We start from the raw sequence: 72,089 nt of genomic DNA, 5'->3' as shown, positions 1-72,089 counted from the left end.
TTATTAGTTTTGTATTCTCTCCCTGCAACTGAGGGCCATCCTCCCTTTTTTCACAGTGTTTTCAATTGTATATCCCCTTTTTATTTGCTGCTGCTTCTTTCTTGATTCTATTTCATGCCTCCCTCTCCCCAAGTCAAAAATGGTTAGGGCTGTGAACATTAATTTATTTTGATCCTTTTTTTCAATCGTGAAGCAAGATTTGTGTGTGTTTGTGTGTGTGTGTGTGTGTGTGTGTGTGTGTGATAACTTTTACTGAATGTTAAACATATGCCAAAATAAGAACAAGTGCCTTCATGTGGAGTCTTATGTAATCTTCTCAACAACTCTATTAAGTGACTGCTCTGATTACCTCCAATTTATAAATGAGGTTAAGTTGCCTGCCCGTGTCACAAAGCTAATAATGGACAGAGTCATAATTTTCATCCTCCATTAAGGAATGGGTTTTCAAAATTAAAGATAGCTAAACTCACACCTGAGTAACACTAAATGCATCCTGTTAATCATTGTGCTATTTTGTGTGGCTGTTTTGCTGATTTGACCAATTTATCATCTGAATTTTCTTACAGGTGACTTGTAAAAATGTAGGACAGAGTAGGCCTATGACTTACTATTGGCTCCTTTTTAAATTATTGGTAAGTGTACTACAGCATCAGAATATTAATCTTTAGGTACCAACTTATAAACCCACATTTCTCTTCTTTGAATTCTTACCCGCTTTACCCAATGTAAGAAAATAAGCTGTCTAGTTGATTCCCCAGGTCTAATAGGAGCTATGTTTCACCTTAGGATACTAAAATTTAAGAGTTTACATTGGTAGAGATTATTTTTTCCTTGTACAACAGCTCTCTGTAAACTAGTAACTTGTGGCACATGAACAGATTCTGCCTGAAGATCACATTTATATAGCAGCTCAGAGTTAAATAATAGCACATGTCTGTCTACCTATTAGTGGAAAGTCATTTTCTATAATATAAAGAATATTTACTATTTATTGTGTGCCATACACTCTGTTAAGTTTCTTGTGCTTATTTCATTTAATTTACACATGATCTTAAGAGGAAAGTACTTTTATTATTTATATTTTACAACTGAAAGAAGTTAGTAAGTGGGGAATCTGAGATTTGACCTAAGATTGATTCCAAAATTGATTTTCTTATCTACCATGTCTATTTTCTTTATTTAAACATAAATGTATTTAAAGATATTATTTAAACCTAACAATTCTTTTTTCTCTTTTTATATTTTATTTTAGAATCAGAGGGTATGTGTGCAGGATTGAGACAGAGGAATATTGTGTTTTGCTGAGGTTTGAAGTATGACTGAACACGTCACCCTGGTATTGAACACAGTACTCCATAGGTAGTTTTTCTGGCTTTACTCCCCTCCTTCTCCCTGCTATAGTAGTCCCCAGTGTTTATTGTTCCCATCTATATGTCCATGTGTACCCAAAAAACATAACCATTCTTATTTGATTTTGACGTTTGTGCCAGGAGAAGGATATTATTTCTTAGGATAGTGGTTTACCTGTCGGCTTATGAGACTGCCAATGCCATTGACATTTCCTTTTAGAAGTGAATGTTACTTCTTTAGATGGAAGGAAATGTAAGTACTGGCCAGTAGCAATTCTCTCTTAAAACCATGCCTCCTGAGGTCATGGGATTTTAGTTTTATAAGACTGTGCAATATTTCTCTTTCATTGAATTCTTGTTTCTTAACCTGATTGATGCCCTCTGCCTTCTTTCCGAAGTCAGGGATAATAACTGTTATTGATGTCTTAGTCAGTGCTGGCTGCTGTAATTGAACACCATAGATTGGATAGCTTAAATTGTATTTATTTCTCACGGTTCTGGAGTCTGGAAGACTGAGATCAGAGTGCCAGTATGGTCAGGTTCTAAGTGAGGACTCTCTTTCTGTTTTACTAATGGCTGCTGTCTTGCTGTATCTTCACATGGTGGAGAAGGAGAACACTGGTCTCTTTTTTTTCTTATGTGGGCACTTATAACATCATGAGGGCTGCACCTTCATCGCCTCATTTTAACTTATTCACCTCCTAAAGGCTCCTCCTTCAAATACTATTATAGTGAAAAGTAAGGCTTCAATATATTGCTTTTGGGGGGACATAAGCATTCAGTCCATAGCCCATGGATTTTTGCAAGTTTCTTGATTATTCTGTTTAGAGACAGACTATTTAGAGATAGATGATTTGGCTGATCCAAGAGGAACAGATTGTTTTCTTTTCATTTCTTCCCTGAATATGTGCTTAATACCTTTTCATAAACTCAACCTATAACCACTGAACATAGTATGCGCACTATACTAGGCTCTAGAGATTCAACTATGACCAGAATGGATATATTTTACCCTGCAGCTCTGAGTGAAATAGCTAGTTTAATTTGAATTCAGGATTGAAACCCAAGTTCAAGAGATACCAATATTTAAGCACTTAAGTACGTTACATTACTTCCTTTCTTTCTAAAGGTAGCCCCAGATTCCTTCCACCTACTACTTTATGTTGCAGCCATATTTCTATCTGCTTCTCTCTTGAGTTCCTGTCTTTGTATGTATTGTTCTTTTTTTAAAAAACTTTTTAACGAAAAAATATCTATTCATGGCAGATATTGTATTGAGACTATTTTTCCTATGTGATGATTTCCCTGATGGTCCTGAACATGTTGGCTATTCATGGTAGTGCTCTCATAGAATAGTGTGCATTCCTTCTTATCACACTGTTTTGTAAAGATTATTTTTTGTTCATTCTTTCCTTGTTTGTAAGCTTCTTAGATAAAAGTGCCATATTCAAATTGTTTACTATTTAATCTCTAGTCACTAACATAGTTTCTAAAACATGGTAGAGACCTAAAAGTGTTCGTTAAATAAAAAAGTTGTATAAAATTTTGGTTTTTTTTTTAATAACAGTTTGTACATGCTAATGGTTTTACTTTCAATGCTACATTATACAGGAACGTTTCCATGGATGCTAAGTTTCTTTTTATATTCCAAGTTCCATAAGGTCACACATCTTGTCATTTATATCTCTTACATCCTATCTATGGAACAGACAGAGCTGCTTATTCCCCTGAAAAGAGGGGAGCTGAAGGCAGGGAGCCAAGTGATCTGGCTCGGCAGGTCCCACCCCCACAAAGACCAGCAAACTGAAACCCTCTGGCTTGAGAATTTGCAGCAAGTGCAGCAGTTTGAGCTCTACCCAGGACGGTCAAGCTCGGAGGGATGAAGGGTGTCCGCCATTGTTGAGGCCATTCTAACCTTACCTGTGTAAACAAAATTGCAAGGAAGTTTACACAGCAGCTGGATCAAGATGGTGGCAGCTCAGCAGCGCCTCTGCAGGCAGACTGTCACTAGACTCCCTCTTTGCTGGGCAGGGCATCTCTGAAAAAAAGCATCAGCCCATCAGGGACTTAAAAATAAAGCCCCACCTTCCTGGGACAGAGCACCTGGGAAAAGGGGCTGTTGTGAGTTCTGCTGCAGCAGACTTAAATGTACCAGCCAGCAGCTCTGAAGGGAGCAACAGAGCTCCCAGCACAGCACTTGAGCTCTGATAAGGGACAGACTACCTCTTTGAAAGCAGATGAGGTACTTGATGAAAGCAAAGGGAATACAGACTGGATAGTACAAGAAGGTAGTTATAAATAGCAAATATGACCACATGACCAGTTACAGAAAGGAGGGCTGTAATTTCCACGAGTATTTCCTCCCTATTTTGTTAAGATTCCACTTTTTGGACATATATACATATATTAGGTACATATACTTGTTTTCCTTTCTCTCTTATTCTTTTACTATGTAACAGAAGATGTATTGAGTTTATATTAGTATTTAATTATCGGTGATGTTATATCATAGTATTAAGTTTATGGGATTTCAGAGAAAGAGAAAACATCACGGAAGGACTTTATCTCTTCTTATGAGAAAAGAATGAATATATTTTAAGTTCTAAACAAGACAGTTATATTGTGTTATGTGAAGCTAGGACCTTATTATCCTCTTTATTTGAAAATCAAGTGTCGTTAATGGAGATGTGTATGGGTGCCAAGTTGACAAAGGGTGGACTTATGATGGTTTACTTAAGTGTCAACTTGACTGAATTAAGGGATGCTCAGATGCTTGATAAAGTATTATTTCTAGGTATGTCTGTGAGGATGTTTTTAGAAGGGATTGGCATTTGAATCAATAACCTGAGTAAAGAAGATCCACACTCACTCAATGTGAGTGGGTACCATACAGTTGGCTGAAGATGTGAATAAAACAGAAAGGCAAGGGAAGGAAGAATCTTGTCTCTTCTGGAGCTGGGACACTCTTCCTTTCCTGGCCTATAGACACCAGAACTTTAGGTTTTCCAGTTTTGGGACTCTGGTACTTGCACCAATAATCTCCTAGGATTTTGAGTCTTTGGCTTCAGACTGAAAATTATACACTGATTTCCCTGGTTCTGAGGCTTCAAATTTCAACTGAGCTACGTGATTGGCCTCTCAGAGTTTCCATTTTGTAGATGACCAGTTTGTAGAGTTTCCAGTTTGTGGGATTTCTCATTATTCATAATCACCTGAGCAAACTCCCCTAATAAATCCCCTCCCATCTATCTATCTATATTTATATATCCTAATGTCTCCATCTCTAGAGAACCCTGGCTAATAGTCATGTGAATGTTGAAATTATCTGTATGAAAAGAAAAAATACTAAAAATGTTCCATGGACAAAAGTGTTAAGGATTTCTCAGCAACAAATGGAAAACATCTTCATAGAACATAAAATGCTTTTAAAATGTTTCAAAATATAAATACTCTTAAATGTGTATACTCTGTACTTGAAAATGCACTTCCTTTTGAGAAAAATTCAAACTTTTATCAACTCTTAAAAGGTTCTTAGCTTGTAGATTCAGTATTTAAACATTAGTCTCTATTTAAACACTAGTCTCTATTGACAGGGATTTGGAGGAGAAAGTTCATAAAATGAAAATAAACTTTTTCTTATTCAAGAGCCTAAAAAAATAGCAGTGCTTCAGTCTATGTAATTGTCCATCCTCCACAGACAATTGAAAATAAATCTTAGATATTTCAGGCCATTGTTTCTAACTCACAGTAGAAACTGAAAGTCTAGAATTATGTGATTGTTGTTGAACAAATAGTGGAAAGTTGATTGAAAAATAAATTTAAGCCTGAGCGCCGTGGCTCAAGCCTGTAATACCAGCACTTTGGGAGGCCAAGACAAGTGGATCATGAGGTCAAGAGATCAAGACTATCCTGGCTAACATGGTGAAACCTCATCTCTACTAAAAATACAAAAATTGGCTGGGTGTGGTGGTGCATGCCTGTAATCCCAGCTACTTGGGAGGCTGAGGCAGGAGAATCACTTGAACCAGGGAGGCAGAGGTTGCAGTGAGCTGAGATCAGAGAAAGCAAAATATAAAACATTGAATATATGTATCTATGTGCATGTATAACAGTAATTTGATCTATTTCAACATATATTTTCTTAGTAGAATATATTTTAACCATAGAATAAAAATACAATATTTTTGGTCAGCATATATTTATTATTTTTAGGCCGAAAAAAATTATCCTACCAATTTGGAGCTAAAACTAGGACTGTTCATTTGTAGAGTTACTGTGTCTAAAGTCAAAATCTCAAAATGAGTGAAACAATGTTTGCATTTTGTATGTTTCTTCTTTATAAGTAGGATAATGTTTACATGTTACCTCTTTTAAAAAACTGTTGACAATTTAATGTCCTTTCAATAAAGAAGTTGGTGGCTACCCAATCTGCCCCAGCGGATGTTCCTTCCTTTCTCTACTTAATTCAAATATTGAAAAAATGTAGTATTCAAGAGGATGCAGTATCTTTCTTGGTAAAGCCGGGAGTGGTGGCTCATGCCTGTAACCCCAGCACTTTGTGAGGCTGAGGTGGGTGGAGCACTTGAGCCTAAGAGTTCAAGACTAGCCTGGGCAAAATGGCAAAACTCTATCTCTACAAAAAAGTTACAAAAATTAGCCAGGCATGGTGGCACATGCCTGTAGTCCCAGCTACGTGGAAGGCTGAGGTGGGAGGATCACTTGAGCCCAGGAAGCAGAGATTGCAGTTAGCTGAGACCATGCTACTGCACAAGGTCTCACACAGTGAGACCCTGTCTCAAAGAAAAAAAATCTTTGATGATTATATATACATATATATATATATATAGTGTGTGTATGTATAAATATATGCATATACAATTACATAATACTATATTTATGTATATATATGTGTATATATTGACTACTTAAATGCCATGTACCAGTGGGCACATTAATTTCAGCTCTGCTTTGTGCAAAATTATAAGTTCTTTTTTTTATATTCTAAGTTACTATGATTCAAATTATTTCTGGAGGTGCAGTTTTAGTATCCATTGCACATCATCAAGCTACTACAGTCATTCATAATTATAAAATTTTAAATGCATAACATATACCCACATTACTCCAATGAGCCAAAATTTACTAAGATAAAGAATGGAATGTGTTCACTAATTTTGTGTTCATAGAACAATTCTACTAATACTAAAAAAAAAAAATGTATTTAATATATTTTTTCAACCAAAGAAATGGATATGCTTTAAATTTCAGTACATAACCTTCTCCCTAATTTCTAACAGTCACATAATTTTTAGAAAAAACTGCTTGCTTTACAAAGACAAGGTGCCTAAATATTGAAAGTATACTGACATTTATAATTAAATTATTTTTCTATTGATCATTTTTATTGCTCTATTTCATTTTCACCATATTATTTATAGAACACAGTAATGAACTTCCATTGCTTTATTGCATTATTTGGTAAACAATGTAACAAACTGGAGAACTAGAGTAATAAAATTAAGGTGATTTAGCAATAAAGCAATTCCCTAGACTTTAATTAAATTATGGAAAGTTATCATCCAAAGACTGTAACCTAGGACTCAGCAATATGGGTCTGGGGCATCACAGACTTAGGAATAGAACTCTGAAAATCCAAATAAGTAAAATATAGTTGATTTTATTATGCATTAAAAATGAGGAGACGTTAAGTGATAAATAATGCCTACAATCTTTCCTTTTTCCATAAATGAGGGTCCCTTGCAAGAAGCATGAGTCCTGACATCTAATAGCCTCTATCTAGATGAATATTTCTGAAGGATTGACTTCCAATGTGTAACAAATTTAAAACAGATCTTTGAAACAACTGAACTATTAGTTCTCAATCACTCAATTGCAGTTTTCAGAATTATTTCCCAATATATATTCTGTAGAAACAGTGTACATCTAGGCAAATAATTATAAAAATAAAAATACTCAATTTTTAAAATAAAATTTGAATATATCAAATGTTTGGAGCCATGAATATAACTTACCCCTTGATAAATAATGAAGGGCATTAAAAGCTTATTCTAATAAAATTTTAAATGCTAATTCCTATTAAATAAATGAATCTAAATTCAGAAACAAATATCCTTCTGTTCATCTGATTATCCAACTCAAAGAATGCTAATATTTAGTTGCACTTGAAACTTTATTAATAATCAAAATACGTTCATGGGACTTAGAATGATAACATCCTACAACAGTATCAAGCTACCAAAAATCTAAACCAATAATAAGTCGACAAAATCTGATTTATAGCCACATTACTGATAACTGGAAAGATTAGGAATAGAAGTTACTTCAAAGAAAATAACTATAAGTTTATGTCTGAGTAATCTAATAAGACTGTTTTCTTTATTGTTAGAAATTTAAACTAGTTTCTCAAATGACTGCATTTCTCAAGGTAGCACACTCATAAGATTCCTCAAAGACATTCTTTGCTTATTTTCTGAATCTTGCAATATTAGATTTTAACAGTCTTAAAGTTTTGTTTTCATTTAGCAGCCTCCTTGGATGTAAGTTTACATTCTATTCACTGAATATTAAGATACCATATGGGCTCCAGAGACTTTATATCAATTAATCCCTTTTATAGATAATTTTGCTTTAGCCTTTTCCTTTCTGACTCATTCTGTACAAGTATTTCATTACACATATTTATTCATTTATTTTTCCAATTCAGGTTTTTGTACTTGCATTTTATTTTTTCAATTGTCTTCCTGTGTAAATAATCATTGTAGTACATTCATCTACTGCTTGCTCTTTAAACAATGACTTTTGCCAGATTTGTGTGTTTTGCCATATTCTCATTCTACATGCTGTTCTTCAGTGCGTCCTTTATTTTCCCATCATTTTAATACTATTTTCTAAGCCGATGACTAACAAATCTCTTTTTCCTGTGATAACTATCGCTACAGAGTCAGATCTAGTTGACATCTCTCTTTGGTTGTCTCACAAGCACTTAAACTTAAAATGTGCCAAAGCATCATCCTAAGATCTCTGACTTGACACAACATTTTCTAAGTACAAAGGACATAGTGTATTTATTTCTCTACCCCACCAACAATTAGAGTATACAGCAGCTATTAAGTATTGAATAAATACTTGCTGAACTATGATATATGTTGTACAGTATCAAACCTCTCACACCCCTAACCTGTAATTTTTTAGGTAAACCTTTGTTTTTTTTTTGTATATACTGTCTTAGATTTTTTTCCTTGGCCACCTCTGCTATTTGAAGCAAGGCACTTTCCAATTCTTCAGCTCAGATCCCCTTCTATTTAAAAAATGATTAGAATAGATCATTGCTAGAGTTCCTTTAAACTCTCATATCCTTAAGAATAAAAGTTAAATGCTGTGGAAAATGTCAGTGAAAGCTAATACTTAAATTGAGCATTGAGGACTGGTCGACACATTTTTCTTAACTTCTTTTAAAATTTTGTATAACAGTTTTACTGCCATATATTTATATGCCAAATAGTTTATCTGTTTAAAGTGTATGATTTCATGGATTTTAGTATATTCATAGTTGAGCAGCCATCACTATAATCAATTTAAAACATTTTCATAATTCATTACTCATTAGCAATTACCCTTATCAGGTCTCCCTAATACCCCCAAGGCCAGTCCCAGAAAACAACTAATATATTCTTTTTTCTATCTAGATTTACATGTTCTGGACATTTGATAAAAATAGAAATATACACTGTGCTATATTTTTGACAAGCTTCTTTCACTTAACATTAAGTTTTCAAATTTAATCTATGTTGTAGTATGTTCAGTACTTAATTTCTCTTTATTGTTGATTATATGGATATATCACAATTCTTTATCCATTTATCATTTGATTTGTATGGTTGCATGTTTTCATTTATCTTAAATATATAGTTCATAGTAAAATTGCTGGGTCATATATTTAAATATAAACATTTGGAGTAGCTGCCATACTGGACTGTTTGACAAATTGCCGGAACCACTTTATTCCCACTAAGAGTATACGGATAGTTCCACTTATCCCTGACACTTGTCTTTTCAATATAGCCATCCTAATATCTGTAAAATCGTATCACATTGTATATTTGATTTTCATTTTCCTAATGACTAATGATGTTGACTATTTTTGTATGCTTATTGAACATTTGTATAGCTCCCTTGGAGAAATGCCAATATCCATCCTTTGCCTCTTTTAAATCATATTATTTGCCTTTTTATTGTATTCTTTCTAAATGGCATTTATATAATCTAAATATAAGTCCCATATCACATATATGATTTGCAAAGTTTTTATTTTGAATACTGTTTTTTCACATTTTTGATGGTATCCTTTAGAGCAAAACAGTAATTTAATGATTACTTTTTCTTTATTTGCTAGTGATTTTGCTGTCATTAAAATTAAGAGTTGCTTAACTCAAGGTCATGTAGATTTTCATCTCTGTTTCCTTCTAAGAATTTTATAATTTCAACTCTTACATATAGATCTTCGATTAATTTTGAGTTATTTATTGTATGTGTTGGGAAGCAGAATTTTGATTTAATTTTCTTACCAGGATAAGAGACAGTTATCCCACCACTATTTGTATCAAATTTAACAAAAAAAAAATATTTATCATGCATCTCCATGGGAGGTACCTTTGTTTAAAAACAGCTGACCATTTATTGGTTTGTTTTTTGGACTTTCAATTCCATTTCATGTAACTGTATATTACTTAATATGGTATCAAATAATTGAAAATCAGTGTTGGTTACTGTTGTTCATAGTAAATTTTAAATTTGGGAGTCTGTGTCTGCCAATGATGTTCTTGTTTTTAGTTATTCTTAAACCCTTGAATTTCCACTTCTGCTTGCCGAAACTCTTTGAATAGGCCTTTGATTCTCAGGCCCCCCATTTCCCACCCACCTGCACCACTCCATGGCCCAGGACCTTTCTGTGGGAATCTGTTGAGGTGGCTCCTGGGTGCCATAGCAGCCTGAGGGCCATCCACCCCAGAAGCTAAGCAGGTTTGAGTCTGGCTGGGGCTTGGATGGGAGACCAACCTGAGGAACTGGGGTCTGGAAGCTTTTGGCTTCCCTCTCCCTTCCCACTTTCTTCTGCTTATCACAATGCTTCCCAACTGCCTCCTGAATCTCTGGTTCCCCCTTTTCCACCTGCCTGCCCTTATACCACAATCCGCGACCTCCCGTGGGTGTTTGTCCCAGCAGCCCCCAGGCACCGTTGAGGGAGCTCCAGCCCATAAGCTAAGCAGGGTCCAGCCTGGCTGTAGCTTGGAGGGAGGACCGCCTTGGGAGACCGAGGGCTGGAGGCTTTTAGGTTTCCGCTTCTTTCCTGCTTTTCCCCTCTTGTTGCAACACTTCCCAACCACCCCCTGACTCACTGGAACCCCTTTCCCATCTGCTGTGCCCGTGTCTATCCATCCCGACAGCCTCAGTGTGCCATAGCAGCCTGAGGGTGCCCCAGCTCGGAAGCTAAGCAAGGTCGGTTCTGTCTTAAGGCTTGGATTTGGGACCACATGGGGAGACAGGGAGCTGTAGTATTTTGGTTTCCCATTCTTTTCCCACTCTCTGCCGCGTGTCACAAGGCTTCCCAACTGCCCCCTTATATTCTGGCCCTCCCTTTCCCACTCCCCTGCTTCCCCTGCTTGTCTTGAGACCTCTCTGTGCAAGTCCAATAGGGCAGTTTTCAGGTGCCATAGCAGCCTAATGGAGCTCCAGCACAGAAGCTAAGCTGGGTCGTGTCTTGTTTGGGGTTGGATGGGTTTATAGGGACAGAACTCTGATCTCCATGGGACAGAACCCCTGTGGGGAGGGGCAGCTGACATCTCTGCAGTTCAGTTGACAAATTTTCCAGCCTACTGGCTCTGGAAGAGTCCAGGCAATCTGGTCGAGAAAAAGTTACCCTCAATGCAGCACACCTGCTCTACTAAAAAGCAGTCAGACTGCTTCTTTATGCAGGTCCCTTATCCTGTCCCTTCTGACTGGTGAGACCTCCCAACAGGGGTCTCCAGACACCTCATGCAGGAGCATCTCTGCTGGCCACAGGTCAGTTCCCATACTGAGATGGATTTCCCAGAGGAAGGAGCAGGCTGCCATGTTTGCTGTTTCACAGCCTTCCCTGGTGGTACCTCCATATAAGGGAAAAGAAACAAAGAAACTAGTATCTGGAGCGATCCCACAACAAAAAACAGCAGCCCTACAGAAAGTGGCCTGCTAAAGAAAAACAAACAGAAACAACAGCAACAACAACAAAAAGACCCCATTAAATGCCCAGCAATCTCAAAAATTGAAAGTAGGTAAGTCCACAAAGATGTGAAAGAATCAATGCAAAAATGCTGAAACTCAAAAAGCCAGAGTGCCTCTTCTCCACGAAATGACTGCAACACCTGTATAACATGAGCACAGAACTGGGCTGAGGCTGAAATGGCTGAATCGACACAAGTAGGCTTCAGAAGGTGAATAATAATGAACTCTCTGAGCTAAAGGAGCACAATGTAACCCAATGGAAAGAAGCTAAGAATCATGATGAAACAATACAGGGACTGATAACTAGAATAGCCAGCTTAGAGAGGAGCATAACTGACCTGATGGAGCTGAAAAACACAAGATGAGACCTTCACAATACAATCACAAGAATCAATAGCAGAATATACCAAGTAGAGGAAAGAATGCCAGAGTTTTAAGACTACCTTTCTGAAATAAGACAGGCAGACAAAAATGGAGAAAAAATAGTAAAAAATGAGTGAAAAAAACTCCAAGAAGTATGGGACTATATAAAAAGACTGAACCTACAACTGATTGGGGTACCGGAAAGAGAGAGGAAGGAACCAAGTTGGAAAACATACTTCAGGATATCATCAAGAAGAACTTCCCTAACCTAAAAAGACAGGCCAACATTCAAATTGAGAAAATCCAGAGAGGCCCAGTAAGATGCTCCACAAGAAGATCCACCCCAAGACACATAATCATCAGATTGTCCAAGGTCAGAATGAAAGGAAAATGTTAAGGGCAGCCAGAGGGAAAGGTCAGGTCACCTGCAAAGGGAAACCAGCTAGACTAACAGCAAATCTCCCAGTAGACACCCCACAAGCCAGAAGAGATTGGGGACCAATATTCAACATTCTTGAAAAAAATGATTTCCAACCCATAATTTCATATCTGTCCAAGCTAAGCTTTATAAGTGGAGGAGAAATAAGATACTTTTTAGACAAGCAAATGCTGAGGGAATTCATCACCACCAGGTCTTCCTTATAAGAGCTCCTGAAGGAAGCACTAAATATGGAAAGCGAAAACTGTTACCAGACACCACAAAAACTCACTGAAATTCACAGACCAGTGACAGTAGGAAGCAACCACATAAACAAGACTGCAAAATAACCAGCTAGATTCATGATGACAAAATCAAATTCACACATAACAATATTAACCTTAAATGTAGATGGGATAAATGCCCCAGTTAAAAAACATAGAATGGCAAGCCAAATGGAGTCAAGATCCATCAGAAGCTGTGTTCAGGAGACCCATCTCACGTGTAAAGATGCAAATAGACTCAAAACAAAGGAATGGAGGAAAAATTACCAAGAAAATGGAAAAGAGAAAAAAGCAGGGGCTTCAATCCTAGTTTCTGAAAAAAACAGACTTTAAACCAAAAAAGATCAAATAAGACAAAGAAGGGCATTACGAAATGGTAAAGGATTGAATTCAACAAGAAGAGGTAACTATGTAAATATCTGTGCACTCAATACCGAAGCACCCAAATTCGTAAAGCAAGCTATTAGATATCCATAAAGAGACTTAGACTCCCACAAAATAATAGTGGGAGACTTCAACACCCCACTGATAATATTAGATCATCAAAACAAAAAATTAACAAAGATATTCAGGACCTGAACTCAGCTCTGAATCAAGCAGGCCTGATAGGTATCTACAGAACTCTCCACTCCAAAGCAACAGAATATACATTCTTCTCATTGCCACATGGCACTTATTCTAAATTTGATCACATAATCAGAAGTAAAACACTTCTCATTAAATGTAAAAGAGCTGAAATAATGACAATTTCTCAGACCAAAACACAATCAGATTAGAACTCACCACTAAGAAATTCACTCAATACCACACAACTACATGGAAATTGAACAACCTGCTTCTAAATGACTCCTGAATAAATAAATTAAGCCATAAGTCAAGTTATTTGAAACTTATGAGAACAAAGAGACAACATATCAGAATCTCTGAGATGCAGCTAAAGCAGTGTTGAGGGAAATTTATAGCACTAAATGCCCACATCAAAAGCTAGAAATACCTGAAATAAACTAAGTAACATCACAACTAAAATGGCTAAAGATCCAAGAGCAAACAAACCCCAAAGCTAGCAGAAGTCAAGAGTTAACCAAGATCACAGCAAAAATGAAGGATATATATATATATATATATATATATATATATATGAAAAAAACTTAAAAAATCAACAAATCCAGGAGCGGGTTTTTAGAAAAAAAATAATAAAATAGATAGCTAGCTAGACTAATAAAGAAGAAAAGAAAGAAGAATCAAATAGACACAAGCAGAAACTATAAGGGGGATATCACCACTGACCCCACAGAAATACAGAAAAAAAAAACCATCAGAGAATACTATAAACACCTCTATGGACATAAACTGGAAAATCTAGAAGAAATGGATAAGTTCGTGGACACATACACCCTCCCAAGGCTGAAGCAGGCAAAAATGGAATTCCTGAATAGACCAATAACTAATTCTGAAATTGAGACAGTAATAAATTGCCTACCAGCCAAAAAAAGCCCAATACCAAAGGGAATCACAACTGAATTCTATCAGAGACACAAAAAAGTGCTTGTACCATTCCTTCTGAAACTATTCTAAACAACTGAAAAAGAGAGACTCCTCCCTAACTAATTTTATGAGGTATCATCCTGATACCAAAACCTGGCAAAGATGCAACAAAAACAAAAAACTTTAGGCCAATATCTTTGATAAACATGGATGCAAAAATCTTTAGTAAAATACAGGCAAACTAAATCTAGCAGCAAATGAAAACCTTATCCACCATGATTATGTTTGCTTCATCACTGAGATGCAAGGTCAGTTCAACATATACCAAAAAAAAAAAAAAAAAAAAAAAAATGTAATTCATCACATAAACAGAACTAAAGACAAAACCACATGATTTTCTCAAAAGATTCAGAAAAGGCCTTTGATAAAATTGAACATGTGTTCATATTAAAAAATCCCAATAAACTAAGTAATGAAGGAACATACCTCAAAATAATAAGAGCCATATATGACAAACCCACAGCCAATATCATACTGAATAGGCAAAAGCTGGAAGCATTACCCCTGAAAACTGGCACAAGACAATGATGCCTTCTTTCACCACTCCTATTCAGCATGGTATTGAAAGTTCTGGCCAAGGCAATCAGGCAAGGGAAAGAAATAATAGGCATTCCAAAAAGGGAGAGAGGAAGTCAAGTTATGTTTGTTTGCAGATGACATGATCCTATATGTAGAAAACACAAAACCTTTATCAGCCCCAAATCTTAAGCAGATAAGCAACTTGAGAATACAAATTAAATGTGCAAAAATCACTAACATCTCTATACAACAAAAAAAGGCAAGTGGAGAGACAAATCATAAATGACCTCGCATTTTCACTTGCTATGAAAATAATGAAATACTTAGGAAAACAGTTAACAAGGGAAGTGAATCCCCTCTTCAAGGACAACCACACACCACTGCTCAAATAAATCAGAGAGAACACAAACAAATGGAAAAACATTCCATTCTCATGGATAGGAAGACTCAATATTGTGAAAATGGCTAAACTGCCCAAAGCAATTTATAGATTTAATGCTATTCCCATTAAACTACCCTTGACATTCTTCACAGAATTAGAAAAATGAAACACTTTAAAATTCATATGGAACCAAAAAAGAGCCTAAATAGCCAAGTCAATCATAAGCATAAACAACAAAGCTGGAGGCATCAAGCTACCCAACTTCAAACTATATTACAAGGATACAGTAACCCAAACAGCATGATACTGGTAACAAAACACAGAGACCAATAAGACAGAATAGAGAACTCAGAAATAAGTCTGTATATCTAGAACCATCTCATCTTTGACAAACCTGACAAAAACAAGCAAAGGGGAAAGGATTTCCTATTTAATAAATGGTGCTGGGGGAACTGGTTAGTCATATGCAGAATATTGGAACTGGACCCCTTCCTTACACCTTATACAAAAGTTAAGATGGATTAAAGACTTAGCTGTAAAACCCAAAACTATCAAAACCCTGGAAGAAAATCTAGGCAATCCAATTCAACACATAGACAGGGACAAAGTTTTCATGAAAAAAAAAATTAAAAGCAATTAGAACAAAAGCAAAGATTGACAAATGGAATTAATTAAACTAAAGAGCTTCTGCACAGCAAAAGAAAGTATCATCAGAGTGAACAAACAACCTACATAATGGGAGAAAGTTTTTGTAATATTTTCATGGGACAAAGGTCTAATATCCAGAGTCTACAAGGAATTGAATCAAATTTACAAGAAAAAGACAAACAACCCCATTAAACAGTTGGCACATAACATGAACAGACACTTCTCAAAAGAAGACATACATGCTTTCAACAAACATATGAAAGAAAGCTCAACATCACTGATCATTAGAGAAATGCAAATCAGAACCACAATGAAATTCCTCCACAGTCCAGAAAGAATGGTGATTATTAAAAAGTCCAGAAAGAACAGATCCTGACAATGTTGTGGAAAAAAAGGAAAACTCTTTCACTGTTGGTGGGAGTGTAAATTAGTTGACCTATTGTGGAAGACAATGGGATTCCTCAACTATATAAAGGCAGAAATACCATTTGACCCAGCAATCCCACTACTTGGCATGTACCCAAAGGAATATAAATCATTCCGTTATAAAGAGACATGCATGTGCATGTTCATTGCAGCACTATTCACAATAGCAAAGACATGGAATCTACCAAAGGCACATCAATGATTGACTGGATAAAGAAAATGTGGTACATGTGCACCATGGAATACTATTCAGCCATGAAAAGCAATGAGGTCATGTCTTTTGCAGGGAACTGGATAGAGCAGGAAGCCATTATCCTCAGAAAACTAACACAGGAACAGATAAACAAACACCACATGTTCTCACTTATAAGTGGGAGCTGAATGATGAGAACACATGGACAGAAGGCAGGGAAGGGGACACAGGGACAGAGGCAAGTCATAACTTGACTTCCTCTCTCCCTTTTTGGAATGGGGCCTGTTGGGTGGAGGGGTGGGAAGAGGGAGAGCATCAGGAACATTAGCCAATAGATGTTGGGCTTAATACCAGTGTGATGAAATGATCTGTGCATCAAACCACCATGGCACACATTTACCTATGTAATGAACCTGCATATCCTGCACATGTACTTCTGAACATAAAAGTTGAAGAAAAACAAACTAACCAAAAACAATTAGCAAAATAGCAGATTTAAGCCCTTTCTTATCCGTAATTACATTAAATGTAAGCTTTTTAATTAAAGCCAGACATTGGCAAAATGTATCAAAAACAAACACAACTTGGTCTGAATATAGATTTTTTTTTTTTAAAGGAGTCTCGCTCTGTTGCCAGGCTGGAGTGAAGTGGCATGATGTAGGCTCACTGCAACCTCCGCCTCCTGGGTTCCAGCAATTCTCCTGCCTCAGCCTCCTGAGTAGCTGGGACTACAGACGAATGCCACCACTCCCAGCTAATTTTTGTATTTTTAGTAGACATGGGGTTTCACCATGTTGTCAAGAATGGTCTTGATCTCTTGACTTCATGATCCGCCTGCCTTGGCCTCCCAAAGTGCTGAATATAGATTTTTTTTTTTTTAAGTCTACATTGAAAGTCACAGATAGGTTGAAAGTAAAACAATGCAAAAAAAAATTCCTTTTATTTAAACAGTAGTCAAAATAGAGCTGGAGTGGCTATGCTTCTGTGAAACAAAATTGACTTTAAGACAATAGTTTTATTAAAGACAAACAATAACATCATATTAAAGAAGGCCATCATAAAATGGCAATGTGCCGAAGAGTTATAACCATTTTAAATATGTGTACCCAACGTTAGAGCCCCCAAATACATGAAACAAAACTGATGTAATTGAAGGGAGATAACTAAAAAATTAAAAAACAATACTCAGACTCTAATGCCACAAGTTTATTATTGGTAGGAAAATTAAACATATCAGGAAGAAAATAGGACCGTTGAACATTTCTACAAACCAGATAGCTCTAATAAACATCTATAAAACATTTCATTAAACAACAGGAGAATATATATTCTTCTCAATTACATGTGGAACATTTTTTTCAAAATAGATTATATGTTGTGCCACATAACAAGTCCCAATTAATTTAAAATATTCAATTCACAGCAAGTATGTTCTGTGAAGACAATGGGATGATATTAGAAATTGATTATGGAGGAAAATTTGAAAAATCCAAAAATATGTGCGTATAAAATTAAAGAGTGAATTAGGAAAAACTTTGCAAGGAATGAATACAAAAATGCAACATACCAAAACTCATTATATATAGCAAAAGCAGTGATGAGAGCGAAATCTCAGCTGTAAATGCACACATTAAAACAGAAAAAATATATAATATCAATAACTTCACCTTCAAACTTAAGAAACTAGCAAGAGAGGAGCAACCTAAACCTGATAGAAGGAAGGACATAAAAAAAATTAGAATAGGAATAAATAATATAGAATATAGAAAACCTTAGAGAAGATCAATAAAACCAAAGTTGATTAATTGAAAAGATCAACAAAATTAACAAACTTTTAACTAGACTGATTGACAAACATTTACCTAGACTGATTGTGAAAAAAGAGAAAAGGCTCAAATTACGAAAAACAGAAATGAAAATGGGGACATTACTACTGTCACAAAAATAAAAAATGTTTATAAGAAAATACCAGGAACAATTGCATGCTAACAAACTCAATAACTTAGATGAAATAGAAAAATTCCTAGAAAGATGCAAGATATCAAAATTTATCAAAAAAAAATTAATAGGCTTATAACAAAGGATAGAGTTAATATTTAAAATGTCTAATTTTTAGAGAGAATATCACAGAACCAGATTGTTTTTTGATAAATTATATCAAAAGGATTAATTAAAACAAATGCTTTTCGAACTCTTACAAAAACTATTGAGAAGGGAGAATTACCTTCTAACTTTTTCTATGAAGCCAGTATCACCCTGATACCAAAGCCAGATGATAACATCACAAGTAAACTAAAGAACTTTTTGTCTGATATCCGTACAGCCATTACAGCTTTCTTTTCTTTTTAAAAACAAAAATTAGTAAACTTTGTAATTTAGGGCAGCTTTAGGTTCACAGCAAAATTCAGCAGTCAATACAGAGAGTTCATAGATACCATCTCTCTCTCCACACAAAACTCCACTCTCTTACTATTCTGTTGGGTGCTACATATTTTGTATTCTTACATGTATCCCTGAGATTGTTCTGAGATTCAGTTAAGTTTCTTGGAAATACTATATCCTTTCAGTGTTGGTATCAGAGCAATGCTCAATCTGAGATTAATTATTCTTCACTACTGAGGCTAAAATACTTCTGTGTGTATTCTTTTTAACGTCCCATGAATCTTGAGGTTTTTTGTTTTTTTTTTTTTTCAATATCATCATGGGAAGATGTACCATTCTAAGACTTCTGTGAGTGCTGGGCATTATTATTGCTAAGTCTTTTAGAATGCTCATTCCCTGGCCTCGGGTACTTTTTTTTAACATACATATGCTTACCAGGTCATGTGAATACTTAGGAAGACCTTCTGATGATCTCTTTAGTTCTCTCTCTGAAGCTGTCTCTTCAGTACTCTGTTTTTGGGATTATAATTGCTTTAGTCTTCCCCTACTCTCAGATCTATTTCCTAAAATCAGAAAGAGTGTTATGCTATATGCCTGGATTCCCCGTATTTGTACTGTTAGTTGGAATCACTCTAGGCAACAAGGTGAGTCAATTATAAGGCTCAACACATTTGTTTTTCATCTCTAAGTGATCAGTGTCCTTCTTTATCTCATGTCTGGTTACTTACAATCTGTCTTTTCATAGATAATTTATGTCTGTTTAATAGTGGTTTTACAAGAATAAATCTGTTTCCTGATTTTTCATGTTGGTAAACAGTGAAAGTCTAAGTTGGAAGAATTAATTGATCCCTTCATTTTTCACAAGAATATTTCTAATATTTGTTCAAAGAGTTGGTAAAGTATACATTAAATACTAGCAGTGAATAATACTTAATCAAATATATATGAAGTTGACTTAAAATAAATCTTCGAGTTAGAATAATGTTTTTATTTTTTATTATGTTTGCTTTTGGAATTCTCTTTTATTTAGGCAATTAGACTACTGAGTGACACATACTGGCACTCTACATTGATGATTTTTTTAAATAAATTTTCAAATATGCGTGCCATAGATATTTAAACTCCTGAAATTATTTTGTTTTCTTAAAAGTAAAAATGAAGCTAATTGGCATATAGCTATTAAATTTCAAGCCAGAGTGAAAAACTAATGTTTACTTGAAAATATACTATATGAAATGACGGTTAAAATAAAAGTAGTTAGTTAATCATAATACAAAATTACATGCTGCTGTTTACGCCGTCGTAGGAAAGTGCCATATATTATATCAGAGGGGGAGTACATCCCATACAGACAGAGACTGAGGGCTAGTAAGGAGAAAATTATAGGAATTTCTAAGCTTTTATCAGTTCATCTGTTTTTTTTTGTTTGTTTGTTTCGCTTTGCTGATAAATATTAGGACCTAAAATAGAACGCTGATTTTTAACACCTTTGGACTCTTCGGAGGATACAAAACAACAGAAATTAGAGAGTTAAGTTGCTCACCATGTTTAACTGAGGGAAGTACTTTGTATGTGTGAATTGGAGGAGATGATAAGGAAAATAGGAGTGATGATATTAGGAGTGCCTTGAGGTAGAGAGGTGCCATGGAAAAATCATTAAAGAGCACATACAGGATGGGCATGGTGGCTCACACCTGTAATCCCAACATTATGGGAGTCTGGTGTGGGCAGATCACTTGAAACTAAAGTTTGAAAACAGCCTGAGCAACAAATCAAGACCCTGTCTCTAATATATATATAATTTGAACTATAATCATGTCATTGCACTCCAGCCTTGGTGACATAATGAGACCCTATCTTTAAAAAAATATAGAGCACATCCACATTGCACTGTGTCAAAACTTGAATAAAATGCACTACAGCCCAAATTTCTCCAGTCTATGCTTTTCTGACAGGTAATGGGGGTAGAGAATCCTACAGAGATATTTGACATACAGCAGAGAAACACTGCAGTAGCTGATTAATGATATAAACCAGAAATAATAGGAATTCAGAGCTAGGAATAACCACAAATATTTTAGTCCCTGAAGAATTCACAGAAATCTTGAGGAGAATATGAGATTTCCTAAGCATATGATAAATGAAGCCACATCTTTTCATCTTAATGAATGAGGTAGTCAAAGCCAATATGTAGGATGGATTGATAGATAGATAGATAGATAGATAGATAGATAGATAGATAGATAGATAATAGTTAACTGTATTTATTTCAGGTATATTAACATCTATAATATTCCTGTAGAAATGATGTTCTTCTTATCCCATTTTATAGATTAAGAAACTGATGTTTTGAGGTTAAAAGTTTAAATTACTTTCACAAGATCACACTATTGGTAAAGGAGAGAACTAGGGCTAATAAATACCCAAGTCACAAGGAAAACTACAAAACAGTGATGAAGGAAATCAAAGAGGACACAAGCATAGCCAAAAATCAAATCTAGACAAATTAAATATTTGGCTGTACGTCTCAAAACTATAAAATTTCTAAAAGAAAACATAGAGAAAACACTTTAGGGCATTGGTCTCATAAATTATTTTATGGCTAGGACCTCAAAAGCACAGACAAAATCATAGACAAATGGTACTATATTAAATATCTGCAAACCATATCATAAGGGACTAAAATTGAGAATATACAGAATCTAAACAACTCAGCAGTATAAAACAAGTAGGAAGAAGTCATGAACCGACATTACTCAAAAGAAGGCAATCAGCCAAAAGATATGTGAAAAAATACTCAACATCACTAATCATCAGGAAATTCAAGTGAAAACTAAAATGAGATATCATTTTACCCTATTTAGCATGGCTATTACTAAAATACCAAAAATAACATATGACGAGAAGGATGTGGAGAAAAGGGAACACTTATACACTGTTGTTGGGAATGTAAATTAGCCATTAGGGAGAACGGTAGGAAGATTTCTCAAGAAAATGAAATAAAATTACCATATGATCTAGCAATCTCACTACTGAATGTTTATCCAAAGGAAAATACATCAGTATATCAAAGGGGTACCTGCACTCTCATGTATATTGCAGCACTATTTACAATAGCAAATATATTGAATAAACATAAATAGTCATCAATGGTCAAATGAATAAAGAAAATGTGGTATATATGCACAATGGAATACCATTCAGTCATAAAAAGAATAAAACAGCATCATTTGTAATAACATGGTGAAACTGGAGTTCATTATGTTAAGTGAAATAAGTCAGACACAGAAAGACAAATATTGGATGTTCTCATTTATATGTGGAAGCTAGAAAAGTTGATCTCCTGGAAGTAAATAGAATGAATAGATACCAGAGACTGAAAAGGATATTTGGGTGGGGTGAAGAGATATGACCAGAGGTTGGTTAAGCATACAAACATACAATTACATATAAGGAATTTGTCATAATGTTATATAGAAGACTAGGGTGACTAGAATTAACAATAATGTATTGCATATTTCAAAGTAGCTGAAAGAGAGGACTCAAATTGTTCCCAACCCATACAAACAAATACTCAAGGTGATAGCACCTCTTATACTTTGACTTGATAATTACACATTCTATGCATGTAACAGAGTATCATATGTATCCCCAAAATATGTAAAGTACTATTCATCCATAAAATAAATGCCCAGTTCTGATTTCAAATGTATAACCTTTCTAGTATGATTTTCTGTATCTATGTTTAAAACTTCAGCTTTCTATGAAAGAATATCCTCTCACATGTCATCATCATCAAATTTGTAAAATCAATACTTCCCATTTTTATAATAAGCCGTGTCTTTTTGGTTGCTTAATGAAAAGTCTGAATGGTATAAGTTAAATAATATTAGCCAGCAAGTCAGCAGTTCAAGGTGTTAATCTCAAATCTTTCACAAAGTGTCCTGAAAGTATTGAAGATTCCCATCCTTTTTCTGAATTCTTGTATTGTAATCTATTTTTTTCCCCCTAAAACATGTTTCAGGAAGCACCATTCCACAACATGACACACACACGTTTCCGTGCACATATACATACACAATTCTGTGATAGAATAAATTTTTTAAAATGCAAACTAAAGCTTCACTTAGAAACCTGTGATGTAGTTTAGTATGGCTCTAAGACATATTTAGTTAAGGAACCTGTTAAGATTTTTAAACATATTTTTTTTCTAAATTGTATCTAACTTGGACATATCCTCCCTTTTGTCAAAATATTTTCAGTGGAAAACAGTGTGTGAAATGTTGATGTATGTTTTTTCTAATGATCTTTGTAGTTTCGCATTTTATTGCTGTTATTACTGTTCCTTAGTGGTATTTCAAAACAATGCTGGGAACGGTCAGTAATTATTATTACTGGGAAAAATACCATTGGGTCAAATTTTCTTTTATCAGTAGGTTTTGAATGTAAACTTTATTTTTTTCTCAAACTGGTTTTAATAACAAAATCTATCATTATACAACAAAATTAAATAATAAGACAGCTTTCAAGAGTAGTATCTGAGGACTCCACTCTCACTTCTCTATAATTTTTAAGTTTGAATTCCTTCAGATGTTGTTTTCATGCTGTCACATAGCAAGATGGCTATAGAGGTTCTGATAATCAGTTCAGACATGGAAATACTTTTTTTTTTTTTTCCTAAGGCGAGAGGAAAGCATTCCAAAATGTCCTTTAGAGGACTTCACACATACGTTTTTGGTCTCATGGCTCTTCTTAATCCAATCACTGGTAAGAAAGCTGAAATGACCATGAATGAATTGAACTAAATGTTATCCGCTATCTGAAAGTAGAGATCAGGTTAGCTTTCCCTGAAACACATGATTATATGCTGGAGGCAGAACACTGAAAAAAAAAAATCAATGTTTTTTTAGGAAGAGGAATGAGGGTGTAGTATATTAAGCATCATCTTATGCAAATGTTAAGAATATAGAAGAAAAATGCTTGGAAATAATATATTTAGTTGACTCAGAGAGACACATAGAAGACAAACATCAGGTGGAAGATTTGGAAGTCTGAGATCTATTGTCAGTTTTCACTTTTAAAAAAATGTGTCCTCAGGCAAATGATTAAAACTATGTAAGCCTCACTTTTCCTTCTTAAATAGGGATGTTATTACTTGCCTATTATTATTCAAATAGATATTTTGATGATAACAAAGTAGAGAAATGGGTATGAAATCTCTTTTATATTGAAGTATTATTTTAAAAAATTATTTTTAGTTAACTTTGAGAAAGAAGATTCAACTTTTTTACACAGTAAACAGTACAATTAGACACAATCCATTAACAAGACAAAAATGACAATTTGTCATATTTTTTCTTTGTTTATAATGACTTTGGTAATTCTCTTCTTTAGGTAGTCAAATAAAGCATTATATAAACAATGTTAAACACATCTCTTTTTTTTTTTATTAACAAGGCTTCTTGAAGATGGTTGCCTGTATTTCTGATGAGTTTACAAGCAAGAGAAAGTTCTGAAATCCGGCAACTCAGAGTCGATATAAGCTTACAGTAACATAAATGACAAAGTGTCATTGATGACTGAGATGACAAATGACAACATGCATATTAATAAGCACTAGACGACATTCAATCACTGTCCAATATTCTTAGTCATGTTGAAGGACAATGCAATCTTCAAATGCAGCACTCACAGAAGAAGTGTGACTGTCACCAAACAACTTCTACAACTTAGAAAGTCAGCAGAAAAGTGTCAAGGTTACGCCTACCTTCTTGGAAAGGTGAATGACACCTGCATAATTTTTATATCCATGCTACAGGGCAATAACAATAGCCTCCAAATTATATTTCTATACAATAGTAAGAGGCTCCAAATTATTGTATAGAAGTTGTGTTTACACATATCATCAGTTCAAGCCTTTCAACTAAATTTAGTAATGAATGAAATTAAATTTTTTCCTTTGTGCTCTCTTTCTTTCTCTCTCCGTCCCTGCCTGTTTCCCTCTCTCTATGTATATTTGACAGGATTATTTGTTTGTTTGATCAATCCCATTAAAGTAGTCTATCTAGGTGTAATTCATGTGACTCTTAATCTACTTATGTGACACAAGTGCAATGTGTATATGTGTATGTTTCTATATAACACACACATAAGTAATTTTTAGATCTCAAATGTCCAGACATTTTATGGGTCATCTACTTTATTTTTTACAGATTTTTTCTTTTTTAATATTTAGAACAATTTCCTAAATAAATTTATTATCAACATATGATAAATATAAATAATATAGGTACTTGACAAAAACACTCCACAACACAACAAGGAAGAGCTGAGGTGGATCTTCCAGTTCAAAAGCTAATTGTTCACCAGAGTGACAGGTAGACTGCATTCTCTCTGGTAGTACAGAAATGACTAATGTTGTTGTGTGTTACAGCCCTAATGTCATTGAATGGGTATTTTGGACTGAATATGAAAATCCTTAAAAAAAATCTATGTTCCTAGGCTTGAATATAAATATACACAGAAGCCTCAACTCTTCTGCTTGTATGTTCATTGCTGTTCTACTGAATATCAGCAGGTATTTTTCTTTTTGTCTACACAAAAATAATAAGCTATATTGCAGAGATGAGTGAGTATTTCAAATGTACTTTCTTGAACTTGTACCATTAAGAATGGTGATATTAAATAAAACTTAAGCTATCTTAACCCAAGAAATAAGAAATAGTCTATATAAAAATGTTAGAAAGTGTTGGCTTTTCTGTATAATTGTTTATCTTTAGCCTAGTTCATTAGTTTGCTGAGGCTGCCATAAGAAAATATTATGGACTGGGTGGTTTAAACAACTGAAATTTATATTCTTACAGTTCTGGAGGCTAGAATTCCCAGATTGAGTTGTCTGCAGACTTGGTTTCTCCATAAGACTGTTTTCATGACTTGTAGATGACTACCTTCTTATGTTTCTTCACATGGCCTTTCCTCTGTGCTAGCATACTCTAAATGTTTCTTTCTTTTCTTATAATGACATAACTCTTATTGGATAAGGGCCCCATCTTTATGACCTCATTTAACCATTTTTACCTCCTTAAAGGCTCTATCTCCAAATACAGTAATATCAGAATTTAGGGCTTTTAATTTTCGGGAGGGCATAATTCAGTATAAGACATGTAGTTAGAAGAGAATTCTATTTGTCTCAAATAAGAACATGGTACATTATTATGTACTAAATTCAATTTTATTAAATTAGTATTTAACATTCGTTCTGTGATAAAACATGTAAATTACATTTTCTGGCACCTAAAACATACACAGAAACAGTGAATATTTGTTTTTATTAGCTTTCTAATACACAAAAGAGAGAAAGGAATGAGAAATGGAAACTGTGTGTGTGTGTGTGTGTGTGTGTGTGAGAGAGAGAGAGAGAGAGAAAGAGATTCCAGGCTTAGAAGAAGTTAAATATTGTTGAAAAGAAGACAGCCATATAAAATGAAACGAAACATGCTATATAAGCTAGTGTTATAAGATGAATTATAGGTAATGTTACTAAGAAATGCTTGTGGACAGGAATTTGGGAGAAGAATTCATGACGAATTGAGTTTGTAAAGGGCCTTGAATAAGAAACCCAGTGGTAACTCCAGAGAAAGAAATTAGCATGAACAAAGGCACAGGGGTGGGGAAGGGCATGAAGTATTATAGATGTTTAATCCTACACTCCCTCCACTCCTCCACAGCCAAGAACAGGCAGAGACACAGCACTCAGCCTGCAAGCTATTAAATGTTTCATGGTCATTGCTAAGCTGAGATATTCCGGATAAGTTATTATTTAGGATTTCAAAAACATGTCTTCCATAGTGTTAAACCACCATGTATTTCTGATTCATGTTTATCTATACTCCCTTGTAAATTCGTTACCAGTACATCTGTAGAAAATTCAGTTACATGTAGGTAAATGCAAGAGAGAAAAGCAATCTATCTAAATAAAGTTACGAATCTTTTAAGAGACTGCTAATAATCAGATATCAGAAATGTGGAGTAAGGCCAAATACATATTTTGTAAGGATTTTTTTCCAAATAATGTCTGCATTTATATTTCAAATACCACATTCAATTTTTGTTAGGTTTTCCAAAAATAAATACAGAGCATTTAAGGAAAATTACACACACACATACACTCACACACACATATATTCATATATATACATAAACATGTACAAATAACTTTAATTTTGGTAGTTTTGTATTAAAATTTACCCATGAGTTAAAATGAGAGGTTAACATTTAACGCTTGCAATTTATACTAGAGAAAATGGAGAGAATATATACCTTGTATAGATGCTGATCATTTCCATATACTAGATAAATGGTTACCTTAAAGATGCCCATTAGCTTTTTTTGTATATACCTTATTCTTACATTATTTGATATGTAAGTACATACCAAAAGTATGTACTTACATACTGGTACATACCAGAAGGGCTAGGGTATTCCAGCATGTGATTCTGTGTTTAGATCATAACAATTGTAACAATTGTACCAGGACCATCCATCTGACCTGTACTGGAAAAATATGATTGTTTCTTCTTCAGGAATTGTGGACTTTAGGCACAGACTGAACTAGTTAAAAGGTGTAGGACACCTAAACTTGGGTTGTAAGATCAAATAGATGTGGGCCAGAGATGGTACCTGTGACAACACCAAACCATCAGTGAAATCAAAATTAAGATCCCTATTCAGAAAGCTTGTTTACAGAAAGATGAGTTGATTGTGCATATACAGAAAAAAGAGAGCATCAACCTAGAAAATGGTGTAAGAATCACACTTATAGTCTAATTGGAAGTCTGGTTATAATCTTTGAATACCATTTTCTTTGTCCTTGCAATAACTTCAGCTTATAAGCAAGCTTGAATATTCTGTTTTTTATAATTAAAGTCTCTGACTAGGATAATCATTTTCAGTCTTGTTTATCTGTGCTTTGGGATCTTCATGACTACTCTAGAAATGAAGTTGTTTGCTTTGCTTAGAAAGCAGTAAAGCATTTGCCTATTACATGAGGCATAAGCTGCAATATATATATTCTCAAAAGATACTGAATGGACAGAACAAACATTTAAAGTTGACAATCATTCGTTGAGCACATTCAGTGTTGTGAAATTATATAATTTATGGTATTATGGCTTTTAATCCCACCGTAAACCTACCCATATAAAAACTGCTTCAAGTCAACACGGTATAAGGAAGTATTATATAATGTATTAACATATATCACAACTATATTAATAATGATTAATTCATGCATAATTATTAAATAATATTATTTCTTCCATTAAATCACTTTCAGTCATAGTTTACTAGGAAGAAAATAGTTAAAATGACAACTACCTATAGCATAATTGGTATCAATTTTGCTAGTTGGCTTAATATAAATTTCCATTTGATTTTTGTTGAATCAAGTTTTATTTAACATTTAACTATTGTGGGTAAAAGTAGGTGCACACATTTATGGTGCATAGAAGATGTTTTGATATAGGCATGCAATGCATAAAAATCACATCATGGAGAAAGGGATATCCATCCCCTCAAACATTTATCTTTTTAGTAACAAATAATCCAATTATATTCTTAGTTAATTTTAAAAGTCCAATTACATTATTATTGACTATAGTCATCCCATTACACTTTCAAATAGTAGGTATTAATAATTCTTTGTAACTATCTTTTTTGGGCCCATTAATCATCCTCACCTTCTCCCATCCCCTCACTACCTTTTTCAGGCTCTGGTAACAATCCTTTTATCTCTATCTTCATGAGTTCAATTATGATTGAAATTTGATTTTTAGATACCACAAGTAAGTGAGAATATGTGATGTCTGTCTTTTTGTGCCTGGCTTATTTTACTTAGCATAATGATCTCCAGTTCCATCCGTGTCTTTGCTAATGGCAGGATCTCATACTTTTTATTCTTGAATAACTCTCCACTGTGTATATGTACTACATTTACTTTAACCTTTACTATGTTGATGAACACTTAGGTTGCTTCCAAATCTTAGCTACTGTAAACATTCCTGCAACAAACATCTGAGTGCAGAGAGATCTTTGATATACCAATTTCTTTATTTGGGTTACTTACCCAGGACTGGGACTGCTGGATCATATGGCAGCTCTATTTTAAGTTTATTGAGGAACCTCTAAACCATTCTCCTTAGTGGTTGTACTAACTTACGTTCCTAACAACAGTGTATGAGGGGTCCCTTTTCTCCACATCTTTACCAGCATTTGTTATTGCTTGCCTTTTGGATATCAGCTATTTTAACTGAGATGAGATGGTATATTATTGTAGCTCTGATTTGCATTATTCTGATGAGCAATAATATTGAGCACCTTTTCATATTTGTATTACTCTGTTCTCACACTGCTATAAAGAAATACCTAAGACAAGGTAATTTATAAAGGAAAGAGGTTTAGTTGGCTCACAGTTCCACAGGCTTTACGTGAAGTATAGTGGCATCTGCTTCTGGGAATACCTCAGGAAGCTTCCAATCATGACAGAAGGCAAAGGTGGAGCAGTTGTCTCACACAGTGGGAGTAGGAGCAAGAAAAATGGTGGGGGGAGATGCCACATACTTTTAAGCAACCAGATCTTGTGAGAACCCACTATCGTGAGGTCAGTACCAAGGGGGATGGTGCTAAACCACTCATAAGAAACCACCCCCATGATCAAATCACCTACTTCCAATACTGGGAATTACAATTCAACATGAGATTTGGTGGGCACACAGTTCCAAACCATATCAGTATAGCTGTCGGGTATTTGTATGTCTTCTTTTGAGAAATATTTATTCAAATTTCTTTTCTCAGTTTCTGATAAGATTATCAGATTGTTTTCTATATAATTATTTGAGCCCTTATATGTTCTGATTATTAATGTCTTGTCATATGGGTACATTGCAGATATTTTCTCCCATTTTGTGGGTTGCCTCCTCAGTTTGTTAATTGTTTCCTTTGTTGTGCAGACTTGATGTGATCCCACTCGTACTCTTTTGTTTGTTTGCCTGTGCTTGTGGGATATGACTCAAAAGATTTTGCTCAAAATAATGACCTGAAGAGTTTCCTCAATATTTCCTTATAGCAGCTTCATAGTTTCAGGTCTTACATTTAAATCTTTAATCCACTTTGATTTTTTTTTTTTTGTATATATGGCAAGATATAGGTCTCTAGTCTCATTCCCCTGCATATAGATATCCAGTTTTCCCAGAACCATTTATTGAACAAATTGTCTTTTTCCCAGTGTATGCTCTTGGCATCTTTGTCAAAAATGAGTTCACTCTAGGTGTGTGGATTTTTGGGGTTCTCTATTTTGTTCCATTGGGCTATGTGTCTGTTTTTATACCAGTACCATGTTGTTTTGGTTAACAGAGCCCTGTAGTAAAATTTGAAGCCAGGTAATATGATTCCTTTAGTTTTGTTCTATTTGCTTAATATATCTTTGGTGATTCTGGGACTTTGATGATTTCATATAAATTTTAGGATTTTTTTCTATTTCTGTGAAAAATGTCATTGGTATTTTGATAGAGACCCATTTAATACATTGCTTTGTATAGTGTGGACATTTTAACAATATTAGTTCTTCCAGTCCATGAATCTGGAATGTCTTTGCATTTTTTGGTGTACTTTTCAACTTCTTTCATGAGTATTTTACAGTTTTTTTGTAGAGTATTTACTCTTCTTGCTTAAATCCTAGATATTAAATTGTATTTGTGGCTATTTTTAATGGAATTACTTTTTAAATTTCCTTTTCAGGCTGCTAACTGTTGGCATATAGAAATGTCACTGATTTTTTAATGCTGATTTTGTATCCTACAACTTTACTGAATTTGTTTATCAGTTGTAATATTTTTTTTTTGGTGAAGTCTTTACGTTTGTCCAAATACAAGATCCTATCATCAGCAAACAAGCATAATTTGACTTCTTCTTTCCAAATTAGTTGCCTTTCATTAGCTTCTGTTGTGTGATTACTCTTGCTAGGACTTCCAGTACTATGTTGAATAACAGTGGTGAAAGAGGGCATCCTTGTCGTGTTCCACATCTTAGTTTTAGGAAAGGGTTTCAGGTTTCCCCATTCAGTATGATACTAGATCTCTCATATATGGCTTTTATTATATTGATGTATGTTCCTTCTATACTCAGGTTTTTGAGGGGTTTTATCATAAAGAGATGTTAAATGTTATCAAATGCTTTTTCAGCCTCAATTGAAATGATCATATGTTTCAGGTCCTGCATTCTGTTGATATAATGAATCATATTGGTTGATTTGTGTATGTTGAACCACCCTTGAATCTCACAGATGAATCACACTTTGTTATAATTAATGATCTTTTTACTTTGTTGTTGAAGTCTGTTTGCTAGTATTATTTTGAGTATTTTTGCATCAATATTATTCAGAGATATTTGCCTGCATATTTCTTTTTTTTTTTTTTTGATGTGTTTCCTTTTGGTATCAAGGTTATACTGGCTCCATATAATGAATTCAGAAGTATTGCCTTCTCCTCTATTTTTCAGAATAGTTTGATTAGGATTGGTAAAAGTTCTTTCTTAAATGTTTGATAGAATTCAGCAGTGAAACGATCACGTCTGCAGCTTTTGTTTACTGAGATACTTTTTTATTATGGCTTCAATCTCATTACTTGCTACTGGTTTTTAAGGTTTTGCATTTTTTCCTGGTTCAGCCTTGGTAGGTTATAAGTGTCTAGGGACTTGCCTATTTCGTCTGTACTTTCCAATTTATTGACATGTGTTTTAGTTTATCTTTTAAATTGTTTTCTCCAAATCAATTTCTTTTTTTCTGATCTAATCTTTATTATGTATTTTCTTTTAACCATTTTTGGTTTGATTTGATCTTCCTTTTCTAGTTCCTTAATAAGCATTGTTCGGTTTTGTATTTAAAGATTTTATTCTGTTTTTATGTAGGCAGTTATAATTATATATGCCCTTATTATTCTCGCTATTGCTGTATCCCATGAGTTTTTGTATGTTTTGTTTCATTATCACTTTTTTCATAAAATTTAATTTTCTTCTGAATTTCTTCATTGATGCCCTGGTCATTTCGGAATGTATTGTTTAATTTCCATGTGTTTCTACAGTTTCCAAAGTTCCTCTACTTATTCATTTATAGTTGTATTCCATTGTAGTCAGAGAAGATGCTTGATATTATTTCAACTTTTTGAACATTTTAAGACTTGCATTGTGAGTCAGCGTATGATCTATCCTTGAAAATGATCCATGTGCTGAGGAAAATAACATGTATTTTTCAGCCATTGGATAAAATGTAACTGAAATATCTATTAGGTTCATTTGGTCTAAAGTGTAGATTAAGTCTGAACACTCTTTGTTGATTTTCTGTCTGGAAGATCTGTCCAGTGCTGTAAGTGGGGTGTTGAAGTATCCAACTATTATTTTATTAGGGCGTATCTCTCTCATTAGTTTCAGTAATATTTGATTTATATATCTAGGTTCTCCAGTGTTGGATACATACTTAAAATTGTTCTATCCTTTTACCTAATTTACCCCTCTGTCATTATATAGTGTCTGTCCTTGTCTCTTCATATAGTTTTTGTCCCAAAATCTATTTTGTCTGATATTACTATAGCTACTCCTGCTTTTTTGGTTTCTAATGGCATGAAATATATTTTTCCATCCCTTTATTTTCAGGCTATGTGTGTTATAGAGGTGAAATGTGTTTATTCTAAGCAACAGATCAATTGGTTTTGCTTTTTCTAAAAAAAAATCTATTAACCCTGTCTATGTCTTTAAATTGGAGGGTTAAATTCATTTACATTCAATGTTATTATTGATAATTAAGAACATACTCCTGCCGTTTTCTTCTTTTTTTTTCTGGCTATTTTGTAGTCTTCTCTTCCTTTCTTTCCTGTCTTCCATTTAGGGAAGGTAATTTTCTCTGGAGATATGATTTAATTTATTGCTTTTTATTTATGTGTATCCTTTGTATGTGTTTTCTTTGCCATGAGGCTTGCCAATACTATCTTATAACCTATTATTTTAGGCTGATAAAACTGAACACTGTTTGCATAAACAAATGAGCAAAAAGTAATATAAACTCTATGTCATGACATTGTTCCTCTGCTTTTTAATTTTTTGTTGTTGCCCTTTGTATACTATTGTAAGGTCTATGTCATGAAAAGTCATTATAGTTATTATTTTGATTGGCTCATCATTTATTCTTTCTTCTTAAGATAAGAGTGGTTTATATACCACAGTTACAATGCTACAGATATTGTCTTGATTCTCTGTGGTTTTATGTCTAATTACTCTTAGCAGTGAGCTTTGTAACTTCAAGTGATTTATTATTGCTCATTAGTGTTCTTTTCCTCCTGATTGAAGTACTCACTTTAGCATATCTTGTTGGGCAGTTCTGGTATTCATGAAATCACTCATCTTTTGTTTGCCTGGGTAGGTTGTTAATTCTCTTTTATGTTTGAAGGGTATATATATATATATATATGGGTGTGTGTGTGTGTGTGTGTGTGTGTGTGTGTGTGTATATTATTAAGACTTAAAGTGTTTTGTTTCCTTTTGTTTTTCTTTTCTTCAGCAGTTTAGATAAGTCAGAGCACTCTCTCCTGGACTGTAAAATTTCCACTGAAAAGTCTGCAGCCAGGCATTTTGGAGCTCTACTTTATGTTATTTGTTTCTTTCCTCTTGCTGCTTTTAGGGTCCTTTCTTTATCCGTAATCTTTGGAAGTTTGATTACTAAATTCCTTGAGGTTATCTTCTGTCTCTTTCTCTAGGTTTGATTTATGATACCATATGTAATTCATTTGGTGAGGTCCTGTTTTTCTGGATGGTCTTGATACTTGTAGATGTTCTTCAGTGTATGGGCATTGAAGAGTTAGGTATTTATTATAGTCTTTGCAGTATGTGCTTGTTTGTACCCATCCTTTGGAAAGGCTTTTCAGACATTGGAAAGGACTTGGTCGTTGTGATAGAATCTGTATGTGCTTTAGAGGGCGCTCTTAGCCCAGTAGCACTTTGTTTTCTGTGGATTCTTAGAGTTACTGCCTTGATGGTCTTGAACTATATCTGGGAATATTATTTGGATTATCAGGCAGAGTCTATTATTGTCTTATTTTTACTTTCTCCCAAACAAACAGAGTCTGCCTCTTCTGAGCCACCTAAAGCTGGGGGTGTAGTGACAAAAACCCTTTTGGCCACCACCATTATGACTGCACTTGATCAGACTCTAACATAGGTCCAGCATAGCACTGGGGCACTGGATTTCACCAAAGTCCTGCTGTAACCACTCCCTGGCTATAGCCTATCTTTTCTCAAGGCCCTGGAGGTCTACAATCAGCAGGCAGCAAAGTCAGCCAGGCCTCTGTCCTTCCCTTCATGGTGATACTTTCCCCCTAGGCCCAGCTGGTTCCAGAGATGCTCTCTAGGAGCCAAGAAGTAGAGTCAAAAACCATAGAAGTCTACCTAATGCTCTATTGTACTGAAGCTGAACTTGCCCTCAAACTACAAGATACAGTCCTGCCCTTTCTTCCTATCCATGTCCAGTTACAGAGGAGCCTTACCCAGTGACCATTACCACCCCAAGCCCAGGCAGATCCACAGAGGTGCTGTCCAGGAGCCAGGGACTAGAGAAAAATCTTTAGAAGTCTACCTGGTGTTATATTGTACTGTGGCTGAGCTGGCCCTCAAACCATTAGATTCAGTGCTTCCTACTTATCCCTACCCTGGGCCAGAGGGGAGCAGTGGGCTCCCCTCTAGTCCAGGGTAGGTTCAAAAGTGCTGAGCAAAAGTTTCATCCTGAAATTGAGAACCTCAAGAGCCCACTTGGTGTATGCCCCTATGCCTGAGTTTGTACCAGAAGTCACCAAGTACCAAACTGTCACCAAAGGCCCTGAATGTAGTACCTGGGTATTGCTTCTGGTTATTCAGGGCCCAAGGGCTTTTCAGTTAGGAAGCACTGAAGGCTATCCAGACTGGCTATTTTTTTTTTCAAGGCACTGAGTTCTTTTCTGGCTCAGGTTGTGCCTAAAAGTGTCCAGGAAGTAGGGTTTGGAAAGGGGGCCTCATTACTCTGATCCATGCCCTATCCTGCTATGGCTGAGTTGATATCCAAGATGCAAGACAAAGTCCTTCCCATTCTTTCCTTTATTCTCCTCAGGTGGAAGGAAGTGGTGTACTTTGATCCATCTGGAGTTATGGAAGGGGTGATGCTAGCACTTTGTTAGCCCCCACAATTGGCATCAGTGAGTGCCCTCTTAGTCCACTGTCTTTGGGCTCAGTTAAGCATTAGGACTTCCTCAGGTGTTACAGTCCTTGTAGCCTACACTGCCTTTCAAGATTATTTAGAGCCCCAGAACCCTTTAGCCCACGGTGGTGAGACACATGGGAACTCAAGTTTCAACCACTGGCATCTGAATTAAAAAACAAAAAATCCTAGGACACAAATATTTTCTAAAAATTGCCTTATGGTTTGCATCTAAAGTTTGCCCTCATTTTATCATTCAGCAATTACTCCATTGGAAAAGAGGAGGTCCACACTAAAACTGCATGTCTTTTACATTCTCATACTGTATTAATATTTGGTTTTCCACAAAACAAAGTCACCAAATGCATAATAAGCCAGGAAAATCATCACTTTTTACTGATGCCAGTTAATTCACCCTTAGCAAAGAAAACCATTATAGGTGTCAATCTAAATAACAAAAAGAAAAAAGATCTCTAAAAGAAAATTACATTTATTTGGGAATAGGACATTATTTTGACAATTCATGTGCTATAATAAACTGTCGGCATTTTCAGGAAGGTAAAGGAAGACAAAGGTTTTTAAAGGTCAAATAGGAGGATCACACAATTGTTTTGAGATAATGTGCTTGGCTACAAGGCTCAATTACAAGGGTGGCACTAGTCCAAGATTAGGCAGGCAGGTGCTGGGCCTATGTCCTCACAAATGTATTATCTCTAAGGTTACAGTAGCCTTTGTGCGAGGTTCAGGGTTTTGCTGAGTCTTTCTACAGAGAGATAATGCTTGTTATCAGGCATCTGTGCATGAGAAATTTCCCTTCATGGCCTTTCCTGGCTGTTTTTTTCACAATTTTATTTTATTTTTTGTATTGTTTGTTAAGACAAGTGACTCAATTTTGATTCTTGCCATTTTCAGATAGGAAAGAGAATTCTATGTTGATACGATTTGGATCTGTGTCCCCACCCAAATCACATGTTGGATTGTAACCCCCAATGATGGAGGTGGAGCGTAGTGGAAGATGATTGGATCATAGGGGTAGATTCTTCGTGAATGCTTTAGCACCATCCCTTTGGAGTTATTCTCATATCTTGCCGTCACAATTGTAATTTTCCTGAGGCTTCCCTGAGCAGATGACAGCATCATGCTTCCTGTACAGCCTGCAAAACCTTGAGCCAATTAAACCTCTTGTCTTTATAAATTACCCACTTTCAGGTATTTCCTTATAGCATTGCAAGAACAAACTAATGTAGAAAATTGGTAATAAGGAGTGAGGCATTCCTACAAAGATACCTGAAAATGTGAAAACATTTTGGAACTGGGTAATGCATAGACATTGGAAGAATGCGGAGAGCTCAAAAGAAGCCAGGAAGATGAGGAAAAGTGACTTCCTAGAGACTCATTGAATTTTTGGGACCAAAATGCTCATAGTGATATTGACAGCGAAGGCCAGGCCCAGGAGGTCTCAGATGGAGATGAGAAACTTATTGAGAACTGGAAAAAATATCACTTTTGTTATGCATTAGCACAGAGCTTAATGTAATTGTGCCTCTGCCCTAGGGATCTGTGGTACTTTCAAATTGAGAGTGATGATTTAGGTTATAGGGCAGAAAAAAATTTCTAAGCAGCAAGGCATTCCAGATGTGGCCTGGCTTCTTCTAGAAGTGTATGTTCATGTTTATAAACAAAACAAAATGATATAAAACTGGAACTTCTATTTAAAACAGAAACACACTGTAAAAGTTTGAAAAATTCACAGCTGATAAGGCAGTAGAAAAGAAAAAACAATTCTCAGGGGAGGAATTTAACCAGGCTGCAGAAATTTGCATAAAAGGAGCCAAGTACTGATAGCCAAGACAATGAGGAAAAGCTCTTGAAAGCATTTCAGAGACTTTTGAGGCAGATCCTTCCATCACAAGCCCAGAGACCTAGGAGGGAAGAATAATTTCCTGGGCCAGGGCCAGGGTCAGGACCTCACTGCCCTGCACAACCTGGGCAATGATTTTTGTGTCCCAATGTTGCCACCTCCATCTGTGGCTAAAAGGGCTCCAGGTACAGCCCAGGTTGTCACTTCAGAAAGTGCAAACTATAAGCTTTGGCAGCTTCCACATGGTGTTAAGACTGCAGGTGCACAGAGAATGTGAGAGTTTAAGCTTAGGAGCCTCTGCCTAGAGTTCAAAGAATATATAGAAAACTTGAATGTCCAGGCAGAAGCCTGCTGTAGGGGTGGAGCCTGCACAGAGAACCTCTACTAGGGCAGTATGGAAAAGAAATGGGGGGCTGGAACCGCCACACAGAGTCCACACTGGCACACTGCCTAGTGGAGCTGTGAGAAGAGGGCTACCATTTTCCAGAACCCAGAATGGTAGATCCACTGGGAGATTGCACCCTGCACCTGAAAACGTTGCAAGCACTCAATGCCAGCCCTTGATAGCAGCCATGGGGATTAAACCCTGCAGAACAACAGGGGTGGAGACCTTGTAGCTCACCCACCATTGCATTAGTGAGACATGGTGCCAAAGGAGATTGAAAAGAGAATGTTTACCAAATGCTTGTACCCCCATTGTGTTTTAGAAGTAATTAACATGTTTTTGATTTTACTGGTTCATAGGTGGAAGGGAATTACCTTGTTTCAGATGTGAATTTGGACTTTGGACTTTTGACTTAACACAGGACAGAAATAAGACTGTGGGGAAACTGTTGGGAAGGCAAGGTTCTATTTTGAAATATGAGAAGTATATGAGATTTGGGAAGGTCCAGGAGAGGAATCATACGGTTTGGATCTGTGTCCCTCCTAACATCTCATGTTGAATTATAATTCCCAGTGTTGGAGGTGGGGCCTGGTGGGATGGTATTGAATCATGGGGGTGGATCCTTCATGAATTGTTTAGCACCACCCCTTTGGTACTGTTCTTGTGTTAGAGTTCTCATGAGATTTAATTGTTTAAAAGGTGTAGCCCCTTTCCCCTCTCCTCTTCCTCCTACTGCATCCACGTCTGTCATGCCTGCTTCCTGTTCACCTTCTGCCATGATTGTAAGTTTCCTGAGGCTTTTCTGAACAGATGCAACCATCATGCTTCCTACACAGCCTGTGGAATCATCAGCCAATTAAACTTGTTTTCCTTATAAATTACCCAGTTTCAGGTATTTCCTTATAGTAATGCAAGAAAGGACTAATAAATGTGTCCTGAGAAAAATATGATTGCCTGTAAAAACATCAAGTATTATCAAAAATTTTAAATCATAAACAAGTATGAAGTTCCTGGTTGGAATGGAATTATAGTTAGAATCACGGTATTCTAGAACTTGAAGAAATTATAGTAGTCATCTTATATGAAACCTATTGTTTGACCAGTGAGGAAAATTCAGATTAGTAAGAATAAAACCATTGACCTTAAACTGTTTTAAGCTCTCAAAACTGCAACTGTCTATTTTTTTTTTGTTTATCCAAACTGTGGGTTGTATTTCAGTATCATTTTCCCTTCTTTCAAAATAAGAGAATTTTTACCTAGAAATATGGCTGCCTAGAATGAAGACTACATTTCCTAGCATCCTTTGGAGGTTCTCTGGTTCAAGTGAATGAATTCTGGTCAGTGGACATAAACAGGGGTGTTGTGTGGTTCCTTATGTAAAATTCCCTTATGCTTTGCCCCTTACTTTTCATTATTTTTTTTTCCTGATGAGTGCAACATTCATACAATGGCCAGAGGTGGAAGAGCCAGCTTAGGGAAACGTGGGAATGGAGGCCCTGCCTGGAGAAGTAACAATGCTGAATGATTTACAGTTTTATGGAGAATCATCCTGGAACTCAGACTCCTGAAGTTTTAATAAGAGAAGATAAAACAAAGCCTTCTATCTTATTGAAGCAATGAATATTTTTTACTTTTCTATTACTCTTACTCAAACCTGATTCTAACTTCTTTTCTGCTGTAACATCAGAACATGGCACAATGGCTGACACATAGGAGGTATTCAATAGATGTTTATAGCAGTCTTGGCAGCATCTGTTACACCTGCTTCACTTTCCTCCATATCTAAATCAGCACTGGGTCATGCTAGTTTTACATCATGCCAGCTCTCAAATTTGTGCACTTGTCTCCATCTTCCCCCACCCATGTGAGCTGAAGCTCTCACTTTGTCTTGCCTATAGTTCTCTCAAGCATTCTGTATGGGCTTTCCCACATTGAATCTTTTTCTTTGAAAACTTGGATTCTTTATTTTGGGAGAAAGACCCAAATTCTTGACATAGCCTATATGCCATATCTGTCTGGTCTCATTTCACACAATTTTTAAAGATGCTATCTGAGCTCCCCATTTCCATTCCACCTCTATTCAATTGATTTCTAGGAATCCTTTAGACTTCCCCTCAGCACTTTCTCAGGAAAGAGTTTCTGGACTGAAGAAAATCTCCCATGATGCTCTTATGGCATCACATATCTTTCTCTCCTGTTAGCATCTACATTTTTATTAAACTTTTAACTCAGATGTAATTTTTCTAAAATTTTGCATGGTACAATTGCGGATATAAAGTTTATGACTAGTTCAATCTTATTAGATGCAGTGCTACAAAGACAAATCCTTTTTGTGAAATGTCTCATTAGGTACTAGATTCTGGACTCTGTGATATCTATGCTTGGACATAGAGGTAGTAAGAGTCTCTTATACCACTGATTTCTGATTTTTGTAAAATGATTTACCTTTGATTTATGTGGAATAATTTCATAGATAATTTGATCTTTAATGTTTAAAAAGCCACCACTACTTTCAGTTTACTATAATATGTTGATTCAAAGTGGTGATGTATCAATGGAGAGAATATAAACTGCTCTCTTTTTTCAAAAGAACTTATTTTGCTTTGCTTTAAGCCCAGATGTGCAAAAATTGTTCGTAATTTAGGAAAAACTCAACCCCAAATGTTAATGATTTAGGTCTTCGATTGAAGGATAACAGTAATAAACTAATAATAGTTTTAGAGACAATTTATGAGGATTTTATTGTAAGATCATTCTCTTCATTCAATGTCCTAGGTTTTATCAAGATATAATATGTATACCATAAATTTCACTCACATAAGTTGTACATTTCTAAGGTTTTTATTATATTCTCATATCTGTCCAAACAGAATTTTGAAATAATTTTATCATATTAAAAAAAGACACTATACCCTTTAGCTATTACCCATATATTTGCTCATTCTGTTAGCAGCCCTAAAGACCACATTTAATATCAAAATATTCCATATACCTGATGAACTCTATAAATGTATACACTTACTATACTGTATCAAAATATCACATATACCCCATAAATATATACACATACCATGTATCCACAAAAAATAAAATGTAAAATTAAATGTTTTAAAAATAAATAGTGAACATGAAGAATGGAAGTTGTGCCACATATGTACTATCATAGCAATGGTGATGTATTCTAATAATATCAGACATCAGACTATGCACAGGCAAATACACATACACTCATATAATCTCACAGATGATAAAGGTAGTTGTCACTATGAAGTTGTATTAAGCATCTGCTTTTACAAATTGATACATAACATTTTATATATTTATGGGGTGTATGTGATTGTTAGTTACATGAACAGAATTTTTAACAGTCAAGTCAGCGTGGATAGTTATCACCTTTGATGTTTATCATTTCATGTGTTAGATATCTCTCAAGTTATCTCTTCTAGCTACTTTAAAATATACAATACATTGTTGTTTATTATACTCACCCTACTATTCTATTGAACATTAGAACTTATTTTATCTGTTTTTTTGTACCCATTAACCAACCTCTCTTCATTTCTTCCTCCCACTCACACACTCTGCCCAGCCTCTGGTATTTATCATTCTATTCTCAACCTCCATGAAATAAATGTTTTCAGCTCCCATGTGTAAGTGAAAGCATACAGTATCTGTCTCTCTGTGCCTGGCTTACTTCATTTAACATAATGGCCTCCAGTTCTACCCATGTTATACAAGTCATATGATTTCATTTTCTAATGGCTAATTACTATTCCATTGTGTATATATACACATTTTCTATATCCATTCATTCATTGAACCATCACTTAATTTTAAACATCAAATAATGTAGTCTAAAAATTTACAAATCAAAGCTTAATAGAATTTAATAATAAAACTTAAAAGTATCAACATATAAAATCTTTCATAATGGTAAGTAAACAAATTAAGGACTGAGTTAGTAAACACACTATATATTAAAACTTGGAGAAAGTCAGTTAACTAATACCTATAAAAAATTTTTTAAAAAAGGAAACAATAGGCTGGGCACAGAGGCTCATGCCTGTAATCCCAACACGTTGGGAGGACAAGGCAGGTGAATTACGAGGTCAGGAGTTCGAGACCAGCCTGGTGAAACCTTGTCTCTACTAAAAATACAAAAAATTAGCTGGGCATAGTGGTGGACGCCTGTAATCCCAGCTACTTGGGAGGCTGAGGCAGGAGAATCGCTTGAACCCGAGAAGCAGAGTTTGCAGTGAGATGAGATTACGCCACTGCACTCCAGCCCTGATGACAGAGCAAGATTCCATCTCAAAAAATATAATAAAATAAAAATAAATAAATAAATGAATTACACATAGTATTTTTTACAAAAAGAACATAACATTAAAATAAAATAATATAATATGGAAAATATTTAAGATATAGGATATGGAATAAGTAAAACAGAACAAAAATAAGTCAGTATGCTGCCTGCTGCTCCATGAGGACCTAGAGGTCAAGGCTTGACAGCTGTCTCATTGAATATTGAAAACTACTATGAGTTTCACTTCACACTTTCTAAGGTGTGGAACAAAAATTTTAGAAATATTCCACACAAGAGAATGAAAGGCCTCAGCTTCTCTTGAACAAGCATGGTCACCTGAATTGAATCACCCTAAAGCCATATGTCCTACCAATATATAATAAGACCAACAAAAGAAGCATATAAAACCACACACAATCCACAATCTTAGTACCACTGGAATAAAGAGAATATCAATATTTCAAATTACATTTATAGAGAAACACCAAATTCTGAGAGAGTTTCTGCTGTGACTACAAGACTATAGGTGTATATAGCAGGAATATGAATGCTTAAAACATTCTATGGAGAGAGGTGAGAGAATTCAAAGAATTAATGAAGCACAGACAAAACTATCCTAAGAAAGAGAACCAAAAATGCAAACAGCCAAATTACTAAACACAAGTTTGGCATTTGGTAGTCCACATCACCAAATATATGAAAGGGACTTGAAAGTACGATAAATGACGCTGAAAGTGGCAGTATTAGGGAAATTTTGGTCTAGGACAGAAAATAGAGAGTGGGTTTGTGCCCTGGAGAAAGATGATAGTAAAAAGAGAGAAAAGAGCAAGAGGACAAACAGCAGGTTCCTAGATAAATTGAAGAAGAAAAATACAACTTGTTCCCTTCACTCTTCTCATTAAAGAAACAATATTTAATAAGGCAAAAGATTTATGCGATCTGAAGAGAAACCAGAGTATCATAGGCGGATGTTGAACAATGAGAACACATGGACACAGGGAGGGGAGCACTACACACTGGGGTCTGTTGGGGGGAAATAGGGGAGGGACAGCGAGGGGTGGGGAGTTGGGGAGAGATAGCATGGGGAGAAACGCCACATATAGGTGAAGGGGAGGAAGGCAGCAAATCACACTGCCACGTATGCACCTATGCAACAATCTTGCATGTTCTTCACATGTACCCCAAACCTAAAATGCCATTAAAAAAAAGAAACAATACTTCACTTAAGTGACAGAAGATAGTGTGCTTCAAATAGAATCCCTTTTCATAATATGACTGAGAATAGGAAAACACACACACACACAGAGAGAGAGACATGCAGAGCATACAAAATATGGGAATATGAGGACTGTTGTTGAATCTAATTAGACGTTATTTGGTTGTGAACTTTTTAGACATTGATCTACATTTGAATTAACATTAATAATATAATAGATATATGCTATATGTTCTATATAAAAGTCATAAATTATAAAATAAAAACTTGCAAAAAGGAAACAAAATATATAATTTATGCAAATTTTTTAAATATACAAAACGGATTGTACTCATTAATACACAAATTAGTCATGTGAAATAATATTGCATGCCAATTTCAGGTAATGGTTAACTGAAGTAGTATGTAAAAGTGAATTACGGGATAGGTTTATGTTTTATTTAGTTAACCAAAAGCAGAGTGAAAGTATGAGCCTTAGCAAATACAGCAAAACATAGCTCTTTATAAATTTGATCTGTGGGTTATTATTTTTTGTTATGGTCTATATTTTCCATGTTTAAATACTTCATAATTAAATATGTTATAAATTAAAACGTCTGAAGAGAAAAACGTAGAATATACTATCTATTTTGATTTTCTCTGTAATGAATGGAGTAGAATTAGACTAATAGAATAATTATCCAGAAGTAATAGAAAAGATAAAGATAATAGAGGGACAAGGGTTGTGAAACTAGATACAATGGCATTGCAATTATTCTACCCTGCTGATAATTTTGTGAATTTTTAATCTGGAAGAAAATGTATTCCCTGAAGTTTGTACACTGCATCATTACCAAAAAGGCCATGTTGTACCCTGGATGTTTTCAAAATTTTGCTGTGCTGATAGTGCAAAACTATTCTATATTAAAGGAACCATACATATAATCTCACCATTTTTAATATAAATAATCAATGTATTTATATTCAGCGGTGTGCTGGAGCTGGATTGAACTAGTTAAAGACAGTTGATTGTATACATTTTGGAGGATCACATGCTTACCAACATATCACGGGTTATATGGGAATTGTAGTGGTGCAATGGTGAATGTTTCACAACTGGCCCATTTAAAGATAAAATTTCTGATTTATAGTGATTGCCAACTCCCATGTAGCATGTACTCCCACCAGGTCTATTTCAACATGGAGCTGGGAAAGAAGCACACAATCCACTCTTGCAAGGCTGTATGAGTTGGCTCCCACACACTATTAAAACATACCAATCCAAAACCTTTCTCTCTGACTCTGTAATGGGTTTTAGTGCTTACATGATTGATATGGTTTGGATCTGTGTCCCCAGCAAATATCATGTCAAGTTGTAGTCCCCAGTGTTGGAGGTAAGGCCTGGTGGGAAGTGGTTAAATCATGCGGGCAGATTTCTCATGAATTGTTTAGCACCTTCCTCTTGGTGCTTCTCTTATGATGATCAGTGAGTTATCATGAGATCTGGTGGTTTAAAAGTATGTACCACCTCTCCCCTCATTCTGTCTTGTGCCTGCTCCTGTCACGTGAGATGTCTCAGTCCTGCTTTGTCTTCCATCCTGATTGGAAGCTTCCTGAGGCCTCCCCAGAAGCAGAAACCACTATGCTTCCTGTGCAGCCTGCAGAATTGTAAGACAATTACAAGTCTTTTTTTAATAAATTACCCAGTCTCAATATTTCTTTATAGCAGTGTGAAAACAGACTAATAAATGATGGAAACAATGGAAAAGAGAAATCTAACTTTTCTAACTGTTGTGTCAGGGAAAAAAAGAATGAGGGCAAGATTGTTTTAATCATTTTATTAATACTATACTGTATCTTTAATTCCTTACATGGGTTAAGAACACTGGCCTATATATTTCATAAAACACCTGTGGTATTCATTGTATAGGTACTTAGATTGTGTAATTTCACTGTGACAAGATAATCTTATTTCAATTCTTCTAGGATTGAAGATAGTGAATTTTACTGAGAAATATAACACATTGAGAATGGTTAATTCCGTAGCAGAGTATTTTAAAGTCTAAAAGGTTTTGAATTTCAGTTAATGTAGCACAAAAGCTCTTTAGACTAGTAAGTGATCTCCTATACAAAATAAGTTATTCTGCCAGTTTTTGTAGTTTTGCAACCATATGAGAAAAATGTTAAAACACTTTTCAAAATACATGTGATTGGCTAATTAACAGAACATAGGTACTGAAAGAAAGCTACATTGTGAAAGAGGTCATTTCAAAGTGATTTTCTCCAAGAATAGTCATAGGGAAGAAAAAAAAGTTATAACTTCGTAAGTCAGAAATTATGCAATAAAACTTTAATTAGATACAATTGTTTGATGATTTTTCTTCAGTTATGAATACTTCAACCACTAGTGTGTAGAAAAATAAGTCACAATTTATTTCAAACTACATATATTAGAAACGGTACATCACAAGTCAATGCAAACAAGACTATTAACTATTGTCTTACTGGCACTTTTAAAATGCATCTTGTAAAACTCATTTTCTATATAGTACAAACAGGGATTTGTTATAATTGGTAAAGATTTTCAAATATTCTCTAGCTCTAAAGTATATCATTGTGCTGTCAAGCATTAGAGATGATATTGCAGAGATAAGATGGCCACATTTATTTGTTCTCATTTTAATAACAAGCCTATATTAAAATATATTTAAAATTAATTAAAATCCCTGAGAAATAGTATGTTCTGGTTATTGTAGTGTTGTGGTTACTCATAGCAAGCTTTAGTGCTCATAAATAAAATCTTTGAACTATGTAACATGAATCTCATATAAAATTCTTTTCATAATCTTAGATGTCTGGAAGGCAGAATTTAGCATGTGGCATGTTTATTAGATAGTGCTCTTATAATCAATGCCTGTAGAAAAGAGTATCAGGCAGAGGGAGAAACAACTCTGTGATACAAGCCCAAGTAAGGTTTTAGCAGACTGCTTTTGGGAACTCTAGAGCTGGGACAGCCCTTCAGTATTATTTCATATAGAGTTGAGTGTTGGGGCTGAGCCTTTACACTTTCACATTGATGAATAATTTCATGTGCGCTGGCACAAGTAAGGGAACATTGGGTGCGGAAGTTTCCTTCAGCTCAGGCACCCCACCTGACAGCTAAAGGTCAACATCAGAAAAAGTAAGTTCATGATTGTTAAAGGTGAATCTGGGTAAGTCATCACAGTTCTTCCATGGAATAAGAAAAGGTGTTCACTGTATCAATGGATTAAAAACACAATTTTTCTATTTTTCTTAACAGATTCTTAATCCACATCAAAAGCAAGTGTGCTTAAGAATGAGGCCTCACATACATGAAATTACCCATCTCCAGACCTTTAAGAACTTCAAAGCCAGAAAGTGTATACATCCTGGGATGCTGAAACCTTTGCACCATTAGTATTTTATTGTAATTATTATTTCTTCAAATGATGTAGCCACATGGTGATTATCCTGCCCTTATCCAACTGTGAATTAAAATTCACAGTTGAATTCAAATAATCATATTCTATATCATTCTTTCCTGCTACTCCATAAGAGCTGTACATTGAAAATTTCATACATTCATCTACTGTTGTTTTTCCTATGTATGTGCCGTATATATATATTATATACTTTGAGGAAGAAAGTAATGACTCTTTGCTCTGAGCTGGGTAACCAGTAAAAATAATATGATGGCAAGGCATTTCTTATATGATAAAATTGTAATTCAGATATTATCACATATTTCTATTTAGTTTTCTCTGTGTAGGGTATTAACATGATATATTGCATGTGTTTTTAATGGTATTTGTTTTATACATGTAAATATTTACTTTTCAACTAATTCTACAAGATAAATAATAATCTTCCTAAACATAAGGAAAACACACATACTTAATATTTAAAAGTGTTTACTCTTGATACACTGTTTTTGTTTACACTGCTTCCATTTTCTAGAAAATGCAATTTTTTCAGCTTTTCATGAGAAGGCTAAACAAAGAGGCCTGCATAGTAGTATCATTAGATAATACAGTAATATTTGAAATCCAGATTTATAAAATTAATTTTGTTTCTATATATAAACCAATGACAAGGCAAGAGAATATTGTAGCTGATGTGTGTATCATGCTGTGCTGAGATTGGTTGTCACTGCAGAAGGAAGCTCAGTGGAATAAGTTAGCGTGCAATAAAAACCTTGGAAACCCTTTTGCAACATATGTTGTATGGGATACCAACATCAGTGAAGTAGTCCAACTTCAATTAAGCACATGCTTTCAGATCTTTCTATTTTGTAATTTTGGAAAAGTGATATTATATGTTTTATTTTGCTTTCTTATGTTTCTTTCTTATTTTGCATGCTGCTCTCTTCTTTAATTTCTACTTGAATTGCAGGCTGAAGGATAAGGGGAGAGTTCAAACTTAAACTGACATTACTAGCTTTTATCCAACAACTTTTAATACACTGTATCATTTTAACTTCCTTCCCAATCTCAGAAAGGACTTCTATTATCATCTTGTGTAAAATAGTATACAATCTCACTTCCCCAAGACTTCCAGTTCTCCATTATTTGCTGTTTTTAAACTGGCTTTTATTTTTCTTCATGAATAAACTAACGGTGTATGATTTCGTTATTTTTTCTCTTTTTTTCTTTTGACTATGACTTCCAGCAGAATTGAAAACATAAAACAAGAACTTTGTTCTTTCTTTCTTGAGTTTCTGGCCACTTCTCTAGTCTGGAGCATAGGAGGCAATTAGATAGATAATAGATAGATAGATAGATAGATAGATAGATAGATAGATAGATAGATAGATAATAGATAAATAGATAGATGATGGATAGATAATAAATAGGTGGGTAGGTAGGTAGATGTAGAAAGTAGATTAGGCTGGAAAAAATTTAAAGTTTATTGCCATACAAAAAGTATAGATCTCAATCCAGGAAACTTTAAACCAAGTAGTGAGAAGCCTGCCTTAGAGCAGTTACAGCACAATTTATATACCATAAAGAAGGAACTATTTTCACCTTTATTGTGATTCACTGTTTTCTTTTCTTTTTATTTTTTCCATAAGTTATTGGGATACTGGTGGTATTTTGTTACATGAATAAATTCTTTAGTGGTGATTTGTGAGATTTTGGTCCATGCATCACCAGAGGAGTATAGACTACACCATATATATAGTCTTTGCCTCCTTGGCCCCCTCATACTCTTCCCTCCAAGTTCCCAAAGTCCATTGTATCATCCTTATTATGGCTTTGCATCTTCACAACTTAGATCCCACATATCAGTGAGAATATACAATATTTGGTTTTCCATTGCTGAATTAATTCACTTAGAATAATAGTCTCCCATCTCATCCAGGTCACTGCAAATATTGTTAATACTGTTAATTCATTCCTTTTTATGACTGCCTAGTATTCCATCATATATATATAAAAAATACATATTATATATTATACATTATATATATATATATATATATGATGGAATACTAGCTTTTATTCAAACATATATACCAGATATATTTGATGGAATACTAGGCAGCCATAAAAATGAATGAATTAACAGTATTAACATCATATATATATATATATATATATATGGATGATTTGTGAGATTCTAGTGGTGATTTGTGAGATTTGTCTATGACTTCTAGCAGAATTGAAAATGTAAAACAAGAACTTTGTTCTTTCTTTAACTGTGGTGTATATATATGTGTATATATGTGGTGTGTGTGTGTGTCACAGTTTCCTTACATATATACACACATATATATTTATATATTGTGACATAAATATACATGTTTATATATTGTGACATATATATTTATATAACTGTGATATATATATATATATAAAGAAACTGTGACATTTCTTTGATTGTTGTTGATTGATGGGCATTTGGGTTGGTTCCACAATTTTGCAACTGTGAATTGTGCTGCTCTGAACATGTATGTGCAAGTATCTTTTTCAAATAATGACTTCTTTTCCTCTGGGTAGGTAACCAGTAGTGGGATTGCTGGATCAAATGGTAGTTCTACTTTTAGTTCTTTAAGGAATCTTCACACTGTTTTCCATAGTGCCTGTACTAGTTTGCATTCCCACCAGCAGTGAAGAAGTGTTTCCTATTCACCACATCCATGGAGCACTTTGTCTCTCTTTATATTAAGAAATCTATTAAGTAGTATAAATATATTACAAAAAAAGAAGTCACATCATTAGGCTATCCTCACTTTATGTGGATTAGCTATTATGGCAAAAATGGTAGAAACTGTCCTAGTGATAAGGAGACCAATACATACTATCTTGAAGTACATTTTTATACCAGGTGCCAAAATCCAGAAACTAATGAACTGGTGATACCATAATTTACCTAATGAGAGAGAATGAAAAGAAATTAGGAGAAGGGAGTGGCACAGTGGCTTGTAACTTTGCAACCATTCAATCAAGAAAACATGCTTTATATGTGGTGCCAGTAAGACAACACTGGTAGTTATGCTATTATTATTATTTTTTTGGTTTCTCTTCTTTTATTTTTATTTTATTTTATTTTTTATTGTACTTTAGGTTCTGGGGTATATGTACAGATCATGCAGGATTGTTGCATAGGTATATACATGACAAGGTGGTTTGCTGCCTCCATTCCTCCATCACCTGTATCTGGCATTTCTCCCTATGTTATCCCTCCCCAACCTCCCTACCCCCCACTGTCCTTCCCTTAGCTCCCCCAACAACAGACTCCAGTGTGTGATGCTCCCCTCCCAGTGTCCACGTGTTCTCATTGTTCAACACCCACCTATGAGAACATGCAGTATTTGATTTTCTGTTCTTGTGTCAGTTTGCTGAGAATGATGGTTTCCAGATTCATCCATGTCCCTGCAAAGGACACAAACTCATCGTTTCATTTTTTATGGCTGCATAGTATTCCATGGTGTATATGTGCCACATTTTCCTTGTCCAGTCTATCGTTGATGGGCATTTGGGTTGGTTCCAGGTCTTTGCTATTGTAAACGGTGCCACAATGAACATAAGTGTGCATGTGTCTTTATAATAGAATGATTTATAATCCTTTGGGTATATACCCAGTAATGATTTCTGGGTCAAATGGAGGAAACTTACTGAAATAAACTTATAAAGCCATAGTGAAACTTTAACTAGCAAACTATGTATGTAGCTTTATACAATTCATAAAATTGACTCCTTTTTTATTGCATGTAGGTAAAAATTTTATTCACTTCCTCCTGTGTCTTCTGTTATTACTATTTGAAACATAATATATGCATTGGAGATTTTATCTGCACATATATGTTAATATTCCATTTACTTTTTGTAGGTATTTCTCAATTAATTGTTACTTATTTATCCAAAATATTTCCTAGATGTAGGTAGAAATTATTACACAGGCTTGAAAAATATAAGCTTTCCTACTTCCTGTTCCCTCCCATGGCCATTACTGAATTCTCTGGTAGTCCTAGTCCATGTCAAAAGCAAGTCTGCTTAGGAATGAGTCTTCACATACATGAAGTTATCCATCTCCAGACCTCTATGAACTTCAAAGCTGGAAAGCATATACATCCTGGGACACTGAAACATCTGTATCATTAGTATTTTTGTTGTAATTATTATTTCTTCAAATTATCTAGCTACACGACGATTATCCTGCCCTTATCACAGTTGAATTCAAATAATCATATTGTATATCATTCTTTCCTGCTACTCCATGAGCTTCATGAGGATGGGGACCTTGTCTACTTTTACCTAATGCACAGCAGGTACTAGGTAGATGAGAGAATTCATGTATTATTATCATTATTTACCTTAATTGTTTTCTATACTATGTACTAATCATTGTAGTAAGTTCTATTAACAGAAAAGGTGAAAAATATAATTCCCAGTTTAGATAATTTCTACATATGATGAACAAGATTGAAAGATAATACGTGTTTCCCATTCTGGAAGAGTGAATCATCGTGTTTTCTCTTCATGTATGTGTGACAATCAAGGTCCTTTCAGATGTCTTAAAAGTTGTCCCAAAATTTACCAAAATCAGCTTTACAAAGAACTATAAATTATTAAGGATACTAATATTGTACAGCTATGTATTTGTAAGTACACACAGTTCTCCTAGCTCTCTGAAGGTTTTATGAACACTCTCCTTAGCTGACTCATGAAACAAATATAGTTTTGAATGTAAGTTGGGCAATATGCTGTTTTTTGGAAGATTTGTCATGAAATCAAGCATGTAAGGTGCTACAACTCAAACCATTGTGGAACTTCATTATTGAGCTGTATTCTACTTCTGTCCCTGCAGAATAGTTCTCTGGGTTACCTTGAAATAATCCAGTTATTTCCTTTTCTTCCTCACAGATTTCAAGAATAACTATAGAATACACTGGGAATGCAATATCTTGAGAGAGGGAGTAAATTCCCCAAAGAGCCCTGGACTAGTTTTTGTCCTTCCTATGGAATGTAATATCTTCTAACTACTTTTCTGTACCAATTAGCCATCCCCACCTCCCCTGACACCCATCTACTACCCTTCTCAACCACTAGTAAGCATTGGTAATGTAATATCTTGAGTTAGGGAGGAATTGCTGGGACAGGCCAGGCTTTGTTCCTCATTATCTTGGAAGAAAGATATCCTTCAAAGCTTTATCCAGGACACATTTTGTCCCTGAGACATATAACCTGGAGTGGAATGCCTTTCGAGGTCCCTCAGCTATAGTGCAAGTGAAGAAAGCATAGTCAAGACTCCAACCACTGAGGGCAGATTATTTGAGCCTAGAGGAATCAATTCATAATGGATTCCAGTCTTTTAGCCCATGTTGCCTACCTGTAAGTAATACGTTGTCTTTATGTATCTTTTATCATATAAGTATGTTCTGTGTCACTGGGCTCACATAATTTGGTAGCTAATGCACAGTGCATCTGCCTCACACAGTTCCAACAACTGCTAGAAGAGTAAACAGGCAAGAAAATGTGATTACATCCATAAAACTGAATAACTCATTTCACTAGCTTTATTTCCTTGAATTGATTTTCATTTGGGCTCCTCAGTCAAAATTATCACAGTAGCCTTTACTTTTGACACATGCACTTGACTGTAGAAATTGGCACGAGAGAATTTGTTTTATTCTAAGTGAGTAATTTTGAAGACCATCAAGTATTATTAAAGAGATGCCAAGCTATTTTTTGAAAACGCTTGAATTAAGTGTTTTCCAGTTAACTTTTTTTCTTTAGCTGATATCACTTAGGAGGCTGTGACTCTGTGAATGTACAAATGGCTATTTTATGAAATGCTGTCAACCTGAACAAGCAATAAAACATCGCAACTTCCACAAGATCTTTAATTAGCTGCATGGACTATGCTTAAAATACAATTGAGAGTACTATGAGATAATAAGAACTTGTTAGGTGTTGATATAACAGAATTATCTTGTCACTGTCTCTATATTCCCAAAACTACTTAGAACTACTGCAGGTAAGTAAAATTAATTTAAATCATTTCAGACAAAAGAAAATCTTGGTAGTTCATATGAATGAATGTACACTCTACTATAAAGCAGCATACCAATTATCAACAGTTCAGGTTTCACCTGCTTATTTGATATTACTAAGAAATATCTATTTTATATTTCTCCCAGGCCTCTCCTGTTTATTCAAGATTAGATGAAAGCAATAGACATGAACATATGGGGTAGAGTGGTGAGGAGAAGCAGCCTATTTTAATTGAAATTCATCAGTTCTGGAGTCTGATAAATATAGTTTAAAATTTACACCATTATATTTTAGTTGATAGAGTCACATAATGACAATGAACCAATACAAATCTGTCAAATAGGAATAATGACCTTACCCAACTCATAGCACTTCTGGGAGGATTTCATGGGATTTTACATATAAACGTATTTTCACAATGGTAGTCCAATGTAAACATTCAACAAATTCTGGTATCATTGATCTGGCAATGGTAATCTGATCAATAAATACAGCTTTAAAAATAAAAGAATCAGAAAGTGGGAACAACTATATCAGCAAGAAATTATCTTAGAAATAAATGTCTATTTGGATTGCTAAGCCTTTTTTGCCTCTGGCATTGTATTACTGTAGCACTAGATTATATATATATTTTTTTCACACACATATATGTGTATGTATATACAGAAACACATATTTTCCTCTATGTTTTATTTTGAAAAATTTCATGTCTTCCAGATCAATGGGTACATATACATGTTTATTACATTGGTATATTGTGTAATGCTGAGGTTCAGGGGAAAACTGATCCCATCACTTAGGTAGTTAGCATTGTTAAATTATATTTTTAAAAGGAAGGAGTAGTCAACATTATCAAATGCTGGTAAGAGACCAAGTAAGATGAGGATTGGACTTTATGACATTTAAGTAATTGATCATATTAGAAATAATTTTGGATGGAGGACTGGAGATGAAAATTAGAGTGTAATCATTTGTTGACGGAATAATAATGGAGAAAATGAGGGCAATTAGTATAAACTGATATTTGGAAGAAGAAAAAAGAAAGTTAGGATTATAGCTACACAGTAAGTGTGTGGTCTGTGGAGTCTTATTGCTTTGAGTTTTATTTTACTATTTTTATTTTCTCTTCTGTTTTATTTCCCCCTTTTTCTTTTATATTTCCTTTTACTTTTAGTTGATAGGTAATAATTGTACATTTTTATGAGATAAGAGTGATACTTTGATACATGTATACAATGTATAATGGTAAAGTCAGGGCAATTAGCATATCCTTCACCTCAAACTTCTATTATATATTTGTGCTGTGAACATCCAGAATCCCCTCTTTTAGATTTTTGAATATATAAGACAAATTAGAGCTAACTATATTCACCTTACAGTGCTGCAGAACACCAGAATGTATTACTCTTATCTAGCTATAATTTTGTATCTATTAACTAATCTCCTCCCATACTCCTCAGCTACCCTCCCAGTCTCTAGTACCCACAATTCTATTCTCTACTTCTATGAGCTCAAATTGGTTTAGTTCCTGCATTTGTCAGAACATGCAATATTTTTCTTCCTGTGCCTGACTTATTTCACGTGATATGAGGACATCCAGTTTCATTCATGTTGCTGCAAATGACATTATTTTGCTCTTTTCTTAATGACCAAATGGCATTCCATTATGTGTATGTACCACATTTTCTTTATTCATCTGTTGATGGACATTTAGGTTGATTCCATAACTTGGTTATTGTGAATAGTGGTGCAATGAACAAGAGGGTACATTATCCCTTTGATATTCTGATTTCCTTTCCTTGGAAATAAGTGACCTGCTTTTTGTTTTAATGGAATTGGTTAAAATATATTTTAATGCAAATTAGAATAATCTAGTTAGAAGGGAGAGTTGGATTATTCAAGGAAAGGTATGGATACTGGTTAGTGTAAGGTTCCTGCAAAGGCAGGAGAGGATGAGAATTTACATAGAGGAGGGATAGTTTTTCCTCTGTTCCTCCATGAGAAAAGGCGACTGGGATAAAGACAGTTATACGTAAATTATTTGGTAGGGAGTTCCTGTCTGAAGCTTTGTATTTTCTCTTTGAATTCTGAGATATAGTCAAATGCTGAGAGAAAAATTAAGTTGAGGCCTAAAAGTTTGAGTAGAATAATGAAAGTTTAAAATAAATTCTGCAACTGTATAAGAGAAAACATGCTGCATAGGGGCAAATAAAAAGACTGTCACATGGTGTGAAGTGAGGTATACAATTTACTACTGACATTCATAAATTTCATTGTGAAAATGTTGTGTGTTCCATACATTTTTTCAGCAATACCCAGAGAGAGTAGTAGTGTACAGGCATAAAGAAAGGGTATACTTAGATCTATTAACGGTGGATATTTTGCAAAAGAGGAGCTATTGAAAGGTAGAAAGATAAGTACAAGTAGGTCATTGGCCTGAAGTATTTTGAAATGACAGGTCATAAAAGCTAAGGTGGATGGGAAGGTAAATAAATAAAAGTTAGGACATGTGATTGGGAAAAACAAATGATAGAAATCAAGGGATGAGACACCTCAGTAAGTTTAAGGATTAGTCTTCTGTATGGACTAGTACAAAAAGCAAACTGGAAAAAAAGAGGTTTGGGACAAAGTGGAATGATTCAGTGACATTAAAAGAGGCACACTTAATAATATTGGTGAGGTCCAACATGTGATAAATACGTGGGTGGCTGAACAAGAATAGAGGAAGTTCTTGAAGCTGATATAGTAAATTTCAGGCCACAGTGTTGAAATGAGTCCTCACGTAAACTTGGAATCAACCAAGATTGTTGAAAAGAAGACTGTGAGCGTTTCCCCAAGGTCTTCACTGTTTTAAAATATAGGTTTTGTTATTATTCAGATATGGTGAGGACAACAAATCAGGAGATGACTGCCATTGAAAAGACTCTGTTGTACCAACAGATCCAAAGAGAAAAATTTATACCATGCCATGAAGGGCCACACAGAGAAGCACTGGGTTCAACCAAAAGGAAGAGGTAGCAGTAGAAATTGTGGGCATGAGCCTTTATTTTGGTTGCCATGGGAAGGAACCTGCAAGCAAAGGTAAACAGCTCAACATGCTAATGTGAGTAATTTCAGCTGGCTCTGGGATGTCCGGGCTGCCTTTAGTTTTCTGGCACCTGGATCTGAGGTGATTAAGGAAGGCAGGTAGTGGTCTAGAATGTCAAAGCATGATAAAGTAGGTGATTGATTGCTGGGTGGGTTATGAGTTTTGGATTAGTTAGTTTACATTTGAAAGGTGTGTTCCCAGATGAGGTTTTTTTTTTCTTTTTTTCTTTTTTTTACTATTTCTAGGAATTAGCTAACCCTGGGAGACAGCTTTCCCTCCAGTGTTAGTAAATCTCTAGATGTTAAAGATTGAAAATACAGAAAATAAAAATATATGGCTAATATAGAAGGGTAAAAAATATTTATAATATCAGTAACTGTGAGAGGAAAAGCATAGTGAAATAGTAACGAACTTTGGAGAATCATGTTTGTTTTCTAAGTAGTTGGGGAATTAGTAGCAGAGAAAGCAGTACTATGGAGGGACTAGGAGATGAAACCCACTGCCGAACTTGGGGATGTGTACAATGGGGGAGAATATGCAGAATAATATCAATTTGAAAGGACTGTAGAAGTCAATGATGTTTTCAGAGAAAATTGATTGCAGTTAAAAAAAAATAAAAGGTGGGGAAATGCTCAGAGAAGTGGTGGAGGCTACAGAGAAGTTGCCCATTATACAGAAAAAGAAAGTTAGAGGGCACATTGTAAGAGTTTATAAATAGGGTTTTGGTAAAGAGCAAGGAAATACAAAGATTTAGAGCCACAATGGCACAATAAAGGGTGAATGGCTTGTAGAGATAATTTACTATTTGGACATTGACAGATGGAAATAGTTAGAAGAGATACCTATCATTTACATTTTGTTATGTTTACTGATTAAAATAGTGATTAGGAAACAAAAATCATTGGATAAGGAAAACAAGAAACTCAAAATCAGGGTCAAACACATGGACAATGAAATTATACAGCACGATGTCAAAGCTGCAAAGATTGAAATATTTACTCAAGTCTTCAATAGGTGAGACTGGGATAATAATTGTGTGGTGTACCGTATTTGAAGACTTATAGAAAATATGAAAACATTTGACACATTTGTAGAACGTTGAATTTTGTAATGAGGCATATTTTCTTAGATAATTTTCTGCAAACAATTTAATTACTTATTTAATGTGGCACTGAATTTTCAACTCTGCACATATCTGTATATAACTTCACTCATTTGTCATATTGCAAAGAAATCTCTAAGGCCACAGTGTAAAGTAGAAAGGACCCATTTAGTGACAGAGTTCAACTTAATCTTTAAAAAATGCCACTGATTTATTTTTGTCAGTTTCTTTGCCATTCTCAAATTGGTTATTGCTAAGGACATTAAAGGCCTGTACCAAAAAAAGCACAACAGTGTGAGAAATAGGAAGAAAAAAAGGAAGTGACAAAGATTTTTATAAACCATAGGATCCTTTAATACAAGAAACTCAATGTAAGAAACAAAAAGCTAACAACTCTCCAATTCCTTATTTTTAACAAATCCCTAGATAGGTAACAGTAACCTTCTATATGTCAGTCCATGGCAAAGAAAATGTTCTAATATCGCTTTTCTTTTGCAACGAAAATATCCTGATGTGGTCAAAGGGAAACTATGAAAGAACTGTCCCCTGACAATAGTACACTGTGGAGCACAAAAACTAAAAGCAGTGACTGGGAGAAAGAGAGAGAGAGAAAGAGATGAAGAGATTGAATACTCAGGCTCTAGTCAAAATGCCTTGTTAGGGCACAAGGAGGAAAAAGAATACAAAAACAAAAAGTTCAGTTACCAGTTACAACAGAAGCCAATAAGAGAAAAAAGCAATGTTCGCGACCTAGTGATAGGATTTTCAGAAGAATAATGTAAATTGTAGAGTGAGTCCAAAATCACAAGTTAAAGAAAAGAAGACAAAAGAGAGATTGGATTGAGTTAATAAAAAGTGCCAAGGCTTTGGTTTAAAAGGTAGAGCTTTCAGCATCTTACACAAAGTGGCATATTTTGTTCCTCATTCAGAAAATAGGAACAAAAATTTCAAAGAAATTTTCATCATTAAACAATAGGTGAATTTGGTGTTGTATGTTTGGGCAATTATGAGGGCAGTGTAAGATATGATTTAGAGAGGGCAGGTAGGTAAGTGTCCTGAAAGGAAAGGGATAGTAGTAGTGACGCCAGAGAAAATAGAAAAAAACTCAATAAAATTTGAATTTTATGCAAACAACAAATACTATTACACATGACATGCTAATACTAAAATAATATCCATTGTTCATGCAGAATTCAAATTTACCTTAATGCCCTCTATTTTTACTTGCCAAATCTGACAATCCTAGCCATGGAATAAGGTAAATGAGGAAACTTAACTGATTAGAAATATGGGGAGGCAGAGTTGATTTGCAGAATGGGATGATCACAACTGAAGAGAAGTGCTAAGTGCTGACTCATTTTTTTTCCCACACTAAAATCAGTTACAATGGATAGAGATTCATATTTAATCATAAAATTTTACATTTATTCATGCAATTACATGCTACATTTACTCTGGTGATGATACAGTTCATACAATCATATGGTACATTAATTATGCAGTATTCATGACTTTAATGGCTATTTTTATTAAAAATTAATTCTACAATAAAGTTAAGTTTTGAGAGAAAATATATTATGCCAAAAAAAAAAAAAATGAAATTGGTAGCCTCTAATTACATCACGGAGTCTGGATGGTAGTGTGGAATTTTTATCAATATCTATTCTCTTTGCTAAATTTGACATTATTAATTACCTCCAGTATTTTACCGAAATACCTTGTATCTCCAGTCACACTAGCTCTCTTCCCAGGCACTCATAATGGAGTAGGACATCCATAAGATTTTTAAATATATAACTCACCAAACAATGTTCTTCCACTTTTCTTCAGTCATCATATTTTCTAATTTAACATTCATTTGAATAAAAATATCCAGGGTATACAGCAAGCATCAAAGCAATTGATACAAAAATATATTTATGGGATATATGAGATGTTTTGATACAGGCATGCAATTTGTAATAATCACACCATGTAAAAGGGGGAATCTAGACACTCAAGCATTTATCTTTTGTGTTATGAACAATGCAGTTATATTTTCAGTTATTTTTAAATGTGCAATTAAATTATGATTGAATAAAGTCACCATGTTAGGCTTTCACATATTAGGTCTTGTTAATTCTTTCTAACGATCTTTTTGTACCCATTAGCTTACCCCCTTTCTCTTACACCCCAACTACTATTCCCAGCCTCTAGTAAGCATCCTTCTACTCTCTATCTCCCTGAGTTCACTCTTTTGATTTTTTACATCCCACAAATAAGTGAGAATATGTAGTATTTGTCTTTCTGTGTCTGGCTTATTTTATCCATCATAATGACCTACAGTTACATCCATGTTGTTGCAAATGACGGGATCTCATTCTTTTTATGGATGAATAGTACTCCATTGTGAATATGTACTGCATTTTTTTATCCCTTCATCTGTTGATAGACACTTAGCTTGCTTCCAAATCTTGGCTATTGTGAAAAGCGTTGTAACAAGCATGGGAGCACAGATACCTCTTCAATATGCTGATTTCCTTTCTTTTGGGTATATACCCAAGAGTGAATTTGCTGGATCATATGGTGACTCTATTTTTACTTTTCTGAGGAACTTCCAAATTGTTCTCCATAGTGGTTGTGCTAATTTACATTCCCATCAACAGTGTACAAGGGTTCCTTTTTCTGCACATCCTCATTAGGATTTGTTATTGCCTACTTTTGGACATAGCAGTTTTAACTGGGGTGAGATGATATCTCACTGTCGTTTTGTTTTGCGTTTCTCTGATGATCAATGTTGATGAGCACCTTTTCATATTCTTCTTTTAAGAAATGTCTATTCATACCTTTTGCACATTTTTGAGCCAATGATTAGATCTTTTTCCTGCTTTTGCTGTGTCCCATATCTTTTTGTATGTCCTGTTTCCACTATTTGTCTCAGGAAAACTTTTGACATAAGTTTTAATTTCTTCATTGAATCACTGATCATTCAGTAGCATATTGTTTAATTTTCATGTATTTGTACTATTCCAAAATTCCTCTTGATATTAATTTTTAGTTTTATTCCATTGTGATTAGAGAAAGTGCCCATGGCTACAGACCCAGGAAGCCCTGTGCTCCCAGGGGCCTGGGAACCCCCATGCCTCTGGAGACTCAGAAGTGCCTGCTCCCACTCTGTGGCCTCTCCTCACTCTTAGTGCATTCTCTGGTGAGGGGAAATGTTGTGTCCAAGCCCAAGTGCTGTCATGACCTGGCCGGATGTGAGCACACTTGGAACAGTGCTGAGACACCAAACCCCTGCCACCTTAGCACCCTCCAGACATTGGGTGCCGACAAGCTCAGGAGGGAGACCAGGGAGCTGAGGGCAGCTCAAACTGGGTTTGCAGGCATACCTTGCTGCAGACAGCCTGCCCACCATGACAGTGAGAGAGGTTCCAAGGTGGAAGGGGCAGCTTCCCAGTGAAACCCCACTGTATTTGTCTGTTCCCATACTGCTGATAAAGACATAGCCAAGACTGGATAATTTATAAAGAAAAAGAGCTTTAATTAACTCACAGTTCATGTGGCTGGGAAAGGCTCACAATCATGGCAGAAGGTGGAACGCACATCTTTCATGGTGGGAGACAAGAGAGAACTTGTGCAGGCAAACTCCCCTTTAAAAAAACCATCACATCTCATAAGATTTATTCACTTTCATGAGAACAGCACAAGAAAGACCTGCACCCATGATTCAATTGCCTCAGACTGGTTTGCTCCCACGACATGTGGGAATTGTGGAAGCTACAATTCAAGATGAAATTTGGGTGGGGACACAGCCAAACCACATCATTTCACCCCAACCCATCCCAAATCTCATTACCTCATATTTCAAAACCAATCATGCCTTCCCAAAAGTCCCCAAAAGACTTAACTCATTTCAGCATTGACTCCAAAGCCCATATTTCAAAGTCTCATCTGAGACAAGGTAAGTCCCTTCTGCCTATGAGCCTATAAAATCAAAAGCAAGTCAGTTACTTACTAGAGACAAGGGAGGTACAGGCATTAAGTAAATACAGCCATTCCAAATGAGAGACATTGGCTGAAACAAAGGGGCTACAGGCCCCATGAAAGCCCAAAATGCAACAGGGCAGTCATGCTTCTGTAGCACTATAGGCCTCCCTTCCCCTGTCAGTGTCATGCTGTGTCCCTATGCGTTGGAAAGTAGCATCATGGTCGGGCCAGACCAGGAGTCATCAAGTAGGGAGGCAGGATTGAAAGATCTGTAACACAAATGGGATGAATCATACCCCTCACATCCTCCACCCTGCCACTCATTGCCTTGTGGACAACAAGAGGGAGAGAAGAGCTGCAACCCTTCTGGGAGCCCAGACTTCAGGGCTCCCTGAGCTGGGAATGTAACATGCAGAACACCCTTTTTGGGGCTGTGTGGGTCCTGGCATCTCTGAGCTTTTGGGCACCACCACATTCCCCTCTTCTCACACTGATGCCTACAGTGGAATCTGCTTGCGGTACATCTGGTCCAGCCACAGCCTTGCAGAGAGTTGGTGCCTGTGCTGGTGCCTGGAGCTGCCTTCCCCTCCCCAGCAGCTGGCACACCTGGCTGTGCACAGTGGCTGGACCCTGCGCTTGCTTACTCACACACCTCTCATCACTCTGCACCTGGCTTGCCCTTGGCAGGCATGGGATCCAGACCAGTAGCATGAGCCAAACACAGCCTGCCAGGCCAAGTGGGCAGAACGAGCCCAGGAGGCACAAGCAAAACTCACACAGAGGCTTCTGGCTGGCGAATTGACACCCAAAGGATTCTTTGAGAGTTTCTTTGTGAATTTCTTGTCTGAAAGATCTATTCAGTGCTGAAAGTGGGTTGCTGAAGTTTCCATCAGTCATTACATTGAGACCTATCTCTCTCTTTCTCTTTAATATTTCCTTTATATATCTGGGTGTTTCAGTGTTGGATGCATATATATTTAAAATTGCTATATTCTCTTGCTGAATTGACCCCTTTATTATTATATAGTAACATTCTTTTTCTCTTACGGTTTTTGTCTGAAATGTATTTTGTCTGATATAAGTATAGAACTCTTCTTTTTTGGTTTCCATTGGCATGGAATATTTGTTTCTATCCTTTTTATTTCAGTCTCTGTGTGTCTTTATAGATGAAGTGTGTTTCCTGTAGGCAACAGATAACTGGGTCTCTTTTTATTGATTCGGTCATCCTGTGTCTTTTCATTGGAGAGTGTAGTCCATTTATATTCAGTGTTATTGATAACTAAGGACTTACTTCTTGTAGTTTGTTATTGTTTTCTCATTGTTTTGTGGTCTTCGCTTTTTTTCTTTCCTTGCAGTCTTATGTTGAGTGAAGGTGATTTTCTCTGGTGATATGATTTAGTTTTTCACTTTTTTATTTTTTGTGTATGTTTTGTGTTTTATTTTGTGTTATGAAGTTACTGTGAGGCTTGCAAAATCCATTATATAAACCATTATTTTAATTTGATGACCTATGACTTTTGGTGTAAACAACCAAAATGAAAACTATAATGAAGACTCTATGCCTTACATTTTCCCTCTACTTTTTAACTTTTTGTTTTTTCTATTTATATCTTCTTGTATGCTCTATGTCTTAAAAAATTTGTGGCAGTTATTATTTTTAATTGGTTCCTTGTTTAGTTTTTGTACTTGAGATAAGATTAATTTACTTGTCACAGCTTCATTGTTATAATAGTCTGTCTTTTTCTATTTACTTACTTTTACCAGTGAGTTTTGTGTCTTTGGAGAATTTATTATTACTTATTATTACTAATGTCCTATTCTTTCTGATTGAAGTACTCCCTTTAGCAGTTCCTGTAGGATGGCTCTGGTGTTGATGAAATCACTCAGCTTTTATTTGTCTGGAAGGTCTTTATCTCTCCTTTATTCTTGACAGATATTTTCACCAGATATACTTTTCTAGTGTTTAAGACTTTTTTTTTCCTTCAGCACTTTAAATATGACACACCATTCTCTCCAGACCTGTAAGTTATCCACTGAAGAGTCTGCTGCCAGATGTATTGCAGCTCCATTGTATATTATTTGCTTATTTTCTCTTGCTGTTTTTAGGAGCCTTTCTTTATCCTTGATCTCTGGGAGTTTGATTATCAATTGCCTTGAGGTAGTCATCTTTGGGTTAAATCCATTTGGTGTTCTATAATCTTCTTGTAATTGGATATTGATATCTTTCTTCAGGTTTGAGAAGTTCTTTGTTATTATCCCTTTGATTAAACTTTCTACCTCTATCTCTGTCTCTACCTCCTCTTTAAGGTTCAATAACTCTTAGATTTGTTCTTTTGAGGCTATTTTCTAGATCTTGTAGGTGTGCTTTATTGTTTTATACACTTTTTTGTTTTGTCTCATCTGACTCCATATTTTGAAATAGTGTGTCTTAAAGCTCACTAATTCTTTCTACTGTTTGGTCAGTTCTGCTATTAAAGGAGTATGATACATTCATCATTATGCCAATCTCTGTTTCTTCAGGATTGGTAGTTGGTGCCTTATTTCGTTTGTTTGGTAAGGTCATGTTTTCCTGGATGGTCTTGGTATTTTTAGATGTTCTTCTGTGTCTGGGCATTGAAGAATTAACTATTTCTTGTAGTCTTGAGCTTGTTTGTACCTATCTTTCTTGTTAAAGCTTTCCAGATATTATAATGGACTTTAGTGTTGTGTTATAAGCTATATCTGCTTTAGGGAGCACCTCAAGCCCATTAACATTGTATTTCTTACAGACTCTTAGAGGTAGCACCTTGATGGTCTTGTACAGGATCCAGGAGAATCCTCTGGATAATCAAGCAGAGATTGTTGTTCTCTTTCATTTCTTTTGCTCAAACAAACAGAGTCTGTCTCTCTGTTGTGAGCCACTTGGAACTGAGCTTGAAATGGCACAAGCTCCCCAGTTCCCACCACTTGTAGGATTGCATTGGGTCAGTCCTGAAGCCAGCTCAGCACTGGGTGTCACCAAATGCCTGCTGTAACCACTCCCTTGTTGTGGCTTATATTCACTCAAGGCCCTGGGGCTCTATACTTCAGCAGGTGGCAAAACCTGACACATCTGTGCCATTCTTTTCAGTGTGGCAAGTTCCCTACAGCGCTGAACAGTTCCAGATGTGCCATATGGGAACCAGAGTCTAGATATAAAAACTTTAGAATTCAACATAGCTTTCTATTGTATTGTGGCTGAGCTGGCACACAAACCACAAGACACTGTTTTCTCCCTCTTCCCTCTCTTTTCCAAAGGCAGCAGAGACTCACTCTGTGGCCAATCCCATCACAAGCCCACAGGAAGTACAGCAAGACTACTGCTGGTGTCCAGTTAAGGCCTAGGGACTCTTCAGGCAGCTTCTGGTGAATGCTGCCTATCCTGGGACTCACCCTTCAGGGCAGTGGGCTCCTCCTAGACCAGGGCAGGTCCAAAAATGCCCTCCAGAAGGCCAGTCTTGGTATTAGGTATCTAAGAGCCTGCATGTTGCTCTACCGTCCTGTGGCTGATCTGGTACCCAAGTTGAAAGAGGATGTCCACTTTACTTTTTCCTCCACTTTTCTCAAGTGGAAAGAGTGTTGACCCATAGCTACTACCACTGGGAGTGTACTGAGTCTTTTCTGAAGCCAGCAAGTCTCAGAGTCTCACCCAATACCTTTGACACAGTACCTGGATATTGCTGCTGGTTATTCAGGGCCTGAAGTGTCTTCAGTTAGCAGGGGATGAATGCTGCCATTAAGGAATTCTTCTCTTCAAAGCACTGGTTTTCCTTCTGACCCAAGGTGTGTCTGGAATTGTTGTTCTGAAGCTAGGGTCTTAGAAAGGGGGCCTCATGACTCTGTTTTGTACTCTAGTCTCCTGTGGTTGACATGGTATCCTAGATGCAAGACAAACTACTCCCCACTTTTCCCTCTCCTCTCTTCAAGCAGAAGGAAGAGAGATCTTTTAGCACCACGAGCTGTGAAATCTGGGGCTAGGGAAGGGGTGATGTCAGCATTCCCTTAACCATTCTGGCTATGTCTTAGTAAGTGTATGCACCCTGCTGTGTCCCATCCACTGGCTCTTATTCCAGGGGTGCTGCAGTCCTTGTGGACTAGACTGCCTTTCAAATTTATTTAGAGACCCATAGCCCTTTAGCTAGTGGTAGTGAGGCTTGTGGGAACTCAAGTTCAGACCACCGGGATCAGTGATTACCCTCTGGCTAGGAGTTCATTTAAATGCTCCCTCTTTGGGTGGTTATCATCTGAGTTTGCTCTGGTTTTCTTTTCTGCTGTAACAGGGCAGTCCTATGTTCAATGCCTCACAGTTGCTGCACAGTGCACAGAAATGCTCTCCACACTAAGCTGCTTCTGCTGGGGGATGGGCGTAGGGGTGGCATCAGAAATTTAAATGTTTTTTATACCTCTTTAATATCTTTTTCAGCAATATGAGTTTAGAACCAGGTACTATTAGTGTTCAGTCACCTGATTTTTGGTCTTTATGAAGGTACTACTTTCTGTAAATAGTTGTTAAATTGGTGTCATTATTGGGGAGTGTGTGGCAATCAGTAGAGCCTTGTATTCTATCATCTTGCTCCAACCTCACTTCTGACTGGATTCATTTAGTTTTCAATTTTGAAGTAAAATTCTTATTTGATTAAGCATTTTTAAATAAGTCGTTTCAAGTCAATATAGGCTGTTAGTGTACCTACTATGAAATACTATGGAAGAATCTGTGATCAGATAGTTCACTGTCATTTTCCACAGGAAAAGTTATATTTGCTTTTTCAGGTGTCATTGGCTACCTTACAGAAACTTGAATGGCTTTAGCCACACTTTCCCTCATAACAATGCGTGGCTGTAATTGTTTGTGCTTTTAATTTAGTTCCAGAAGGCCAGCAATATTGAAAGAGTCAGCCTTCAGCTGACCCAAGGCCCCTGGGCTCACTAACAAAGCCATCAAGGCCCAGCTTTTGCCCCGAACTACGGAGAAATCAAAAATTACAACCAAAAAGAAAATACCGTTTTAAAAACCAAAATTCAGACCACCTCTTTTCTAATTAGATCATCTTATAAAAGATACACATTAATCATTGAGTCATACATAACCATGAAAGTTCATGTGTAATTTTATATTTTCTAGTAGCAACTGCATTAAAAAAAACGGGTGATTAATTTTAATAACATATTTTATTTGGCCCAATGTATCTAATGAATTATTTCACCATGTAATCTATAGAAATTATTAATAAGCATTTTACCTTTATTTTATTTTTATTTTAAGTATTCAAAATCCAGTGCCTATTTTAGTTTTATAGCATATCTCAATTCTGACTGGCCACATTTCAAGTAATCAATAGACACATGTGGTTAGTAGTCACTGCATTGGATAGCACAGATCTAAATCATTTAAAATAGGTGGTAATATGTTACCTTTTAAAAAATGGATTCTTTACACTTTCTAAAGTTTGGATACATTGATAGAAAGAAATTCTTCCTCATGCATCAACGGAAACAGTAACTTTTGGCCTTATTTTAAAATCATTTGCTGTTTTTTCATTCTGGCAAAAGTAGGAAACTACTGTTTACCCATAAAACAATCACCTCATATAATTAAATAAGAATAATAGACAATGTTGATTTCTTGTATGTGTCACATTTTCAAGTGTATACAAGTGTGTATATACATATATATACACACATGTGTATACACACATGCACATATACACTAATTTAATTATCTCAGTAATTAAATTAGTAATATTTTTATCATGTTCACTTTAGAGTTCTCCTGTGGCTGACATGGTATCTAGATGCAAGGCAAACTTTTCCCCACTCTTTTGGCAGTGGAGAGGTAAAGCAACTTGCCTGAAATCACATGGATATTTGATAAAACCGGTTTTTAAGCCAAGGAAGTCTGTCTGTAGAGTCCTTGATTTTGACCACTACCCTTCCTTAAATATCTGAAGAAAACATTCAACTCATTCATTGATGTGCAATATTGCTTAATAAATATACTTACAGGTTGAGAAAATGGTCCATAAAATAGACTTGAGAATTTTAATGCAACAATTTGGGCATTACACAGATGTTTACTTACTATTACTTATATTGAAACTAATTCCATTTCTCTTAGCTAATTCACTGCTAAAATTATGATCATTGAATTTAAAATAAAATTTCTGCCCAATAATTTTGACTCATTAAATATTTTCTATCTTTTGTTTCTGACTTTAGCAAACCATAAAGTTATTTAAGTAGTAGCAAAAATATCTATCTTTATCACTGTCTCTATCTCTCTATCTCTCTTACCATATGTATGTATGTATATAATTATTTAACTAAAAATTCATGCTCTGGAGAGTAGTCAAATATATATGCTTGCAGGTGAGAGAAGTTTATAAAAACTGCTAGTTGAAACCCAACCATCTTTCCTGTAATTCTTTCACAAATCCAGGTGACAAATCAAATGCCATGGTGTTACAAGAAAAACAAATAAGCAAAACAAAACATTTATTTGAGTGTTCATGGTGGACAGAAAATATTATTCTAAATGCATTCATATTCTTGTGTGTACATTTATGATCAAAACAAACTTTCCTTCAGCAAAATCTAAGGTGGGCCAAATGCAGTGGCTCACACCTGTAATCCCGGTACTTTTGGAGGCTGAGGCAGGAGGGTTGCTTGAGCTCAGGAGTTTGAGGCTGCAGTGAGCTATGATTGTACCACTGCACTCCAGCTTGGACAACAAAGTGAGATACTGTCTCTAAAAAATAAAAGAAGAAGAAAAAATCTAAGGTATAGTTTGAAGCATAAAAGCCTATTTTGGCTCAACTTTACTACCAGCTTATTGAGCACTCCAGTTTTATATTAATTGCCCATTATAACAAGCAATTATTTCCTAGTTGTGTTCCTGCTGCTGTTTCAAAGCTAGTGAGTTTACATTCTCTTTAATTTTTAGGAGACTTGAATCTCTCTGATAATTTACTAATTCTCTGTTAGATCCTTCCAAATTAGTAATAATAAATGACAAAATAATTCCACAGAGAGTTATTGATTAAAGGTAGAGTATTCAAGTACATAAGACTGAAAAGTTTGGCTGTGTTCTAATTCCAACTTACTGACTGTTATCTTAAATGAGGCCTTCTTCTCTTTCTAGATCTCCATATCCTCATTTGTAAAATAATGAGAATGGAAGTAAATCTGTGATTTCTTACAGCTAAAATCCTTAGTGAGCCACCAACTTAACATTTCAGTAATGATTGAAAATAATAGATAATTTGAGACATCCCCTCAATAATGTAAGCTCCCTGTAAAACTAATCCCCAGTGCCTGGAATGTTATCTAAGGGGAAAATAACTGTCCAGTATCAGCTGAATATGGAAATTGTTTCCCTGATGGTATTTTAATAACTGTTAAAACAATGAAGCTCTTTTCTAAATGAAATGCTAGATTGAATTGCAATATATGAATGTGATGTAACCTGAATCACTTTAGTTGAATCCAAGAGTCCCACACACTCAATCACCAGAAGCAATGCTGAGGGAGCATGGGGCTCAAGTGGACACTGTTTCAGAAACTGTAACAATCTAGAATATGAGTAACTCACACATAGTTATTGAATTTTTACCATGAGATATCTCTAGAAATCAGCAGTACAAGCAACCTAGTTTAGGGACCATGGGAGGCTTCCCTAAGTAAATGGCAATTAAGCAAACCCCTAAAAGATGAATGAGTGTTAGCCATATCAAAAGGAAAGAGTGCAGTTGAAGTGGAATAAAACTGTGTTCTAGAAGAGAGAACTGCATATTAAACTGTTTGCTGTGTTTGCTGTCTCACATTCATGGTTGATTGTTTCCTTTAATATTTGGCGTTTGGTTTTGGCCTACAACTAAAAACCGGTATTAAAAAAAAATGTTGTGAGTTTTGCTTTAAGTTGCTAAAAGCAGCAATCCCACCGAGAGGGATGACAAATTGCAATTTATAAACAAAGTTGTTATACATTTTAAGAGCTTGGGAATTAGCTCATTCTTTATAGTCCAAGGTTATATCATGTTTCAAAATTCTTCTCTAATCGATACTTGACTTCACAGTGAACTCTGAGAGAAATTTCATGCCTGTCTCAATGAAGTTCTTCAGTTACTATGATATAAATAAAATTAGTTTTTGTTTAAATATGGGCTTTCTGTTATGCACATTTTTATATGGTTTTGGATTATTTGAGCATATGTGTGTGTAATAGCTAATATTCAATATGTATGTACTATTCAGTATAAATGTCCTCTAGGATCATGCTGATTATTTTTCTTATTTTTAAGAATTATTATATAAATTTCACAGAATTTAGAGAGAGTTTAATTATTTTTTCAACCTCACATAGAATTAGACCTAAGATTTAAACCTAGGACATTTGAATTGAACTAAAAGTAGATTAAGATGTGTATGTGCATACATATCCACATGCACTGTGTATGTATATGTAAATATATATATGAACAAACATATGTAATAATATACACAAATGGTCTATATATGTCCTTGTGTGTATAGACCAGTATATTAATATTTTAATAAACAGAAATAGGAGACAGAAATAATTCATTAATCATTATCTCTCTTGCAGTGGATACCATTGGCTATTGAAGTGTATGAGAAAGACACTAGCATACTGGAATTTTGGGCAATCATGTCATATTTTTTCACATAAAACTTATCCTAGTGTAAAGACAGGCCTTCTAAATTCTGAAATCTGATAACAGTACAGTTGGACATCAATACATGCTTTCTGATACCTAACCTAAGGTCCTATTCCTACCTCTGTACTTTATGGCTTTCAAGAATTTCTTAATTCTCAAATATAACTCCATCCATCAGAACAACAGCCTAAATTTTGCAAAGAGTGCATTCAAAAGCAGTTACTTGACCCAGTATTTTTAAAACAGATAGTTTACTTTTAAGCAAGTAAATTCTGATTCAACTGACAAATGTAAAACAAACAACTCGCAGAAACTTTATCTAAACAGTTTTATTCATTATATGTGAAACACTTTTTAGGGATATAAGTACCACATGGATTCAATAACTGATAGACAAACTATGAGAATTACAGACGTTAATATGAAGAAATGATAGAGGCTTTAAAAAAACTTGTTTTCAGAGATGTTTCAAACTCAAGTTTAAATCAAAACAGTTTTACATTGAAATTTAGTAATGGTATTAATGTGAATGTGTTCTTTATGTGAAGGTTAAATAAGAAATGGCATATAATCAAAAACAAATGGCATCCAAAATCAGAAGTTGAGAAAGTCTACTTGGAAGCTGGTTTGGAACATTCAATATTAATGTGAAACTGACACCAGCAAATTTAATATAAAGGTCAGTTATATCTGGCAGTCAAATAGAAAAAAAAAATCAAAATTAGGTCTACTTTTCTCATATGAATTATAAATGATATTATTTAACCAGTACTTTTTGAACCAACATATCTTGAATTTCACTGATAATTTTTCCCATTCTTTCTTACAAAGGTATTGCTCAGTATCACAACACAGGTTTTCTATTTAATTTTATTTAGATGTTACAGATGCATTGTGTTTGTGATTCTTATCATTACCATAGAAAAGCTTCATCAATTAACTTTTTTATTTTTATTATTTATCTTTTTAAATATTAATTTTCAAAATCTAGTTTTTATTGTGATAACTGTTTCATCCTCATAGATATTCAGAAAATGCTAAGTTAACAGTAGGTGAACATGACCTTAATTTCTCTCAATTTTGTAAAGAATAGGTTCTGTCCACATGAGTCTGGACAGAGGAGAGAACTGAAAAACTACCAGACTAAAAAGCTATGAAAATTCTCTTTAAGAGTTTCCGGCTGGGCGCGGTTGCTCACATCTATAATCCCAGCACATTGGGAGGCCGAGACAGGTGGATCACGAGGTCAAGAGATTGAGACCATCCTGGTCAACATGGTGAAACCCCATCTCTACTAAAAAATACAAAAATTAGCTGGGCATGGTGGCGCGTGCCTGTGGTCCCAGCTACTCGGGAGGCTGAGGCAGGAGAATTGCTTGAATTTAGGAGACGGATGTTGCGGTGAGCCGAGATCATGCCATTGCACTCCAGCCCGGGTAACAAGAGCGAAACTCCGTCTCAAAAAAAAAAAAAAAAAAAGAGTTTCCTCACTTTCCTAATATTCCCTATCTCTCAGCTTGCATTATGTATACAGTGAAAATAAGCAAGAATGGTATATTCTTCTTACATACCAAACACTGGTATATATGCCTATAAATGCTGTAAATCCAAATTTCTTGCCTTACAAACCCAAAAGTCTAATAGAGATGTGGAGAGATTGGTTTTCTCCTCCGTACTTGAATGATATTTTTAATTGTAAATTTTTTCCTTCATGGGTTATTTGTCTCACTGTTCACTTCAACAGCAAATTGGGGTAAAATGAGAAAAAAGCCTCATTAATTTAATGTTAAGAAAACTGGGGATTGGGGTGAACCTTTTTGACAGAAGTCTATGTTTAACTATTTACAAATCTAGTTGCAGCATTCATCAAATTCATCATATTTCCCATACCAATGTTTCCGATTTTTTTTTTTCTGGTAAATATTGGTGTATCTTACTAAATACACTAAGTTGTCTTTGATTCTTCTCTCTTTTCACTAGAATATGCTTTTTTAACCTTTGCAATGCCTTTCCCACCTTGTAATCTAGTTCTGATTGAAACAGCCACAACTGTATATTTGGTTTTAAACATATGCCATATAAATCATTATATGTTATAATAGTCAAACATTACATGTTATTGTAATATCAAAACATTATATGTTACACAGCCTACTATCTAATATCCCCTGCATCCAAGTGCTTCACTCTCCAAACCACTTTACACTGTGACTAGTTTAAGCTTCATCAAAAATAACTAAGACCAGGGCATTCTCCTGCTATCTAAACTTCTCTGTTCTCTCCTAGTCATAAATCCTCTCTCCCTCCTCTGAATTCCCATAAAATGTTTTAATCTCTTACACCATACACTACACTACATTACTGTGCTTTGTGTGTATGCCTTATCTTCCTGTTGCAGTGCTTGAAATATTGTACTTTATGCTCTGTCCTCTTTACCTAGCCTATACAGAGACCAGCTGTCGCTGCTTAGCATTTAAGCATAAGGGAAGGCTAGTCACCCTAATTTTTAAAATAATCTGTTTGCTGAATCCTACATCAGTCTTGTTTGTATTCCTCTCCTGTAGGTGAGAAGAAAATACAAAAGGATCATGTGATTCTGTTTAGTGTGATTATATGGAAGTGGTTTTTACTTTCTGAAATCTCATCTTGAATATATCTAGACATCTAGATAAAACATAAAGGCGCATTTATTTATCTGAATATTTTATCTATTTGATACTTGGAAATTCAGCATAACTGGATGTTCAACTTTTATCTATTGTTTGGTGTCATGTAGCTATAAATCTAGTTGATATTTAATACTCCTTTTTGTTATGCCTTTTAAATCATTTTCTCCTTGAGAATTCCAAACCTCTTGTATAACATTTATTTTTTTTACATTTCAAATATTTTATTTGGTCTATTTTTCCATTTTTTCC

Source organism: Aotus nancymaae, unplaced genomic scaffold (assembly GCF_030222135.1).
Source record: "Aotus nancymaae isolate 86718 unplaced genomic scaffold, 86718_ANA_hifiasm-v0.15.2.pri h1tg000004l, whole genome shotgun sequence".
NCBI classification, from domain to species: Eukaryota; Metazoa; Chordata; class Mammalia; order Primates; family Aotidae; genus Aotus; species Aotus nancymaae.
Note: the sequence above shows the minus strand (reverse complement) of the source record.